Raw genomic sequence first — 63909 nt, 5'->3', positions numbered from 1 at the left:
ATATATTGATCATCATGTAAAGTCACTGTCTGTTTCAGACTGGATGAGAGAGCTGAAGTCACTGGTACAGTAGCTGATCATTGTACGAACTGGACATACATGGAGGCTGTTCTCATCGAGAGACGATAAATATCTCAGACACTCACCTAATTTTGCATTGCTTCATTCCATGCTTACTTTCACACAACTTTCCTTGTCCATAAAGCAATTACTTCTGTACTTGTCATAGTAACATTTAATGAATGTAATATTTATGTGATCGACAATATCATTTTTTGAGTATAATTTTAAAGAGTAAACATACTTAAAGATAACATGTTATTTGTTAACCTGCATGCCGTGTTACTATTAATACACATCAGAGAACTGTCAACATTAAAGCGTGTTGTTAAATTATTGAAATATTAACTTTAATTAATCTCAGAGGATATTAATTTCGGTAAGTGACAGGAGAACAGAGTTTGGCTGACAAAGAAACATTTGGGTTTCATTGTATGTAATAGTTGTAAAATGTGAAAAAACAATTTTGAATAAGATGTTCAAATGTTAAACATTATTTACACAATGGATCACTATTCACTATTCTTAAACATGACATGATGAGGTTGTTTTTCAGTGCCTATGGTCAAAGAACAGACCCAATGTTTGCTTATACATATACAATGTATGCTTAGGATATTCATTATTATTATATTTATTATTAGTTCTTTCTCAGATTGTCTAAACCGTTAAGCTCTGTATTTGACTGTTAACTCAATTCAATAAAGAAAAATGTGTCCATTTTAAAAAGACTGTTTATTTAAATATAAAAATGAACTCACGTTGTTTCAATGTTGCATGACTCACTCTGTAGATTAGAAGATACTTTAAAATCTTAGTAATAGGATAAAATATGTGACAGAAGTAAATGTGCATTTATAATAATAAATACACTTATGGGGCTGTGAAAGCTGGTAAAAAAAGAAAAAAAAGATTAAATAAAGCATGACAGAATGCTCACATCGATTTTATTAAGACACGGATACATTTGTAGTGTTTTGTCTCAGGCTGTGTATGCAAATTGTACTAGTCTCTCTCCAATGACAACTAGTCTAATCAAAGCAAACTATTAAAAATAAAGCCCAACAAATGAAATATATAAAAAGCGAAATATACCAAACAGTAAATACTATATTAGGTAAGGTTAAATTAGCTTATTGATTGTTTTTCTGTGTGCCTGTAACAAATCAAGCAAAACGAAAGACAATTTATCATATTACACAAACTATCCATTGTTTTGGCACTGTTGCAGTTAATGCTAATTAATGCTTAACATTGACACTTTGTTACCTGTTCAAAATAATCCATTAAATCAAATAGAGATTTGACGAGAGTGAACTGATATTTACAGTTCCATTCGTTTGCACGTTGTTTTAAAGACACGCCCACAATAAGGGAACTAATGAATATTCATGTAAACTCCACCCATGGCAACAGTTTTTCACAGGAACCGAATATCATAGACATGTATAGAAAGGCTAGATAGCTTACCGGCGCTGAGAGCCAATGGGACCCGACGACGTCACACGGCGGCCATCTTAGGACAGGACCGCTCGTCCAGTTATAACATTAAAGTCTATTGTGCATGTAGTGCTGAAATAACTATATTTTGCTCAATTTTCAACCGATTTTCAAACGGCTTGGTGTGTCATAAACTTCAGGGATGCGGCTATTTAACTGCATACTTGTGAAAAATAATAGCCACGGAGTTTATTAAGAAAATAGTATATTAAGTAGACTAGACAGGTAAAGTACTAGGTATACCCATACACACACACAGTAATGATGTCAATATTTATAAGGTACATGAAACATGAAATAGTGCAATTTAGTTTATTACTAATATTTACATTATTAAATACACGTGTAAATTTATTTATAATATAAATCTGTCTCAAGTTGCCATTCTGTAAAATAAAGAGAAAAGAGATGGGTCTTTGTTTTTTGTTTTTTTACTTAGGTCCAAAGGCACACAATTAGAAAAAACTTACAAAAAAAATATACAAAATATACAAAAAAAGAAAAACATTAAGACACAATTGGACACAAAACTCTTTCCATCAATACAATATAATCAATACAGCTCCCTCCCTCTCCTCCTCTCATTTTCCACAAGCGTAATCAGAAGTTCTGTAAACAAAAAACCAACAAAGTAATCCAAATGTAAAGATGTTTTTAAGAAACCAAACCACTTGGAAATCATGTGTAACTCAAAGCTATGTTGAAACGAAAGACTAACCCTGCCTCTCCCACCAATTTACAATTGCTTGGTGACTCACTTACGACCTCTTCACTGCTAGCCAGCAAATAAATACAACCACATCCACAAAATGACATTTAGACAAAAGATTAGGTTGTCAAGAAACGTTGTTGGTCTCAGGAAACCTGTTAATAATTGAAAATATCGACTGTGGTATCACTTTAGAGTAGAGGGCAGCCATGAAACACACAGCTACGCTGGAATGTTAAGCGTTTCTCAAAACGTGAAGCTACAATTTAAACATCGGCATCAGCACAAATCATAGCCACGTTAATAAGGTTTGTAATAAACCAAACCGTTTGTAAATCCGTCAAGAATTCAGCAAGTTACGAGCATTTTAGTTGGCGTATGTCACTCACCTTCCGTCCACAGCAGCAGGGAGCAGCAGCGCAGTCTCCTGACCTAAGATGGCCGCCAAGTGACGACACAGCTGACTCCGCCTTGAGCCTTCTAGCTTTTCATGTCTATGCCGAATATTACACAACACCGTAAAGCAGTATCTCTGGTCGTACGATGGTTATGACGTCATTTACATTTTAAAAGACTTTTTAAAGCAAATGAGGGACTCTAAAAAATCTAACACCCAGCAATGTGTAATTTCTTTGCATCTCCTTTCGAATACAACATTCAAATTACTAGACAAAAAATTATATCCTGAGAAAAGTGGATTGTGAGGGGTATACCGCCATTGACCTCCATTCATTCTACACTCGTCCTGTGAGCGCCCTCATATGGAATCAGAGTGGAACTGCAACCAGTTCAGAAGTCGGAAGTGTAGTGAGAGTGAAACTTCCCAAAACTTCTCGCCATATTAGACAATTCTCTGATTAAACTACGGTTCCCAGAAAACTTTGCGTGCTACTTGCACGCATAGACAGTAAAAGAAACACGTGATGTCCACTGCTCTTCCTGTGTCTGTGGGTTATTCTTTTTAGTAAAAAAAAAAAAACTAATAATATATACATAATTTTTTTGCTAGCTTGTTGATACATTTTTTTTTAGAGTTGAGGGAACTGGCGGATTTTGATGTGGATAATGTCTGGCTTTGGTGCATCGTTTAATACCGGGGGTATGAGGAACAACAGGAGGGTGTTATCAGATGTTCCCGTGCTCATGAATGTTTAGCAAGACAGTCCACGACCTGCCAGCCTCTGAAGCGATTTAGTCATAAACTATTTTAAACTGTGTCAACCATTTAATATTGATATTAACTTGATATTAATGATAATAAATAAGACCAGTTGAATGAGGGGAGCATAGTCATGGAGAGTCCACATTTACCTGCTGAGGTGAGTCAAGCTAACACAGTCCCTATCAACGACTATACACTTCCATTACGTTGTGGTTTAGCATGTTTTTTACACTTTACCATATAAAAAGCACTGAATGGATATAAGGAATGACATTATGTCACTTTTATTTACCCCAGTTAATACTTCTTAGTGCATGTTAGGTTTTGAAAGTAATTTTCTGTATATTGGATAAGTTGTCACAATGAAACCTGCCTTTAAACGGCCTGTTATAGGATTTTAAACTACAATTAAATAATAAAACGATTATATGTGTGAGGGCCTATATATATTGTTATTATATAACATAAAAATATTTTCTAAAATTAAAATAAATATATTCTTATGATATTTATTAATAAAAGTATTTATTCAAGAATATATAAATTGTGAAAAATATTGTTTGCCTGACATTTTTTATTATATATGTATCAAAATATTTTTGGTCATCGGTACTGTATATGTGTCCTCTGTAGATGCAAATAATATAGTATAAATATAAAATAGTATAAATAGTATAAATATAAAAAAATATTCTATTATAATATTATTTTATTGTCCTAAGATGACTTGGATTTTGCCACCCCCCAGGCAGTTTAATAAAAGCAAAAATAAATAAATACAAGACAAATCGAATCAAATTTATAACATTAAGTGGTAACACTTTAGAATAATGGTCCTTTAGTTAATGTTAGTTAATTTATTAATTAACATGAACAAACAATGAACAATACATTTATTACTGTATTTATTCATCTTTGTTAACGTTAGTTAATGAAAATACAGTTATTCATTGTTAATTCATGCTAATTCACAGTGCATTAACTAATGTTAACAAGCACAACTTTTGATTTGAATAATGCATTAGTAAATGTGGAAATTAACATAAACTAAGATTAGTAAATGCTGTAGAAGGATTGTTCTTGCTTAGCTTAACTAAAGTAGTTAACTAACATTAACTAATGGACCATTATTCTCAAATGTTACCCATGAAAGTGACCATTTGCCCCAACCTTCATTATATAGTCGACCATTGTCTTAATATTTATGCAAGAGAGTGCAACCTGTGACTTTTGTTTTTTCTGCTCCAGATAATTTCTTACATATTGAGTTTTCTTCATGTAACGGATCGAAAGGAGGCGTCACTGGTGTGTAAGAGTTGGTATGTTGCATGCCAAGACCACCAGTTTCAGGTTTTTGTCATTTTTCTTTGAAAATCTACATGATCTAAAACATTATTCCTTTTGTGTATTTAGCCCGCTTCCCTAATTGTTTAAATTACCATTGCTTTACCACAGAAAAATGTCACTTTCAAGTTCTCCGTTTCCACATCTTCACTGGACTTTATCCGTTCACTTGCAAGGAGCCCTCGCTGTGGCCTAGTCATCAGCCATGTTGATGGATCCAGTCTGTCAAAACAAGTACTAATGGAGGTGGGGCTTCACCTCGGCCCTCGCCTGGACAGTTTGGCTCTTCCTGGCAGCAGCGTCACAGAGGCCTCACTGCTGGGCCTCCTGCCACATCTGACTGGCCTTCGCAAGCTGGACCTCCAGGGGCTGGACAGCCTCTTTATGTCTGGAGCTTTTTTGTCAAGAGAGGAGCACCAGCGACAGGTTACAACTTTAAGAAAGTTTCCTATCTTTCTGGAGAGTTTTGGACTTTTAGTTAGTTTAAATATATGTTAAATGTAAATGTTTTTTCTTTAAGGCTTTTCTAAATGAAAGCAGTTAAATGTTTATAGTTTTAAAACCATTAAATATTATATTATATATTTATATAACTCAATTATCTTTGCAATAATAGGTCCAGAATGCTTTGAGGAATCTGGAGGAACTGGACCTGTCTGATCTGCGCTATCTCTCAGACCTCTCTTTTAATCGCCTGACGAGTTGCACGCCCAGGTTACGCAGTCTGTCCCTGGCTGGATGTCACATCTCTTTTGAGTTCGACCCATACAGAGGTTGCCCGGTCGGGTTTGGCTCTTCCGCTCTAGTTTCCCTCCGTAACCTCCTGAGTTTCTTGCAGAAGCAGGCCGCCACGCTCCACAGCCTGGACCTGAGTCGCACCAGCATCACTCCCGAGTCGCTCCGCTCCATAGCTACGCTGCCCGGCCTGCGTCTGGAGGAGCTGAGTCTACACGGCTGTAAAGAGCTGACGGACTACTCCATAGAAATCCTCTGCAGGCAGCAGGGCGGTCTGAGGACACTGGACCTCCGAGGCTGTACGGAGTTAACCAGCAGGACGGTGCAGGCTGTGGCCACTGAGCTGAAGGAGCTGCGGTCGCTGTCCCTCTCGCAGGATTGGAAGATCACGGATAAAGGCCTGGCCGAGCTGATGACGCTGCCGAGCTTGAGGAGTCTGGATCTGTCGGAGTGTCTGCATGTCAGTGGTGCAGACCTGGTGAAGGGATTGTCCTCTCCACAGCCCCGAGCTCAGCTCGAGACCCTTAGCCTTAGAAACTGCACTTACATAAAGGTCACTGCACTTACATCAATTATCGGCCAGTGTTAGTCAATTTTTTAACATTGTTTGGGATTATATTATATATTTAATTGTTCCTGTTAATATCAACTAACTCTCATTTAAAGCTAATCTTTACAAACACTTATTGTTTAATGAAATCTTTAATAAATTTCAAGATGATCATCCATTTTTCACATTGTAAATTATAATGTGTGATGCCTAAATCCACAAAAACGATTTAATTTAGTTTTAGTTAATAGTGTTTTATTTTTATGTATTATCAAAAAAAAAAAAATCTTATAATTTTCAATATAAAAATATAAACACGATAACATTATAATTCTAATCTAATTTGTAATTGACAAAATAGTTAGAAAAATGAATTATTAGATTATTATACCGACTAAAATTTAGGGTGATATGAATACATCTTACAGTTTTGGTTGATATTTTGTATTTAAAAAAAAAAAAGGTTAATATTAATGTCTATTTTTAATTTGGTAAATTATAATGTGTAAAACAATTAGTTTTATTTTTTTTATTATTTATTACTGCACATATGTGCAATATATTTGTATTCATTAAAATTATAATTATATCTAAATAATTATTAGCATGTTAAACGTGCCAGAATGTACAGTTACATGAATATAACAGACAGTATTTTGTTTTATATATGAATATCCATTTTTCATGCTGTAAATTATATTGTTGTGATACCTAAATTCTTTTAAAACAAATTATTTTACTTTTACTTCTAATATTTATAACAACTATAATCATTAGCTTATTAGCTACAATTATTAGCTTATTTAGTGTAGTTAAAATAAGCTTTTTTTGTGTCACATAATTGAATTTGAACTTTTCCTCAAATGATCCTGCAGACCTTGTTGTTGTATTGTCTGCTTTCTTGCTTAAAGCCTATGTTCTCAAACAGGATACAGTCATGTTCTCCCTGACACAGCTGCTCGGCTGTAACCTGAGAGAGCTGGACCTCACTTCCTGTGTCTGCCTCACTGACCTGAGCGTTTGTGCCATTACAACATACCTCCCTGTGCTGGTGGTGCTGCGGCTCGGCTGGTGCAAAGAGATCTCCGACTGGGGGCTGCTGGGAATGGTGGAGCCCACCAAAGATTGTGAACCAAGAGACAAAAAGGTGGGATTGCCCTTTTTTTTTTTTTTTAAACTAATATAATGTTTTGATAATAACTGCACACAGCTCATAAATTCCCCAAATGTGAAGGAGTATAAAGGCCCGAGCTTTACAAGGACGTTTGGGAACATGGGCTTTTTCCAGCCTCCCAGCCTGCCGTTCCAGGAGAAGCCATGTCTCGTGACCGAAGAGGACCTCGGGGCCTTTAGAGAGCATCAAGAGGGAGTGTCGCTTTTGGCCCTCAGGGGTCTTCAGGAACTGGACCTGTCAGCCTGTTTCAAGTTAACTGACACCAGTATCACACAGGTCAGTACCTCAGTGATCAAAGCATGTACTCAAAAAAAAAATGGCACAGGATGTGATGTCAGAATGTTCCTGGGCGCCTCAGGTACTCCGTTTCCCAGACCTGCAGCGTCTCTCGCTTTCTATGCTGCCTGAGATCAGCGACGACAGCTTGGTGTCCGTAGCCTATCACTGCCGCAGCCTCACCAGCCTGGCGCTCAGCCACTGTCCCCAGATCAGTGACCAGGGCATGGCGCGGGCCCTTCCGCTCCTCCACAAACTGCAGAATCTGTTCCTGGCCTGCTGCGACGCGGTTACCAACGAGTAAGTGGCGTCATCCAGTCATTCGTGTTTTTGTACTAAATAAATGAGCTCTGCTTAACGTGCTGAATGTGTTCCTGCAGAACTCTTGCTATAATCGCGCTGCACTGCGATAGACTCCGGACCCTCGATGTGTCCATGTGTAAGGATATCACAGGGCACCAGGTGGACCTCCTCCAGTCCCAGCTGCCCTTCCTCAAGAAAGTCCAGTGTCGCTTTGCCAATGGGGCAGATTTTACTATGGTACTATGAAGATGTAATAGAGTGCGTTAGTGGCCGTCCACTGTTTCAGCAACGTTGTTTCCGGAAGTCATTTTTCTGTTTATTGCTTACATAGGGATTTTAAAAAAAGTATTCGAAAGCATTTGAAGCCATGAACAAAAGCATACAAAGTGGACAAGGACTTGGCTGAAGTAAAGAACTAGTATACCATGAAAATTGCGAATGACAATCTAATTAGAAATGATGGGGAAATTTAGATCTGCTCATTTAAAGTTGTTGATTATATCTATAGAAACAATATATTTAAAGGTTATTATTGTTCCCTGGAGAGCTGTTTCGGTTTGATTTGCTCACCGTGACTCTGATTGGTGGAATTTTCTGCACAGCGTCATGGGTAATATAGTTTTTCCACCACAAATTCTGCCATTTAGTTATTTTAAAAATAAGTTGAAATCATATTAACTTTACATTAAGTCATGGTTAAATCTATTTCATTTAGGAGAAAATAAACAGTTTTAGTTCTGGAACCCGAACGCTGCACTACATACGGTGAAAATGAATCGAATTAATACATGTTTAAAGCACTTTTAACTTGAGTATGAAAGAGTAATCAATTTCTTAATGTTGTATTGTTTTGCATAGGACTGTAATTGTGCTATTAATGTGGTGAATCACTGCTTCTGAATGAATCTGAGAGTCCGGATATTTCAAATGACTCCAGTAGTACTGTAAACCTGATCTGCTATTTATTAGTATAAATCTACTTCCAGGCAATATTTGTCAATAAATATTTTATAAGAATTATTCTTTTTTTTGTTGTCTTTTCTAACATCTTATCCCACAGTGGTTTGAATGTGCAGTTTTATAAGGCCACACTTTACAACTTGTGTGTTTTATCAGCGCCAGGTGAGGGTGAAATTTCAGGTTACGTGACTACCAGTAATAAGCTCAAAGGTCTAGTTTTATGATACAATTTGTTGCTTAACTCAACCTGTAATTAAAAGTATGAGTCATGTTTCAAATGTGGAACAATACTATCTACATCAACAACATACCAAAACGATAGCAACGTCTTTCTTTCTATTGAGTTCTCCTCATGGGCTACACGCGATAACAGTGTTACCAGTGCCTGATTTGTAATGAAAGAACATACAAAATAAAAGACATTAAGACTATTATAATAGATAGATATTCTTTATTCCATACAAAGGATAAACAAATCTTGAATTAATATAACGTACCATTGTCAGCTGGTAAAGTGGCCACATCACTGGTCAAGATTGTTATGCAAAACCAAGGGAAGCTATATACAAAACAATACAGTACACGGATTGTTATTTTTCTAGATCAATGTTGTCATTAGATTTGTGAAAACCACAAAAGAGCAGTTTTTTTCATATTATATATACATATATATATATATATAAATTCTGCAGATTTTCCACATATTAAAGTTGTCAGCTCCATTAATGCACTTTACAATGGCACCACAGAATATTTTAACTACATATAGTTTTAATCATGATACATTGTATGCATTATAAATCAACATTCTATGAAGTGCTTGTTATGTGGTGATGAAACCACATTTAGATCTTTAGCCAATACAGTCTGATAAAATAACACTAAATCCTTCTTTTAAAACAGAAACATGATTATATCCCATACAATCTACACTGATGTAAAATCCTACAATAGCTAGTGCTATTTTGAACTGAAGGCAAACTGGCATTTAAAAATGGAACAGTTGGACCAAAATAAAATGTGAAGTTGTATACATCAAGTAAACTGAAAATATGAATATGAAAGTATCAGATCACACCGATAATATTCAAACCACTTGGCCAAACTACTCCTCTAACAACACACAAAATATCTCCACCACATATCAGTACCACATTTGTTGATCACTTCTTTAATCCAGCACACTGACCTTTAATGTGCACCTAATAATGCAACAGGCTTGACTGAAAATGCTGCCAATGCATATTGGTATAAACCGAAAAATGACACATCAGTGCTATTCCAATGATAAACTATTCATCAGCGATTGTAATATACGTTAAACTGTATGGGAATGAATAAGGATACCAACAATAAGCACAAATGTTTATAACATATACTTGACCCCCCCACCCCACCCCCGTCCAAGTAAGCTGCTTGATGTAATGCCTTTTAGTACAATTTTGGTAGAAGCTAAATAAGTACCACAAAAAGTGTGCGTTCAAACCTGAGAATTTCAGACAGGTCTATTATACGAGATTCGACAAAAAAGGCACGTTAGATACAACACGTCAGGCCTTTAACTATTAAAAACACTCAACGCAAGACCGTCTTATTCACTGCAGCACAGCACCACAGATAAATACGTTATCACAAAGTGCTCTCTCTCTCTCTCTTTCTCTCTCATTTCAAGCCCTGTAATACTATCAAACGTCTCCAAATCCAAAACCTGCATTTCTGCCATGTCTTGGCAATGCTGTAACCGCTGTGGACCACAAGCTTATGGCTGGTGTTATTGTTCGGCTTGGCTGAAGTCGTAGCAGAAGTTGAAGTTGCTGGGTGGTTTGGGGATTGGCGGTGCTGTGTCTGGGATTGGGACGTTTTCCAGGTCCAGGAGACGGAGCTTGATTTCCATAGAGAGGAGAATCTCTAGTTCGCTGCGCATGCTCTCGCTGCTCATCTCTTTACCCAGGAGAACATTGAGGCCGTCAGTCCACAAACAGAACTGGAAGACATCAACCGAAAGATGATTTTTCCCAGTCAGTGAAATTAGTACCACTTGAATGGAGTTAACAAAAGGCTCCCAGACACTCAGGAGTGAAACAAATAGATTCAACTCACATCTGTTCTGGAAGAGGCGATGAAATTCAAGTTATACTCTTCAACATCATATGTGATGCTGAAAGCCAAGTCCAACACTTCCTGTGAGACCAACCACAAACCAGAACACAGTTACAGTTCAGTTTTATCATCTAATGAAACAAGAAAACTTTTGAACTAATATTTATTTTTTGCACAGCCAATGTTTTAAAGTGCATTATGGTGATGTACCACCTTGTTCAGTTTCAATATTGATCACAAAGCTAATTTGTTTTTAAATAAACCAATAAATTATCAAGAAGATAAATATGCTACATTTCAAGAATGCAAAAATATAATTGGTATTATATTGATTACTGGCCAATATCCACAGATTTGAATCATTACTTATCAGTCAGTATACAGATATTTAATTTAATACGCCTTTTCCTATTTTTCCATTTAGATTGGTATCATATAATACTTAAAAAAAACTCAAAATTAATATCCATTAAAGTGTATGTTATAAGTTAATGCCTAAATTAAATTATAAACTTTAAAATAACTGATTTAAGTTTTGCTGTTGAGCAAAAGCTCTATAGCATTTTTCTATAATATTTCTTCTTTTTTGCATTTTTTAAAGTTAACCTTTTACTATTAACCATTAGTTTTAGTTTTATTTAGATAATTACCAGAATTTGTCATTTAGATTTTAATTTCTTAAATAATTTAAATAATTATATATATATATATATATACACACACACACACACACACACACACACACACACACACACACACACAATCTATTTGAATGATTTCAATGTATTTATTTTTATTTAAACAATTTAAGAACACCATAACTAATTTTGGAATGCCAAATAAATATATTTTTTATTTAAAAATGATAAATATAACCTAGTATTACAACACTGAATCTCTTTTTAAGAATGAATTGAATTAATAAAAGAAAAGAAGATTAGCATCATACCTTAGTCTGTTTCCCCTTATTCTCCTTCATGTGAGGACAGTCTTTCCCCATGACCACATTCTTAATGTCTGCGACAGGAACTGAGGGGATAGCAAAATGAAATGATTTATTTAACTCAGAAGACTAATTTATTTAAGACTCAAAAACGGAGCTCATTCTAAAGCAGTGAGACTCACTCTTTTCCTGAAGCGCCTCAATGGAGGGCATTTCCATCTCCTCTTCCACATCTCCATAGTGCAGGACTTTGTGATTAGGAGAGAGCCGACAATACCACAGCTTGTCTGAGGGGGAAAAATGGAATCAATAAAACAATGACATCTGCTCCAGATTCTGATAACAGTTATCTGGTGTCTGAGAGGATCTTGGCGTCTCACCTTGCCTACGGCGGCTGCTGATCTTCCGGAAGAGCGTTCCGTGACACAGACGGTTCAGTCTCTGCTCTCGGATGAGCTCCAGAAGCTCCGGCTTCAGACGCTCCTTCAGCTCACTGGATGCGAAGACAAGAAAATGCATGTGTGATGGAAAGATATGCACCCGTCACATACTCTGTAAAGTTAGCGATAGGTGCTTTCGAAACACTTCCATGTGAAGACTCAAATCTTTCGCTTCCAACCATCAAACCGCAAAAAAACTCTTTTTTTGAGACTGTTAAATACTTCAATGGCTCACCACTAGGGGGTGACGATCGCTGCATATGAATCTACATGGTTTTTCCCTCCTCCCAAAAAAGATTTATTAATTTGGAGATATTTTTAACGACACTGTAAATGTTTTACTAACTAACTAAAAGTGCAAAGCATCCTTGAAGAAACCCAAGACAAACAAACAAAGAGCAACAATACTATTAATGCTGATTTGGAGAGCTTTGAAACAAGACAGTGAATCATTTTGTGAAGCAACTACTTACAGCACAGGTGGAGCAAGCGTCTCTTCCTGGTGGAGTCTCTCCGTCTGTCTCAGTTTGAGGATCTCGCTGTAGTTCAGTGCGTTCACCTTATTCTTGAAGAGCTCTAGAGATGTGGGCTTGCTGGACAGAGTCCTGGTGATTTGCTCCCGGACGACCTGCATCACCTTTAGAGAAAGAACCAGATCAAATCTGATTATTAAAAACAAACCGATGTGTTATATTTGCAATGTGTGTAACTGTCTGAAAAGGTCTCCTCCAATAAACTCACACACAAAGGCATTTCTTTTTTTAAAGCTATCCCTTAACTATTAACCATTTGATATGCACAACATTCTTGCAATGTAAAGAAACCGGGCTTGTTATCAAACTCAAGCAAAAGAGAGATCAATCATATTAATGACAATACTACTCAAACAATACACTTATCAACATACTGACAGCCACATCACATCATCAATATCTTCAGCCATAACTAGCTTAATATAACTAAAATATTTATTCTATTCCTGCAACACAGAGACAAAACGCTCATCCTACCTCAGCTGTAGTGAAAGCACTACAGTCCCCTCACAACCACAGCGACACTGAGTGTGTGTGTGTGTGTGTGTGTGTGTGTGTGTGTGTATGTGTATGTGTTAGAGAGAGTGTACGGTCCCTCCTTTCTAGATGGTCACCAATAAACTCACACTCACTTCACATCACAGTATTAACAGTCGTTGAAGAGAAACAGCACAGTTGGGGACAAAGAAAGAGGGGAAAAAGGCGGTTAAGCGTGTAAGTTATTAGAACACACACACAGTGAGAGTAATTCCCCTTCTGAGGCAAAACAAGAGCTCAACTTTGACTGCTCTTCTCAGGTTTGACAACAAGAAAACCCTTGAATCGTTAAACACGAGCCAAGTATCTTAACACGTTAATGTTTCCAAAAAAACTTCCAGAACAAAGGCAAAAAAAGGGCACTTTATACACAAAAAAAATGCTATTTTGACACTTCGAAAACGCTAAACTATTTTTGGGATGTGGTTTACTGCTGATGTGTATTTCTGCGAGGGAGCGGGATTCCTTTTTGTTCTTCAAATACCCCTTTATAAAGTCCCTGCCCACGAGGGGGGTGTGGTAGGGGCCATGATCAGCGAAAACAAAAGACAGGCCGGTCAGCTAGACGCTTGCTCCATTCCAAAGGTCAGAAAGGTCACGAGGTTTATGGCCTGAAAGCTGTTATTAAACAGAGGCCTGTTTGGGCAGGAGTAAGGAAGCTTTCTTTAACTTCCGAAAAGGAGACGGAACAATTTAGGGAATGTTGATCTACACAAAAGCACTTAAAGAAGGAGTCTGTGGCTTCGGTCGAGGAGCAGCATGATTGTCATTGCACTAGCTTCTAGATGAACCGATCAATATCCATTTGTTCTATAAACTATAAATCACTGCTGGAGCTGGTCTGTTGTGCGATACAGTTGCAAATGTATGCTTTCAATAAGTGATAAATACACTTTGATTTTAAAATAATAGCCAATTATACTTTAAAAAATACACTAGCTTTATGCTGACTTATTTGAATCTGGGATAGTTCACCCAAAAATAAAAGTTGTATCAATAACCACAAAATCTTTTTTTTTTTTTTTTTTTTTTTTTTTATGAAATCCAAGAGCTTTCTGACCCTGCATATTAGACAGCAACGCATCGGATACCTTCAAGAGCTTCAAGACCAATTTGTGTTCCAAAGATGAACAAAGTTCTTATTTGTTTGGAACGACATGAAGGTGAGTAATTAATGAGTTTAAATTTTTGGGTAAACTGTCCCTTTAAAGTCAACATGAAACCACATTCACAGCTCATTCAACTTATTTTCAAATTAATATTAAAAATAGATGGATTTAAAATGTTGTTCCTTTGCTTCTTTTTTTTTATTTTACTTCGGTCATGATGATCTTTCAAATCAGCCCAACACAGTTGCCTTTAATAAGAATATAATATATTACAAATTCAGTCAATTCTTCTGATAAATTTGATAAAAAAAATTACAGAATTTTTTTTTTTTGTTTAAATTTTGTGTCTAATATTGATTTTATTTTGTCCCAGTATTATAATTAATACTATAATATAATTATTATTATAATAATTTAGTTAGGAGTAGCACTGGTCAGCGAGAGGATGGAAAATGCAAATGTAAAAAAATTGTGGTTTTGGGTGTTTTCAGAAAGGAAATAAGCTATGAATAGTGTAAAATACAGTTTAGTTTCAGTAAGAGCGGACCAACACAAAGAAAGGACAGAGGATGTGAAAAAGTCCCTATCAGCAGAGAGATGGTGGAGGTGATGATCTACCTTATCAAAGTCCTCCTGCGTGGCTCTCATCTCCTTCCACGTCTTGTTGAGGAGCTGAATGCAGATGCAGAAAAGCTCCTCCAGAAGCCGGTCCTGAGCAAAGAAGATGGGATGATAGTCTGAACCGGTCTCAGAGGCTGCGGAAAAGACACGAGTGAAAGAGTTACACAACAAGAGAAAACATAATACAAAAATTTCCAGTGATGGAGTCATATCAAAACAATGTTTTTCCCCATCAGGACATAACCTAAGCTATAAAATCATCTCTGATCATCGCCACCATCTCTAGCGCTGTGTCAATTCACTTACGGGCTTCTCCGATGCGCAAGATCTCGCACAAGATGAGGGTGAGCTGAATGCTGCTGCGGGCAAAAGGACACTCGTGCTTGTCTTCTCTGCTGCTGTTCTCCAGCACAAACTGAGACAGCAAAACAAAGACTTATGGGCCGATACGTACTAACAGTGACATTCAATGGCTTTGTAATTTGGGGAAGGCGTGGCCTAATGGTTAGAGAGTTTGACTCCTAACCCTAGGGTTGTGGGTTTGAATCTCGGGCTGGCAATACCACGACTTAGGTGTCCTTGAGCAAGGCATCAAACCCCCAACTGCTCCCCGGGCGCCAAAGCAAAAATGGCTGCCCACTGCTCTGGGTGTGTGTACACAGTGTGTGTGTGTGTGTTCACTGCTCTGTGTGTGTGCACTTTGGATGGGTTAAATGCAGAGCACAAATTCTGAGTATGGGTCACCATACTTGGCTGAATGTCACTTCACTTTCAAAAAGTATTTTTTTGCATTAGATGACATAATATCTAAGTGGGCTCACTCACCCTGCTGTAAGCATCAGGGTAACGGGAGGCAAAATATGCCATAGTGTCCAATGCCAGGAGACCCGGAGGACACCGGCTCAGGTCCTGACCAGGATTACTGTTATTCTGACACACACAAACACACTCGAATTTAAACTTTGATGTTCACACTTTCACTCTAAAATGATTTTGTCATACTCACAGAGAAGCCGAGTTTCTTAAACTCTTTAGCGCAGAGGGAACGTCTGCGTTCATTACTCAGACCGCTCTCGCTTTCCGTCTCAAACGCAGCCTGCCTGAGCCCGTGAAGCATGTCCCTTTGCTCCTGAAGGATAGCAGAGAAATGCATGCATGAGAAATAAAACTCCAAAATCAAATGAAGATGCCAAACGAAAGTAAACCTGGTTGTAGGAGTCCAGAGGCGTCCTCATACGGGCCTCCAGGTGGTTCAGACGGACCGTCTGCAGCACATACAGGTAGTGGGCCATCTCATCTCCAACTGAACTAGAGCTGTGGATGATGTTCTGCAAGCAGCATCAATTAAGATACACAATATTTAAGGTTTATTCTGATACAATGGGAAATGTTCAGTGTACCAGGACTTTTTTAAAACAGGAAGTATTGCATGAATGAGCAAGAGGTTCAAAACTTTCTCACACCTTGTGAATGTATTGGCGTAGATTCCTCTTCTCAAGGAATCCAAAGAGCTCCTGAAATGATTTCAAATTTCAAATCAGAAACAGTTTCTGCAAAAGCAAAAAAACTTTTATTTTGTTTGCACAATATATATATGTGTGTACTGTTTATTTATTATCAAATACACAATATACTCAAATACACACACATGAATGTATATATTTTTTCAAAATATGTTACGTTTATATATTAAATATAATTTATATCATATATATATATATATATAAATAAATATAAATGTAAATACATGGAAATATTTTCTAAATATATGCTGTATTTGTGTGTATTTATGTATACATAATAGATATACACAATACACATATATATTATGTAAACAAACTTATTTTGGATGCGATTAATCACGATTAATCTTTTGACAGCACTAAAGAAACACCTTACAGAATTTGTGTATGTGTATGTATATATATATATATATATATCAAATTTATTTATAATAGATTTATTTATTTGCATTTTCTGAGTCCAAAATCAATTACCTGCACAAGAACATTTTTCAGCTATAAATGGATATTGATATATAAGCCACAAAAATATACACTACCATTCTAAAGTTTAAATCTTGAATCTAATCTTTAATGTTTTTGAAAGATGTCTCTTATGCAGCATTTATTTGACCAAAAATACAGTTAAAACTGCAATATTGTGATATAATGTTGTTATGATATATGTTGTTGTTATAATTTACAACATCCATGTCTATTTTAATATATTTTGAAATGTCATTTATTTCTGTGATGGCAAATTTGAATCACACTTTCCTTTAATAGAACTTTTCTACTAGCAAAACAGTTCTCAAACACCAGGGATTAACCTTTAACTAATAAAGGGAACTTATTTTGCTTGCACTAGTTTTACTGCAACAGACAGCGGCAGCAAAACCAACATATCGTCAGAGAGACGAAACAAAAACCTCTCAGGCTCTCACCTGTCTGTCTGCCTCGCCACCAGCCAGCAGCATCGCCATCAGCAGAGCCATGGCCTTAGTCTGCAGCTGCTGGTTTGTTCTACGGTACATTAGACAAAAGCAGAAAAAATTAAACATTTATGTTGATGTAGAATGCTCATCCAGCACATGCTAATCTTAAACGTGATAAATATCTACATGACAAGATAAACCCAAAGGTATTTTCTCAGAAAGAGGAAGAAACGTTTAATTGCATGACGGGAAGTAACTTTTTTTTTGTGTGTTAAAGCAGAAAAGAATACAATGATGCCCTCTAGAGATAATTCTCTCTTGAAATGCACTTTGAATGTAATGCAACTGCAAAGTAATTTGATTGTAATGATAATACTATATATCAACAATAGTTGATGTTATTAATTTTCTAAATTAACTATAAAAATGTACCATTTCATTATTATTCAATTTACGGTTGTTATAATTGCTGTATATCAGTACTGAAAGCAATGAGAAGCATCTACTATTGAAACCGTACATTACTCACTGTTTCGAACCTTAATATAGAACTCTCATTGTCATCTACTTTCATTATTGTGGTGTATTTCACACCCTCAACTATAGTAGTTCCTCTTCCACACCCATAAAATAAACACTGGTAATACTGCGAAGAGTTAAAGCAAGCGCTGTTCTGTACTTACACCTGCAGATGGGAAAGGAGTCTCTCCAGGGTGATTTCTTGTTTGACCTCATTAAACAGACTACTGCTGCTGAGCACCATGCTCTCCAGGATAGCCAGTGACACCTGCTGGATAGACGTGTCTAGAACCTTCGCATTCCCAAAACTGGCGATCTGAAAAAATGAACACAAGTCAACAGATAAAAATAGATATAGGCAACCAAATGCGCTTTGCATTTTGTAAAAGATAACTAATAGCATGAGGCTCATATAACGCATCACAATATAAACACAGACATGCATTATAATAAATAACCAAACAAGTTATTGCAACTTTTTTCCATTGATATCTTATCATCATTCGCTTGTTATTATTTAAATGAAACACTCATACTTATTTGTATTTTTTGTCTATATCTATACGTTAGTTTTATATATTCATGCTTTTGTAAAATTTCTAAATAATAAATAACAATCACTAATAAATATTAAATGCAAATAATAAAGCGACCCATTAAATAACTATTAATAAATTAGATTATTTGAGAAGTTTTAAACAGACTCCAGATACAGGAAAGTTATTACTTATTAAATAATAAATATAATTACAAAATAAAAAATTGAAACATTATACGAAAATATGTGCTTGCAGAATGCAACAATTGACCAATAAGAATCAAGTATTTAGTAAGTTTTTTTTTTTACTGAATTGTGTTCATACTGTATTATGGAGTTGAAGTGTATGTGTAGCTTTAGTACCTTTTTGATAAAGACACTGGACAGATTCTCCCAGGACACAATGCCATGATCCATGAGCTCCATGAAAGCAGTAAGAGTGTGTGTCATTATCAGAGGAGCCCTGCACAAAAAACAACACTTTCACTGGTTTAATCTTAATCTTATGCTGTAATAAACCATAGAAATGTGGCAAAGACAAGTAGGAAACTAACTCGTTAGCATCCTCTACTATCTTGACGAGCAGGGAGTGTCCATCACGGCTGATGAACTCTTGAGCGAATGTGATGTCGGTGGAGACACTGGCCAGCAGCTTCAGAGAGTCACAGCGCACGCCTGAGTCTGAACTCTGAATGCCTTTATACAGATCCTCAGCACAACGGCCCTGACAAACACAGTCTTATAAATCACCGAGCAAGAAAACATGACCATTACATGGTACTGTGGTTGTGTACATATGAATCTAACACAAAGACTGAGTGAACAGATGGGTTTAGATACACTGTGAGGTTGTGTGACACTCACTGGCGCTTTGGTTAAACGCAGGATGCTGCCGTTTTTGATGTCTAGGCGGTTCTAGAACAAATGTCAAAAAGCAGCCAACAGTCAAGAGTACAGGATGTGATACTGTTATTATTAGACATAGTTATCATTCGCACAAATGAATGCACTAAAGAGACAGACAAATACAGCACGAAACCCCAAAAAAACTGAAAGACTAAAAGAAAGGAAAAACAATTCTTTATATTCAGTACAGTGTTGATTAAATATGGCAGGGGATTCACGTTGTGTTGTTTTGTCTACAGTATTGCATCATTATATTATCATTATCCAGTTTCTTTTCAAACTCTCAGAGTGAGCATCTGGAAATCTGCTACAGATGCTGCTTGATGAGGCTGACATTTGAAAGGCTCTACTTAGGGTGTCCAAAAGCCCATTTGGGATGCAGCTCAAGACTTGGTGGTTTATGTGCACAACTATAATTCAAGCCTTCGCCTTGACTTGTCTGGGAACGGACAATCTCCACACTCTCACTTCTTTCACAGGCACATCTGATGATACAGATACATCATATTCCACACTTTCAGCAGCTCTCAGTCCCATTCCCACGATACAGACAGACAAACACCCAAGATCAACAACAAATATACACGGTCAGATAAGCACACATTACTGGATTAGAGTCAACAAATGACAAATGACCTACAGATTCAGTGATGTACGTCTGGATCCCATCTGCATATTGAAGAGCATAATTGTCAGGACCCGGAAGATTCCACCTTCAAAAATAATACAACACCCTTTACAAAAACAGGTATTTTACATCATGGAAAATTATACAGGGATGTTTCAGCAATAGAAAAACACACAAATATCTCAAAAACACACTTACTTGTCGCAAACCTCTTTTATGACAGCAGTGAGGGGCTTTTTCTGAAATAATGAGAAAAATATGGATTGTGTTAAGTCTATATACAAAATGTGAGCAAGGGTCAATGAGGTGATGCTAATTTTTTGTCTGGATCTATTCACAAAATACATTAAAAATGCAATTCATACTTGCAATGACTTCAATACACCTGCTGTATTGTAATGATGATTATATTTTGATTAAACAAATGTCTAGGTTTTATATAGATTTTTTAAATAAGAAAAACAGTTTTGTGATTGTAACCTAAAATGAAAATATTATAAATTGTTTTAGGTAAATTGAAATAAAGCTGAAATATAACAAATATTAGATAAAGAACAATCTTAAACAAAAATGTCAAATATTGATTTAGCAGCTAAATTAAATGAACTAAAAATTTCATTTAATGACATTTTTGCTAAATAGAAATATATAAAAAGAACAAATGATGAGCACATTACTAAATTACTAAAAATCTGACTAAAATTGAAATGAAAACTGAAATTATATTAAATAAATCTAATATAAAATATTAATAAACATTATAACAGTTTATACAACAACAATATGAAAAGAAAAAAACTTGAAACAAAAAGCCATATTAAAATGAGATTCTTAAAAACAAAATCCTATTAAGTTGTTTTAGAACATTATTTATATTATTATTTCACAAAAAGGGAATACTAATATTTTAACAAAACCATTTCACTATTTATTACAATTATTTTACAAATGACATAAAACAGGAAAAGACATTGGGCTGATGATGTGTGGGTCAATAAGTTTCTTATAACTCTTAATTCAAGCTGTAAAATGTCATTTGCGGCGTGGCTTCCCAAATCCTATTGATATTTATGTATTATTCATATATTTCATATTAACTCAATTATTCATTCAAATTACACGTTTCAAAATAATGATTAAGATGTGTACGCTCACTCATTTATCTTAAAGCATTTCAGCCAAAACAAAACAAGTGACAAAACAGGAAGGAAAAAGCTTCTCCCAAGTCAACATCTGAAATATTGCATAATTTGTGGCAGCTCCTGTGGCTCACCAATCAGATATTTTGGTGTTCCGCGGTAGACAAATCAGTGGCCTATAATTTGTGGTGCAAAGGCTGGCAGCGGGTGGAAGCGTTTGGGATGGCGAGGAAGTGCAGAATGAAAGGTCATCGTGGGTTTGAGGTTCTTTCTATATAAACCTTAAGTAGCAAACAAGTTCATTCATATTTCAGCCCAGTTATCTCATGGTTTTGAAAACCCAAAGGAGAGCATATCTGACAATTGCTGGTCTTTAAGACAATAACACATTCTGTTAAAACATCCCAAACAATGGGCTCAAAGCCTCTGAAGATAGCGAATACGCTCAGCATTTGTCCATCCTATTGTTTCAATTGGGCAGAGGCCAATATGAGCGCATTCAAAACAACTGAGAATTAACTAATTGGTTATGATTTGTAAAAAGTCTTTAATCATACGGACAAAATTTTAAATACCCCAAAATTTATTAATTGTCTTAAAATTTGAGTGACTGAGCTGACAAAATTCTGACAAGACCATTTAAAAAAACATGCAAATAAAAATTACCTAGATATATTTATGCAAGAAACATGAGAAAAATAGAAAGAATGAATAAATAAATAAACTATAATAAACAAGAAATAAAAATGAAATAATAGTCAGTGCCTTGTGGGCAACGCACCAACATACAGCACCGTTGCACTACGGGTGTCCCGAGTTCGAATCCCAATTTGAAGACTTTTCTCGACCCCGCCCCCTCTCTCCCTCCCACTCCCTCCCATGCATAATCACAGTTTCTCTTAACTCAAACCTACAGTATTCAGACAATACTTCCTCATTTGTAATGTATCTGTGAACTTCGGTACGATACTGAATAAACAGTGTTTTTATTCCTCAAATGCTGATTGCCAACAAGTTTTGCTCTGTTGCATACACACTGGTCAACATCCTCTTTATGACAGGAAGTACACAACGACTCACCTGGTCTAGCTGAATGAGCTGCGGGTATGCGCCCGGCATCTGAATGGCGATCTTTACTATATCCTTTTGTTGTGGCATGTTGAGAAATTAATGTCTACAACCTTGAAAGAGAGTGGGGGGGGGGGGGGGGGGTCAGGAAATAAAAACTACAAGTATTTAAAGAATGACTATAAACGCATACCATGCACGGTTTAATGTTACATACCTTTCATTTCAAAGTGAAACATGGCAACCAAACACAAATACTGACATATTTCAAAACATACAGAAAAGCCACTGAGGTGAAGCGGGTGGACAAGAGATAGGATGTTAAATGTGTCACTAATTCTATTTTCAAGCTGACTGCATTCACCGTCTTCCTCTTTTAAAAGAGAACTTGTGTCTCTCTCAGGTTGTGCTATATGTTACAATATGTCGGCATGCTGGGATTAATGGTTTAGCAAGTGCTCTCGTTTTTCACTTGCTTCCTACACTTGTGACTATCAGTCTTAAAGGAAGAATTCACACAAAGATAAAAAATCTGTCATCATTTACACAAAGTGTTGCTGGTCTCATTCTTCAAAGTATCATCTTTTGTGTTCAGCAGAAGAAACAAACTAATTCAGGTTTGGAATAACTTGAGGGTGATAGAATTTTAATTTTTGGGTGAAGTATCCCTTTAAGACTAGTCTAAGTCTAGAACAACCTAAGTTTCTTTTACACCCCGTTCTATAGTGATAAGTCAAAAAGAATGTTAAAGTGATAAAAAAAGGAAATAAAAAAAAACATACAGGAAATGCAGTGATGCTCAAAAATATCAAACTTGCCACTACTCTCATTATCATTCAAGGATTTGACGTCAATAAAAACCTTACAAATTATTCTTCCTAAAAAGTTCATAGTAGCAGTTCGGTGCATTTGTAAGCATTTAACTTAACTTAAAGGAACAGCCCAGACAAAAAACGCCAGATTTGGAACAACATGAGGGACAGTAAATGATAACAGTATTTTCATTTTATGGAGAAATACTCCTTTAAAGCCAGCCAATAAGAAAGAACCATGTGATTTCAGTCATCTTTTCTTATTTTTGCACCCAATATGCATTAAACAGTCACCAAACAGATTGTGGCGGACCATGAGTGTGCCGTCTGAGGCTGAAACTACTACTATAGGCATAAGAACATGGCTCTTTTATTGAGGAACCTCTGCCGAATTGTTAAACTCAAGTACTTCCATATGTGTCCTCAGAAGACTTCTCAATGGAAGAGGGAAAGCTGTTTTTGAGTGAACTTGGACAATCAAATACACTAATGGGCCCAAAACAACATTTCAGCTAAAACTTCTATCACATCTCTGGGATTTATACAGATTATTCACAGAAAGTTAACTAATCCAAACCACATGATTGAAAACCTCCTCATATTAATGAGCTTTTTCAAGCTAAGACACAGCTTTCCGTCTAAGGCTTTTGGTAAGAGTTTCTGACACAGACTGAATGTTTGTGTTTCCCAGACTCCATTCCCAGCATGCCTCAGCAAGCTCAGAGAGAAGTCGTGACGGCCCTTCTGCCAATTTTTTGGGTTGAGAAATGGCTACAACAAGAACATGATCCACTGACGGCATTCCCGACTGATTCTTGCCCTTTGAACCCTGTGCAGGTCTGATCTCCAGTGGGAGTGAATGGAAGAATTTCAAGACTGGAATTTCATCCCTGCCAGCCTCTGACAGACCAACAACCTCCAAAGCAGACATCACACACTTTTCCTGCAAAGTTTCATTGGATTTTTTCAATCAAATCCTCCTTTGGCAAAACCAAAACTGCTAGAAAGAGTAGAAATCACATGTCTGAATATTACATGAGCGTAGCTATGCATTTCATCCACTAATAATTGACGTCAAGTACAAAAGATTTATAGGGAAACCGTTGTATTCGATTAAAAACTATTTGCATATAAACCCGACAGAGTATTTAGATTTAAACGATATCGAAGGCTGTTTTTTAAAGCCTTCAAGTACCAACAGAAACAAATACGCGTTTGAATATTTACACGTTTAAATCTGTTTTGACTTGTCTAGCGTTCGAGAGAAGTAGCAGCCTAGTAAGTGTTTCGAACAAAAGTTATTTTCTTTCGTCTTACCTGTTGGAGAGCAGGGGAAAAAATCAGACTCTACGAGATCGCGGAGCGGATAAACATTCGCGCTTTGTTCGCGCGAGACGGCGACAGTGATTTGATTCTTTTCGAACGGTGGGCTGTTGTTACATTGCGTTCAAAGTTCTCGTAGAGTTCTAATAATTGATCACATTCACAGTTCCGGGTTGAATAATGTCCCTCCCGCCCCCTGGAGGAGGGAGCGGAGACCCGACTCTCCAAAAGTTTATGGGATTTCTTTTTTCTTTTTTGAGGGAACAAGAGGGGAGACCCCAAACTTTACAGTAAACGTAACGCTACAAAACTAAACGCTTTATTTACAATCAACGCAGCTGTTTACAGTGCAAGTTAGACGTGATATTTCCCTATAGACTATATTGTCCATAAATACATACATGGAAAATATATGAATCTGCTCATTAACATATTTTATGACCACTTCATTATTCATAAACAACCTAGATACTAATAATAATACAATAATACAATTAAAAAAAATTATTGTAAGCTATGCAGCTTTTTGCATCAGTGTGTTCTCATGGATTATTATCCTACACAACAGCATTTAATAAAATGTTAAATTGTTGACCATTTAAGTTCTGAATAACAATTAAAATTTCTAATACAATTATGTTTTTTCATCACCAGTTCATACTTTTAATATAGTATCTTCAATTGTTCTTTAAAATGTAAAACAAAACACAAGTTTTTGTGATATTTAAGTATAACAGTATATTTGTTGTTGTATATAAAGAATTATCCTGACACAAACAACCAAACAATTCTGCTATAATTAATGCAATGTATGTTGGTGTGACTCCATACAAAAATATCAAATACCTATTGAATGACTTCCTTATACAATACCCAAGCAATGTTATTTATTTACATTTAATTGACTACATTTGAGTTACCAACTAAAAACCCAGGATTGGTGCCTTAAAGCAGAGTAGTAATATTTTGGATAAATTCTTGAGGGGTTCAAACACTCAAACTATATTACCAAGCCGAATTTTAAACCACTACACTACAATAGACCTATTCAAGTGAAACCTGAACAGAAATGCCTGGATCTGCAGGATATGACTCAAGCAGCAGAAGCAGTATGAAGACATACTCCTAAGGAATTAGCTGGAAAAAAGGAAGAAAAGTAGGAACAAATGTCTTAAAATCGAACAAAGATATATTCAAGAGCATCACAAATACAAAAACATTCTTTATTTCATGGGGATGATAAAGAACAACAATTCTGGTATTTTGCAATGACACTGTGAAGTTATGAAAACTGCTTGAATTCCCTGGATACTGTAAAACTGACTCAGCCAACCCAATCAATGCATAGGGCTGGAAGTTACCTGCGTGATAAACTGTTTTAAAGTGCAATGTGAAGAGAAGCTAGACAGAGGATCTAATGAAAACCAGAGCAGTTGGCGATCTATTGAGTACAAAAATAAATGGCAAATGCTTATGGTGTACAAGCATAAAAATAGTATTTAGGTGATAGGAACATTAGGAAAACAAGAAACTATTTTAGTGGGGTCAACCATCAGTCCGGACATAGTAGCCCACATATAATGACATTCTGTTTGGAAAGCGTTCAATACACAGCACATTGATGCTCCATTTCATTTCATATTGTGACTTTACTTCCTCCGCCCCCCAAACACACATCCTTCTTTAGACAGTTTCTCATATACAGACATAATGAAGACATCATTTATTTTCAAAAGTATCTATACATATATATAAATGGGATAAGGACAGATGTACTTTATGGACTGAAATCATATTCAGTCAATTCAAACTGTCCTCTCAGAATTCTTCGAGTTTTTTTTTTTAGTTTCAAACAGAATAAAAAGATAATTTCAACTTCTTCCTCACAATTCTGATTTTTTGATTCCATTTCATTTTTTTCCCTCTGAATTTTTAAGTTGCAATTACCTTTCAATTTCGTTTAATTCGGTGATGAAAATGAGCTTTCGTCATTTTGCGAGTGAGACACCTAGTATTAACAAAGCACAGCTGGAACAGACAAAGCAGGAATGGTTCATCCAACACTTAAAGTATGTTCCTTCACTTTTTTTGAGATTTGATGCTATGATAAATAGATTTCACCATGTAGCACCAAACTGTATCAATTCCACACTTTACACGCTATACTGCAATGCAAGCTTCCCCACTACGTTATGAGTTTCTAATTACTTCCGCACTGTGTTTCTGAGAGCTGCAAGATGAGAACATACTGGCAGAATCGCTTCAAAATGTATGCAGAGGCATGCTTTCTTAAAAAGCATAATCACACAAGTAATACACCGTTTCATTATCAATCTATATAATAGTTGTGTCCAGATCAGTAAATATGCTGAACGAGAGGGAGGGGAAGGTGCTACTTTAGAAGAGGAAGACCATTTAATAAGAACCATTAACCTCTGCTGGTGAATTTAGTCATGGGATTCCCTCAATGTCTATATAAAAGTATTTAAAAAACAATTTGTTTGGGACTAATGAACACAAATGGTTGGTATGGATATCTGATGTCATCATCAGATTCATCAGTTGAATTTAGCAGGGGAAGTCGTAAATATACATGTATAAAAGAAGCGTTATATACACAGAATCAGCTTATCATACATATGGATCTGACACAGAGCCACACTTTCTTTTTTTTCTCCTTTCAAAAAGGTTCATAAAAAAGAAAGTTCTTTTAAGTACACTACTCTCATTGTACGGTGTGTTTGGAGGTCAAAGGTTGGCAATGGGAACGTCAAAGAGGTCACAAAGGCCCTCCGTCTCATCCAGGTTATAGATGTAGTCATGGTCACCCGGAGGCGGGGACAGACGGAGGAGCGGAGAGAAAACTATGAAAGAGAAAGAGAGAAGAGTGATACTGTGGCCATGTTTGTGTAACCATATGAAACTCGTTTGAGCATTTAGCATCTAAAACGGACCAAATTTCAGTACTTTTATTGATTTTATAAACATCATATAATACATAAACAGTGGATTTGTTATATACAGAAAACACATCCAAACTTCCATTTGAGGTTTAGTAATACACTATATACAGGTGGCCTGAGTCATGATCGCCTTTACCTTCTGATGACATCAGCTCCTCAAGCAAATCTGTACTCATCATTTCTGTATGGAGAAAGAAGGAACTATGACAAAGATGAAAACGATTCTTCTTTGTGCTATATAAAATCACAGATTCTCTGGTTGAGTTAAGCACATCAGCAATAGATAAGCATCAGGAAGGAGCAGCATCCTCACCTTTAGGGTCAAACATTTCGGAGAGTTCTTTGGGGAGATCCAGCACTGAAAAAACAACAAAGACAAAACCAAGTCAGAGTTGTTCAAGCCAATTTGTTTCAAATGATTCTAAACCTAACAAGCCTTAAAAGGAATGGTTCATTAATCTTTTTTATGGTATTGTCCCAAACCAGACTCGACAGCCAACATTTCAGACCAGAAACTTCTTTAAATGAAGATTAATGACAGAATCATGCTCATTTTCAAAATCATAAGCACTTACAATCTGAAGGGTCTGTTTTGATTGGTTCAAAAATGGTTGAGGAATCAGGAAGTGAAGAGCTGCTGTCCAATGACGCAGAAGACTGAAGCTGCTGCGTGTCTGTTGACGTCGGATTGGCTGTTGCATCTGAAGTGGAGGTGCTTGAAATGTCTAATAAAAACAACAATACAGTGTGAGAAATTATATATTTCATTTTATATAATTCGATAGTTCCATAATGATAATACATGTTATGTAATTACTTAATATACAATAATTAATATACACTACTGGTCAAAGGTTTAGAATAATTAGGATTTTTTGTTTTTGAAAGAAGCCTCTTGTTGCTTTTCTTTACAGTAAAATATTACAATATTGTAATTTGTAATTTTAATATATTTTAAATGCAATTTATTCCTGTGATGTTAAAACTGAATTATGCCAGTCCTTGATCTTTCAGAAATCATTCTAATATTCTGATTTGCTCAGTTATCATTAATTAATAATGGTGCTTAATTATTGGTAATTGTTCTTATCATCATGTTGGAAAAAATTATCTTTCAGGACTTTCTGATCAGTAAAAATTCATAGCCTTTATTTCAAATAAAAATCTTTTGTAACAGAAACATCTTTGATCAACTTAATGTGTGCGTATAAAAATGTTATCTTATTTCACCATTTACACAAAAAAATTAAGCCGCACAACTGTTTTCAACACTGATAAATGTTTCTTGAGCAGTAAATCAGCATATTAGAATGATTTTTGAAGGATTATGTGACACTGAAGACTGGAGTAATGATGTAAAAAATTCAGCTTTGCATCCAAGGAACCAATTACATTTTGAAATATTATTCAAACAGAAAACTTATTTTATCTGTAACGTTTTACAACATTACAGTTTGTACAATATTTTTGATTAAATAAATGCAGCCTTGGTGAGCATAAGAAACTTTAAAATATACAATTGGTAATATTATATATAATGATAACAATATATAACTTCATTACATTACCAGTTTTGCCATGGTGTAAATCATAGTATTATAAGACAGAGAATTTTCAAACAATAATTCATTAAAATATGGGCATCATCGGACCTGTAGCTGCCCCAGCAGCAGAGGCAGTGGTTGTTTTGGGAGGGACGGCGGTGACGACAGTGGTGATGGAGCTGGGACTCTGGCAGTTGGAGGTGGAGGATGGCGTACTGTTGGCTGCTGGTTTGGTTGGGGCGGCAGCAGCAGCAGAGGTAGTTGAAGATGGGATGGACAGGCTCTGAAGCATGTCATCAGGCGGGGGCACAGGCAGCACCACTGGAGAAGAACTAGAGGGGTCCTTATTCACCAGCAGGACCTCGATGGGGCCTGCAGAGCTCTTCAGGTGAATCTGGTACTTCTTTTGTCCATTAACATGCTACAAAAAATTACAATAATAAAGAAGTGTACTTATTTTGTATATAAACTTTCCACATTACTTTTCAATGTACATACAAGCAGGACTTACAGATTCAGGCACAGGAACCTCCAGCTGTGTTCCTGAAGGAGCTTTGATTGCTAGAAGAGTGTCACCTAGTGGCAGACAAGCATATACAGTGCAGGTTAATGCAGTAACACTGGTGTTTTGGTGGGAGTCTGATGGGAAAAACCAACCTTTGAAGCAGTTGCAGAGGTCTTGATGCGTTACAAATGCCAGAGTGTGTCAAGTTAAAGACATACAGCAAACATAAGTTTTCAAATACAAACTTCACTTTGAGGATCAATTTAAAGTATCATAAGAGCACCTTGAGCTAAAACAACCTAGATTGAAAGGGTAAGTTCACTTCCAGAATAAAAATGTCCTGATAATTTATTCACCCCCATGTTATCCAAAGATGTTCACGTCTGTCTTTCTTCAGTTGCAAAGAAATGAATTTTGAGGAAAACTTTCCAGGATTTTTCTCCACATAGTTGACTTCAATGGTGGCCAATAATTTGAAAGTCCAAAATGAAGTTTTAATGCAGCTCCAAATGGTTCATGATCCCAGACGAGGAATAAGGGTCTTAACTAGCAAAACGATTGGTCATTATCTTAAAAAAAAAAAAAAAAAAGCACTGGAAGTGCAGACCTACATGTCTGAGGTACAGATAGCAGGAAGCGAACAGCCGTTGGTTTACTGGCACACAAATAAGAGCCCCTTTCCTTCTCACTGAAGCTGCGTGAACGTACTGTACCTGTCCGTGCCCTGCACACGCGGAGACAGTGAAGGGATGTTCAGCTCAACTTCTCACATGTTGGATGAGAAACGAAACGGACTAAACTGACACAAAACTGAAATGCTTTTTTTTTGTAAAGTAGAACTTGCATACACGTTTGAAAAGTAGTAGTAGTAAATGTCAGTTCTGTATAGGATCATTATTTTTCATTTTACCTTAAAATTACATCGACTTAATTTGATGTAAAAATCACCTGGTGTAGCACACTTAAAAAGAGGGTTTTATTCATCCAATTAAAACATTTTAGAGTAATGATTCACATCTATATTTTTTAACTTGAGCCAATAGTTTATTTACTAGTAATTTTTCATTGGCTCAAAATATAGATATGAATCATTACCCTTTTTTTTTTTTTTTTTTAATTGGACGAATGAAACACTTTGCATCTTTGTTTTATTCGCAGCAACATTATTTGATTTTAACATTTTGGAATAATGTATTTATATAGCATACTTTTATTTAGTCTCACTGGTAAAGACCTTTTTTGATTTAAAACCAAATTTAAAAACTAAAACAAATACTGAATGCTGATTAAGAAACATCTTATTGAATGTGTGTTGATTGTGTTGTTTGATTGTAGAACTATGCAGTTATTGCCTTTAATTTCACATGGTTACAGTTAATCTTTTAATTTAAGGCCAGTTCTGTGTAGTTTCAACCCAATTCAAAAACAAAAGCTAAATGCTGATGTCTGTACCATCTACGTTTGTATTGAATGTAGGCTACTTACTGTGCAGTTACTGCCGTTAATTTCAGATGGTTACGGTTATTGTTTTCAGTAGCCAAAAGCCTGTTTGGCCTATTAAATACCAAATAAACATCTTGCTTATGCATACTTTCCTTCTTTCTTGTTTGTTGCTTAAAAAAAAAAAAAAAAAAACGGAAATCGGTATCAGAATCGGTGCATCCCTAGTCACAACCCTCAGAAGATTAATCCTAAAGATGCAGCTAGAAGGATATGGGCTATTTAGCGAGTCGTCCGTCACGTTCTTGATGCTCTGCTGAACCCAAACTCTCTGCTGGTCCAGTTCATGTTCCCTCCTGTCAAGATCCTCCAATTCCAACTTGAGGTCTATCAGCTTGTCTGCAATTTCACGCGTGTTGCAACCCGGGCCAACCCCCCTACAAATGAACAAAAATAGAAACAGACGTTTAGATCAAGTGAATTAGTCGACATTCAAACAGAAACCTCTCTAAAATGTAAATAGCTGCAGCTTAATATCTATAATTTCTTATTGTAATTAATAAATACAGTAGCATACAGTACAAAGATTTGGTGTTGGTAAAGTGTTAATCAAGGATGCATTTCTGAGTTCAAAAATACAGTAAAACACTAATATTATGAAATAGTATTACAATTTAAAATAATTGTTTTCTATTCAGCATTGTTACTCCAGTCTTCAGTGTCAGATCCTTCAGAAATCACTGTAATATGTTGCTTTGCTGCATTTCTTATAATCTTCAATTGAAAACAGTTGTGCTGCTTCGTATTTTTGACAAAAGTGATAAATTTTTTCCAAGACTCTTCTTTTGACAGAGTTCAGAAAAACAGCATTCATTTTGAAAACAAAATCTTTAATAACAGGTTCTTTGAACCGATCAGGCCAGTAAAATCAAAGTGAGATACCAAATACTTTGATAACGAAGTAACCAACAATATACGCATAAGGAGTAAGTTTTCACATTAAAGTCAATAAAAAGCATCTGCAAGTCTGCCTTACTTCCACTGGATGCTGTTCTTGGATTTCTTCTCGATGAGTCCGATGCCTTCCAAAACATTGGTGATATCATAGATGCGCCGTTTCTGCCTTACAGCCAAAGTATCTGCAGCCTAAATCACATCAACACAAACCAGATTATTGATTCTTCTCATTACCTGTAAACTGACTAACTACAAAACACACACACACAGGTGTTTTACACAGTGCAAATATTTCACATAAGCCATTAAATGAACAGTAAAATACTCACTTTTTTTACTTTCTTTTTACTAATATTATAAAAATAATATTAGGCACAACGTGAGAGGGACACCGTTGGTCACCACTCACTTGCACTTTCTTTATTCCATGCAATTAAAGTGAATGGTGACTGAGGCTGTCATTCAAGACTTAACATCTTCCTATTTTCCCACTGAAGAAACCAAGTCATATGGACACTAAATTAGTGAGTAAATAATAACAGTTTTAATTTTTCCGAGAACTGTCTTTAAGACTTGCTTGCTTTATAAAAAGGACAAAAACAGCCCAGAAGTTGACAAGCAGGCAACTTGATGCAATCAAGTTTCGCATTTCAAAACAACTACTTCAAACACACAATCCTAGATCACTCGAATCACCAAAGTACACTTTTAACACATTTTAGAGGTGTAATCGCGTCCAAACCCCAATAGATTGAAAGAAACGTATCCCTGGGTCGCGCAGGCCTAAACTATCCCAAACTCCAGAGCACGTGCTTGTTTTGAAGGCTTTTGTTTGAGTTTTCAGTCCGGATGGGATTTGCAGTAAAAACCCTCCGGGACACAACAACAAACACCGGAACAGTTTTGCTTTGCCGACTGGAGTGACATAACATTTGTAACCTGTTCGCTGGCTCGCCTGGTTTAGCTGAGGAACTAGTTTAAGTGAGTCGAGCTGAGTAGAGAGAGGGGTTGTGTGCACACGACCCCTCTTCCCTTATCAGAGCAACTTTTTCTCTGTGCTCTTTATAGGACCTAAAGTGCATCTGTTTGCACGGAAACAGCGCGTCTCGATACTGAAAGCATATACCAGAAGCTGGTGAAATTGACTGAGTTCGTGCTTACAGCTTTGAGATCCAGCACTCCGTCCTTCGCTTCCTGCAGCAGAGTCACAAATTTAGTCGTGAGCAGTCCCAGACTTTTCTCGTGGCGACTGGGGGTCTGCGGCTGCAGCGACTCTCCCATGGCTCCCAGTTCGTTTCTCCCGGACTCTAAATCCATCAAATTGCTTTTAAAGTATGCTTAAATTCCCACCGTTCTCTTTCAGGTCGTGTTATGTCTGTGTATTTAACGCTTTCTGCTGTTCTATCGCTGACAGCACCGCTTCTGCCGCCCAAACGCTCGCTTCCCGTCAACGGCCGGTGATTCCTGAAGCATGGACGGGGAAGTTCAGCTCGAAACGAGAGAGTAAAGACCCCCGTTCAGGGACCGGTCCGGTTCAGGACACAGGTTACCCGAACCCAGATGGCCTAACAGAACAGACGCTCTCCTGAACACCAGAGCTAAGCCAAAGCCGCTTGAATGACTGAAGCCGTTGAAGGCGCGGTGCATCATGGGATGACCTGATAAAAATGGAAGCTCCTGCTTTCTGTCGAGCGGTCTCTAGGGGGCGACAGAATCGGCGCATCTACTGCGGCCACCGATACAGTTTTTTTCTTTGTCATAGGTTGAAATGGAAGGGTTTTTTTCCAGCTCTTGATGCATTTGAATCAGTCAACCCTTTCAAAGCTGCAGTAAGGTACCACTAGTTTGGTTTTCTTTGCATTATTTCACTTTTGTATTAAATTTTCAAATAATTTTCTGTTGTTGTAATATTACCCTATATTGGTTAACCATTTTAAACTTCCTGACTTGGATGTTTTAATATACAGTGGATAAAATAAGTATCAAAAACAATCAACATTATAATATATTGTTTATATATTAAATTTAAATTAATGCATTTAGCAGATGATTTTATCCAAAGCGATGTATATTGCATTCAGGCTAACAATTTTCTCCCATCATGGTGTTCCCTGGGAATCGAACCCCCAATATATTTTACATAACTTAATAGATTTCTAAAGGTGATGTTGACAAGGAATTTTCACTAGATGTCGTTAACAACCAAAGTAATTCATACATAGAAAACAATACAAATAAATTCAGAAATTAAGTTATGTGTAATGAAATGACCCAGGGAAGAAGTATTGAACACGCTTACTGAAATGTATTGAACACGTCGCACAAAAGCTTTTGTTGGTAATGACAGCTCCAAGACGCTTCCTGTATGGAGGAACCAGTCGTATGCATTGCTCAGGGATGATTTTGGCCCATTCTTCCACAAACTGTCAGGGATCTAGGAAGGAGGACCCAATTGCAGCGAGATAACAAGGTTTTATTGACAAGACAGACTGATACAAGAGGTAGTGAAGCAGGGCCGTGCAGAGACCTTTGGAGGGGCAGGTGCTCAAAGTATAAAAGGGGCACATGGAACAAGGCTTTAAATGGCACTGTTCAAAATATCAATACAGCAATATATTGTGATGCATTCATTGCTGATTCGCGTATCGATATGGATGATTATGTATTGATACAGCAGCAAATGCTTTGATGCAGTTTTGAAAAAGAAAAAATAGAAAAGACAATTTTAAGTTTAAAAGTTAAAAAAATATTTTATTTCCACCTAATAATAGCTCTGGGATCAGAAACTGAAATGTCTTAAGTTGTCCCAACCTGATGGCTTTTTCTTCTCTGTTCTACAGAATAATTAAGAACAGCTGTTATAGTAAAAACTATAGAAAACGCTTGTGCCTCTACATTTTCCTCTTTCTCACTAGCCTCTGTCTCCTGGCTTGCTGTTCCCTGCTCCCTTTCTGTCACTTGTGCCTCTACATTCTCCATCTCCTCATCTGGGCCCCGTTTCAAAAAGGAGGTTAAGTGAAAACTCTGAGTATGTTTACCCTGAAATGAGGGAAACTCTAGGTTTTCTGTTTCAGAATGGGAGGTTTGTCAAACCTGAGAAAGCAGGGTCAGTCAAGCCCGTTTCTGAAAGAGAGCTAACTTAGACGGTTTCAACGGCAACAACATAAACAAATGTTACTGCGCATGCGCGCTTTTGTGGACCTAACTTAATTTCCGGTAGACTTCCAAATAGAATCAATAACAACAGCCAAGTCCCTCTAGAGTAGACATTTTTTTATAACAAACAAAATATGTTTGCTGCGTGGATCAGGCGGACTTAATGAAAATGCAAATTCATTATTTGCCAATAGGAGATGTTTTAAAGCATAGACATAAAGCGCGAGAAATAGAGGTTTCCCCAGTAACAGCTGTAAACAAAGCAGAGCTGGTACGCTCACACGCTGCTTTATCAGGCATATAACATACAAGTCTTCCTTCAGAAATACAGCGATATAAAAACACCTGTGCCTCGTTTTGATATTTAAACATATAAAATGTAAGGAATTATTATTATTAAACGTGCAGTACGTAACGTTACTCATGTTTATTCAATGAAGCCTTTTTGAAAATTGATCAGTTTTAAAATTGTGGCGAGTCTCCCAAAATAAATAAATGTATGGGAAACACATCCCGCAGCACAACCACCTGAGCCCAACTTCAGTCTACTCATCACCTGGACTTTAACTGCGTTTGTAGAAGGCACTGCAGCCAGACCGATATACACAACAAAGACCGGAAGTTAACTTAGGTCCAGGCGCGTGCGCCCGATGAAACCGTCTATACTCAGAGTCAGTTACCATGGTAACTTACACTATGAACCTAACCTGGTTGGGAGCAGGTTTTCTTCGATAAACCCAGAGTTTATTTCGGTCTCCTCCCCCTTTTTAAACACTTCATTAATGCACGCCGGAAAAATGCTCTTCTTACTAAGTGTTTTTTTCTTCTTTTTTTGCCCAAGTACAAATATAAAAAAAAATTATAAAATAAAGATTGATTTTCTATATAAGAAAATGATATAGGAAATTTTGTCTTGTTTCCTGGGGGGGATCTAAATTAAGTGCATTTTACTTAAGCAAAATTATATGCCAGTGTGGTAATAAAAATAATCTTAATGCAAATGGTAAACCTTATTCTGAGTGTTTATTACTAAGTGCAAATCTACTGTAGCTCCGCCCTCCATCGACACATAAGGTTAAATATGACACATGTGAATAACGGCTTCAGTGGTGTAGGCACTAGGCACGGAAACTAGCTTGTAACGCGATTGATTTGGTTCGAGTCTGGCTTTTGCCGAGCTCATTCTTCTCACTTTTCCCATCACATTAGAATTTATTTTCAATAAAAATGAACAAAATGTTCTAAAAGTGGAAGTAAAGTGCCTAACAGGTGTTTAATAATGATACAACTATTTATAATTGTAATAAATATAATCATTTACAATGTTATTATTGCATCCTGTTCATGTATAACAATACTGAGGTGCAAATGTATCTGCCAGTGTAAAGTATAACTAGCATCTAATTATTATTTACACTTAGCCTGTTGCAAAGAACTGCTACTTTTACATGGTAAATAGAATATATCACGATTTTCACTGTACATTTTTTCTGTAAATAGCATCTATAGCTACTTGCACTTAGACTGTAAATAGGATCTATCGCTAAGAAAGTATGTTAATTCCACTTAGTGTAAACAGCCACTGCCTATTTTTCTTACTCTATTGGCAGATCATTTGTAAAATAAGAAAAATACACTTAAAATATTAATATGATTATCTTATATATATATTTTGCCCATGAGATACCATAAAATGATTAGCTTTTAATTCATTAATCTAATTTTCTTCCAGTTTTCACCTGTGATATTATAACACTGATAAGAATTACATTTGTATCGAGTCTGAAGTATGCAGATGGATTTTTGGCGGGAGCTGTTGCCATGGTGAATCGTAATATCTGCGCTCCATTGATACTGGCTTTTTATAGTAGTGGTGCACGCGCTTAAGAGTTGATTAAACCAACTCATTTCAGCTGTTCTGTAACCGAAAACTCAGAATTTCCCATCTCAGGGTAAGTCAACTCAGAGTTCAAGTTTAATCTCAGAGTTGGTTGAACCTCCTTAGTGAAACGGGCCCCAGCTCTATTACTTTCAACTCTCGGTCCATTTAGAAACAAGGCATAATTTACTATTTCAGCATTAATCTATTATTTTAACCATCACTACTGTCTACTCTTGCACCTAATCAATAAGTCCACCTTAAATATTGATACAAAACATTAAACTACTGATACACTGGAATATAGTGATTAATATTATTACTGTTGCAGTTGTTGTCTAAAATTGAACACCTTTGCAATGTAAACAAATGACAGGCTACAAGTGTTATTCTTCTCCTTCACACTGCACTTTGATGTCAAAAAAAAAAATTATATATATATATATATATATATATCACATTTAAATATAATTATATTTTAATTCATTTCTTAATTTTTTATTTTTGTAATGATAATTCAGAGAATGAGAAAATCTGAATAAGCCTTACCAGGGTTGTGATTATTTTTAAGGCACTGTACGTGTTAAAAAAATAAATAAGTACTGTAATATAATAAAAGTTTAGTCAAATAACATAAAAAAAGACCAGGCCCCTCGATGCCTGTGAAACTTTTCTCCCTCAAACAGCACGCTAGTGTTACTTCTACACTACAGGCTACACACAGCAATATAAACATCATATCTGCATGTTCTCACATCACATCGTTCTTGTAAAATAATAAGTAAATAAACATCAAAATCACTTCGCTGAGAATGAAACACCACTTACCAGCTGCTGCGGTGTTAATAATATCCTCTAGCAATTAAAAAATGCGCGTGCAGCTTGAGAGGAATGTCCCGCTCGGAGGAGGTCATCGTCAGGTGAAAGGTCATCATGTGGGTCATTTTATTTAAGGCTAAATTTTTATTAATAAATTTTACTAATATTTAGATTGAGCATGGATAGGCATTCACAAAAGGGCATGTTATTACAAAAAATTTGAGGAAAATTTGCTTTGACAAAAGGGCGCTTTGGGCACCAAGGGGCAAAGGGGCAGGTGCTCAAGCACCCAACGCCCCCCCCCCCCGCACGTGCCTGTAGTAAGTGAAGTGCACAAAAGATACCACAGGAACGCAGTAAACCGGAACAGCTAGGGAAGACCACTGGGAAAGCGTCAGGAAACAAAAATGGCAGAATACTTTGGCAACAGAGGGGGCAGCAAAACCAGGCTGATGGAGAAGACCACACAAGGCACCAAAGAGCAGAGCTCAGACACTTGTTGACCACCAACTATAAAACAGGCCAAGTGCCAGGCAGGTAGAACCAGGGCAAGACACACAAGGACAGGTCAGGAATTTGAACACAAGACTAGACAGGACAAAGCTCCACAAAAAAAAAAAAAAAAAAAATTTAAACAAGGAAAAATATGAACCAATGAAAGGTTAAGTAACAAAATAAGAAATTACCAATTTAACCAACTTAGAGAAATCAAACAAAACCAAGAAATCAAGACTAAAAAAACTAAATAAATATTACAAATAAAAGCAAAAACAAATAAATTACTAAAACAAGGAGCAAGACAAGAACATAGAACTACAAGGTCTAGACATAAGGATGGCTGAAGCGAAACAGTCGTTCCGAAGCTTTGCGAGATCCCGAAGCGCAGATGTGTCGAAACACTGATCCGAAGCGTGATTCGAAACACCCATGTCACGTGACTATGACCAAACGAAGCCTCGAAGTGTTTCACTAATTGTTTCATCAGGTGTGGTCCGCCGAATCAGCGTTTGATTGGAACGGTCGGGAACAGACCACACAATCGCACATCTGTATAAAAGTGAAATAAACGCATTTTGACCTCGTGGGTTTTTGTGAGAGGAGTTTGACTTTGAGATAACGGATTTTTGGTGATATAGTGACATAGTGCGATTTGATTAGTTATAGGCAATTTAGACTTACATTTAAATTTACACAACACATTGACTGAGAGGCTAGAGACAGACAGAGTATACATATAGTGACACATTAATAGATACATAGATATAAATATATATAGACAGCTAGATTAATAGATAGATACATATATAGATAGATTACAGATACATATATAAATACATATATTATAGATAGATACATATATAGATAGATTATAGATACATATATAAATACATATATTATAGATAGATACATATATAGATACATAGATTATAGATACATAGATCGATTCATATATAGATAGATAGATTTGGATAGATAGATAAAATGGAAGCTCCCCAGAAGAGATGCCGTACATCTGTGGTGTGGGAGCATTTCCATTTAGAAACCCCAAATAAAGTGAGATGTGTGTATTGTGATCGGCAGCTAGCCTACTGCAACAATACATCATCCATGATGCGCCATTTGAGGAGCACTCATCCTGCCATTTTGCAGGGTGCAGAGGATGGCCTTCCCCCTGTACCTAGGCCTGCTACTGACACTGCTGGGCCATCTAAGCAAGGTATGCATTGTTTGGGATATAATTATAATTGAAATATAATTACAACCTTTTGGGACACTGTTTATAAAGTTTATAAGTTATATAAAGCACTGATTATAAACACTGGAAGGTTTCCAAATAATGAACCAGTAGGCTATACTTTTAATAGATGTGCACTAATTGAAGCTGTATTTTTCCAATGTATTTGTCTGAAAGTATGTTTTGTCTTCTCTTTTAAAAGTCAGACAGAGGGAATTGGATGAGGCTCTTATAAACATGGTGGTGAAGGATCTGCAGCCCTTCACCATCGTGGACGATGAGGGATTCAGGGCATTTGTGAACAAGTTTGATCCAAGCTATGTCCTCCCATCCCGGAAGGTGCTTAAAATAATGGTCAGCGAAAAGTACAACAAAGCCAAGGAGAAGACAATGGAGGACCTACAAAAGGCCGAATTTGTTAGCCTTACAGCTGACATGTGGTCCTCCATTAATATGGATGGATATCTTGGTGTGACTTGCCATTACATAACACCAGAGGCAAAAATGGCAACTGTTGTACTGGGTGTAAGGAGGTTTTACCAAACCCACACAGCCCAGCATCTCATGGAGGCTAAAGCCTTGCTAATGGCTGAGTGGGGAATAACCTCCAAAGTTCAGTGCATGGTGACTGACAATGCATCTAACATGATCCTAAGTGCCCAGCTACTCCACCTTCGCCATGTCCCATGTTTTGCTCATACTTTAAATTTGATTGTGAAAAAGGCACTAGATCAAACCCCAGTCATCAATGAAATACGCCAAAAGGCCAGAAAGATAGTGGGGTTGTTCAGATCCAGCTGCAAAGCAAAGGACAAGCTTGTGGAGATGCAGAGCTTGATGGGAAGACCAACTCTGAAACTGATACAGGAGGTTGACACGAGATGGAACAGCACATTTGACATGCTACAGCGCTTGTATGACCAACGTGAACCAGTGGCTGCTGCACTTTCCAACTTAAACAATGATACTGCTCCCCTGACAAGTATTGATTATGACATTATTGAACAATCATTGTCAATACTGCAACCATTCAAACTCGCAACAACAGAGATGTCAGAGGAAAATAGAGTGTCTGCTTCAAAGCTTATACCACTGTACAGGATGTTGCAGCACAAGCTTGCACAGAAAAAAGGAAATGCAACGCAGGAATCAACTGTTCAATTAGGTAGGCCACAATGACCATACTACCCATGTGATTGGCCATAACTGTCATATTATTGTCATTATTATAAATATGTGTTTCTCCTGTTTTGGCTCATAGGCTCACATCTGCAAGAAGGTCTGCACTCCAGATGTGGAGGTTATGAGAGTTTTAGAGCCTTGGCACTGGCTACACTGCTGGACCCAAGGTTCAAAAATGTGGCATTTGGAAATGCTGCCAAAGCCCAGGAAGCTGAAAAGCATATCACACTGGAGTGTGCTTCACTGATGCGTTCAAACACAAATCCTGGTGAGCAGTTTCAGTCTGTGTTATGTTATGTAATCTGAATCATGTAATATAATATATCCTTCATATATGCCATCAGTTTAGGATTTGTTACTAATTGCTGTTTTCATTTTTATTCAGACCCAGAAATGTCAACATCACACCCATCATCATCACCATCACCATCAACATCAACACCAGTAGAAACACAGGACAGTTTATGGGAACTTTTTGATACTCGCATCCATCAAACCAAGATGATACACAATGCTACAGCTGATGCCCAGTATTTGCCCAGAACTCATGATCCACTAACTTACTGGAAAGAGAGAGCAGTAATCTTTCCTCATTTGTATGTTCTTGCAAAAAATATCTTTGTATGCCAGCAACAAGTGTCCCTTGTGAGAGGATTTTTTCAAAGGCTGGAGAAATTATCTGTAAAAAAAGAAGTAGGCTAAGTCCTTCCACAGCAGATAAATTAATATTTTTGAATAAAAATCTCTAAAAAAGTGAGACATTGTGGCTTGATTTCTTTTATTAATATTCATTTTTCATGACCAAAATAACATTATGCACAGTGAGGAGCCTATAGGTTACAAGCTTCACATATTAGAACATTATAATAATAAAAAAACAACACATTTTTTTAATGGCTCGTCAAGGTTGTTTCAGATCAACACCTGCAAGTGACCACTAGGTGTCACCGTTGAGACGGGTGTCGGATTGATTCGAAGCCTCGAAACAATATGGCACATTTGGTTCAACTGTTTCATTGGTTCACGAGGCCTCGATTTTGCCATCACTATCTAGACAAGGGCACAAGACCAACCAGACAAAGAGGCATGGACGTAGATTCAGTCACATCCAGAGACAGAGAGAGTGAGAATGACCACAGACCAGCAAACGCAAAAGTGTAGGGTGCACTATAAATAGGGAGGAAAATACATGAGGGACAGGTGAGCAAAATTAGACCAACTAGGCTAACGAGGGTGTGGTAAAGAGGAAACAAGGAGGAAGGGCTAAAGGAGCACATGGCCGAGAAAATAACTAACAAGGCCATGTGCTGACATTAGACACAAGAAACAAAAACATAAAACAAAGTGACAATGCAAAACCCTGACACAAACAGTCATCAAATCTTGAAGATTCTATGAACTCTAATCTTTAGTTCTTTCCATAGATTTTCTATTGGATTCAAGTCTGGTGATTGGCTGGACCATTCTAGCAGCTTTACTTTCTTTCTCTGAAACCAAATGAGAGTTTTCTTGTGTGTTTGGGATAATGCTGAAATGTCCACCCTTATTTCATCTTCATAATCTTCTGGTAAATTTTCCCATTCATCGTTCCTTCAATTATATGAATTTTGCCAGTGCTACAATGATATTTTTGAGGTGATGTTGGGTGCCTTTTGACCTCCAAACATGGTGTGTATTATGGCATCCAAAGAGTTCAATTTTAGTCTCATCGGACCAGACTCAATTCTCCCAGTATTTCACCGGGTTGTCTAAATGTGGTGCAGCAAACTTTTAAAAAGCTTCAATATGCTTTTTCTTCAGCAGTAGAGCCTTGCGTGGTGAGCGTGTATACAGGCCACGTCGGTTGAGTGCATTACTTATAGTTTTCTTTGAAACTATTGTACCTGCTAATTCCAGGTCTTTCTGAAGCTCTCCACAAGTGGTCCTTGGCTCTTAGAAAACTCTTCTGATAATTATGGTGAAATTATGTTCTTTCCACTTCCGGATTATGGCCCCAAAAGTGCTCACTGGAACATTCAGAAGTATAGAAATCCCTTTGTAACCAATGCCATCATATGTTTTGCAACAATAAAGTTGTGAAGGTCTTAAAAGAGAGCTCTTTGCTTTTACCCATCATGAAATGTTTCCTGTGTGACACATTGGTAATGAGACACCTTTTTATAGGCCATCAGTTGGGAGTGAAAAAACTCATATTAATTTCCACTGACAAGGGGCAGGACTGATTTTTAATCACTGAGATATTTCTGCTGGTGTCTTGGCTTTCCATGCCTTTTTGCTCCTCCCTTTCTTTATGAACTTAGAACTTAATTTTTGTACTTACTTCTTTAGTTTTTCTTTGTATGAATGGATTACTTTCGTTGTTACCGACATCTGGTGAAAATTTTATGTCCACAGCACCTTTTTAAGTATATTTACTGAGAAAAATTGTGACATGTTCAATATTTATTTTACCCGCTGCATAGTCAAATGATAGATAGATAGATAGATAGATAGATAGATAGATAGATAGATAGATAGATAGATAGATAGATAGATAGATAGATAGATAGATAGATAGATAGATAGATAGATAGAAACATAAACTCATTCACATTTACACTGTGCTTTAAAATAATGAAGCTCTGTCTTGGATTTGTCATTATTAATATATTAATTTTGAGTCTTCAGGGAACGTGCTCCCTGAGAATGTTGAGTGTTTGAAGTAGGAGGGCTCGTGTTACTGAGTTTATCCGTGAAAGTATAGCAGTTTACAGCTGAACTTTAGTAGTTCAGTAAAGTTGGCAAGATATTCACAGATTTGACTTTTCCAGATCAATAAATCCCGATCAAAACATTTTTTTAATATACAATTGACTACTCATTTATTTCGTAGTGATGTAGAAAGCGAACTACACGAAGGTTTTCCTTAAAGCAACCTTTACTCCGCTCTATACAAAATACACGGATCTCAATGCACCGGTGTCTGAGGAAAATAACTTAAGGGGCCGTCTGCAAAGTGCAAAAGGCAAAAAATACTCAATAACTTCACAGCAACATGCTCTAGTGTCACTAAATTCAGTTAACACATAACTGCTCTCTTGCTGGTTATACTACAACACGTATTTAGAAAATAACTGCTTTTACACATTTTGTTATGATTTGTTTTATTATGTCAAGTAGTTAATAACTGGACTGTAACACATTGTACTTTCTCCAAATTCAGTTCACACATCACTGCTCTCCTGGTGGTTATACTACAACACTTATTTTGAAAATAACTGTTTTTTAAAAAAAATTTACGATTATTTAAAATGAAAAAAAAAGTCATTACCTTCATTGTTATTGAACAAAGTTGTCAATAGCTTCACTGTAACACACTGTACTTTCTCCAAATTCAGTTTACACATCTCTGCGCTCCTGATGGTTTTACTTCAACAATTGTTTTGAAAATATTTGTTTCTGTGTGATTTTTATGATTTTGTTTTTTTTAAATATTTAAGAATTTCATGTTATTTGACAAAACAGTTAATAACTACTGTAACACACTGTACCTTTACCAAATTCAGTTCACACATCACTGCTCTCCTGCCTGCTGTACTACAACACTTATTCATAAATTAATTGTTATGACATATTTATATGATCTTTTTTATTATTAAAAATCGTTAAGAACTTTTCTGTAACATATCACTGCTCTCCTGCTGAATCAGTTGCTTTTGCATAATTGTTATGGTTTTTATATAAATTTTGTCCAATAACAAGGTGATTCATATTTTCATTATAAATAATCATAAAGAATATGCAAAAGCAACTTTTTTCAAGTGCTGAAGTACAACCAGAATTAGAGCATTATTTACACGGTCAAATAATGTCCAAAACATACTCCGTAGTTTGTGGGTGTTAATGAGGAAAATGAAAACACCCCCGCATAGCAAATGGTGTCATCCTCTTCTCTTCTTCTACTTCTCCTCTGTACCTGCACCGCTCAGCACGACCGTCATCCAGCGCGAAACATACGCAGAGTGAGAACCCGTGATGTAGTGTTGTGATCGGTTATGATGCAACTAAGTTCCGAAACCATATCGGTGAATACTGGAGTCAGTATCCTGAACCACCATGGTGGTTCTATACATCTATAATCTATGGTACATCTATAATAAGTGTTTATTTTCGGACTATTTTAGTCCGGCGGGTCCCCGCCGCTGTGGAGTAGCACAGGACCTGGGTGACTCGTCCATAGTCATAAACGGAGACATGGTTATGGACATGACGCCGGTTACAATGTTCTTCCGCAAGACGCATGCAGTTCTGTTATTAACTGCTAGAGCGTGAAACAAAAACAGAAGCGCGACAAATAAACTGCGTACCTGTGTAGTGCGTACGTGTGTCTCTGTTGTTAAAGTTTATCGTTAATTTAATACTCGGGAGTCATGTAAACATGACGTCACGTGCGTCTTTTCTCGTCAGTCGTCATGGAAACATGAAGCCCTGGCGTTTTGAGTGAAAACAAACGACGTATCACTGAAAACACTCACTGTGGCTTTTTAAAAGAATTGTTATTAATTCCTAGATTTATATCTGTTATTTTTCAGTTGTGGCTGACTATCAAACTAGACAATAAAAGAAAGTTTCATGTTTTTCTTTTGCTGTATTTATTCATTCATCACACACAGGATTTAACCTGAACCAGGCTTAACTCCTGAACTCCTAGCATTACTCTCTCTCTCTCTCTCTCTCTCTCTCTCTCTCTCTGTGTGTGTGTGGCAGTGAGCAATGGACATACGACAATTCTTTAAAAGAAAAAAGACCTCTGTCTTGTTTTTTTTTTCTGCTGAAAAGAGTTAAGTTAAAGTAACAGATAATGCAAACCCTCTGCTGTTGTATCAAATTACTTATCTAGTCAATGGTCCCCTGCTTTTATTTTTTATTTATTTATTTCAAACTCACAAGCTTCTCTTGTGAAAGGAATTTGTCATTTAAAAAAGTTTCTAAGCCCAATAATAATAATAAAACAAATAATAAAGACATTTAAAATGACTCTTGATATGAAGCTTGTTTTTTATTATTATTTATTGATGACATATTGGTTTATGAAAGTTCAGACAGGCGTGCATCCAGATATGTTAGAGATGGCCATTTGTAAATAATTTACAGAAGATGAATTACATTTTGTTGTCCAAGTACCTGTTACTTTGTTCAATGACAATAAAGTTGAATCTAATGTAACCAATCTGATGACTGTTGATACAAAAGGAGGCACATGGAGTTAACGGTCAGGAAAACCAGCTGAGTGAAGAAGGTTTTGTGTTTGTTACAGGGGGCTGTCTGTGTGAACTCTCACAATTAAGCTGTTGTTTTGAAAAGGTCTCAAAAAAAGAAATTTTTTTGGAGTTAGTTGAATCAATGTTAAAATTATAAAGTTATTTTTCAATAGACATATTTTTTGATTTCGTATGAAAAGAGGGTGGGTGGAGGCATTGGGGCTCATTGGGTGCTCAGCACCCCTAAAGCTCTGACCCTAGAATCGCCCCTGCACTACAGCGTGTTACGGTGAAGTTATTGAGTAATTCATTAGTAATATTTTTCGCGTTTCGCACTTCGCATACGGTCCCTTCGGATTTGTCTGTCAGAAGCCTGCTCACTGAGATCAGTGTGTTTTTTAAAGAGCGGAGGAAAGGTAGCGTGTTGCTTTTTTCTACATCACTGCGAGCTGTATAGTAAAAAAAAACGTTTGCTCATGATTTATTGATCCGGAAAAGTCGAATCTGTGAATATCTCGCCAACTTTACCGAGCTACATCAGTCAGTATGCTGGGCTTTCTGATACTGGTGTGGATGTGCACCTTCCTCCTGTTCCTCTTCATCCAGATCCAGAGGCCTAAGAACTTCCCTCCAGGACCTCGTCCCCTGCCATTATTCGGGAATTTGTTGGAGCTAAACATCAACAATCCTTTGAACGACTTTGAGAGGGTACAGTATTGCATTCTTTAACACTTTGTCGATCGCTAATGTTAAATCTGGATCGCTAATGTTAAATCTTGAAAAAAAAAACGAAGAATATCCTTGCAACATTCCAAAAATGCTTATTGCATTGAAAAATATGGTGCTGTTTTGAACTGCAAGCAGTCTAATGTTTTAATGATAAACATTTTAGCTTGCAGATCGCTATGGGAAAGTTTACAGCTTGTACCTGGGAACTAAACCTTGGGTAGTTCTTAATGGTTTTGAGGTTTTGAAGGAAGCTCTTCTTACTAAGGCTGTGGACTTTGCAGGACGACCGCAGGATCTCATGGTCAACCATGTTACAAAAGAAGGCGGTAAATTAACTTGCAAACGAACCTTCACTCTTGTACCTCTGTACAGACTACAGTTAATCAATATCCTTGTGAACTTGTTCACTCTGTCTCTTTTCTGTAGTCCAAAGAGCAATTTTCTGCCTTGTCCAATATTACACTTAGTATAATTGAGGCCAATAAATGACATTTACAGATTTTCGCAGGTGTGATTTTGTCTGACTATGGCCCCAGTTGGAAAGAACACAGACGCTTTGCTCTGATGACCCTGAGGAACTTTGGCCTGGGGAAGCAGTCAATGGAGGAGAGAATTCTGGGAGAGGTTTCTCACGTTATTGCCAAACTGGAAAAAAGAGTTGGTAATAATGTGCTTATTTTTGTTTCATACCTGTATCTTACAGGAACAGTTCACTCAAAAATGTACATTTTGACTTGAGATTCAGATCAATGTATATTGTGTCTGTGCAGGAAACTCCTTTGACCCTCAGACTATGTTCCACAATGCTGCGTCAAATATAATCTGCATTGTTTTGTTTGGATCTCGTTATGATTATGAGGATGAATTCCTCAAGCTTTTCATTCGGCTCTATACAGAGAATGCAAAGGTTGCCAATGGGCCATGGGCCATGGTGAGACATTTTATCAGTTTGTCTTTTAAATTATTATATTCAAAGCTATTAAAAAACATATTCAGAGAAGTGCAAAAGTCTGAAAGCACTTTACATTTTTATTTTATAGTTAGGGTTAGGGAAATTCTCTCTCTCTCTCTCACTCTCTCTCTCTCTCTCTCTATCTATATATATATATATATTTATTTATTTATTTAACTTTTTTTTTTTTTTTTTTACAGATATACGATACATTTCCTATGGTGAGATGTCTGCCTTTGCCCTTTAAGAAGGCCTTCACGAATGCCAACAAGGCCAGAGAAATGACCACACAACTGGTCAATGAGCACAAAAAAACAAGAGTCCCAGGAGAGCCAAGAGACTTCATTGACTGTTATTTGGATGAGCTTGATAAGGTGTGTGTGTGTGCATCTGTGATGGTATATTGTAGGAATGCACTATATTGTTATGATATCGGTTATCGCGTATATTAGAGATTTTCTTAATTTATCAGTATTAGTTGTTTCTAGTATCTGTAATTTATTTAAAAATGGTATAGAATTGTAATATTCACTATTTATTGGTTATTAAAATAAATTATCGGTTTAAATGCTAATATGCCTATGCCTAAATTCAGAGGTGGAAAGTAACGAATTACATTTACTCGCGTTACTGTAATTGAGTAGCTTTTTTGTGTACTAATACTTTTTAAAGTAATTTTTTAAATCTGTAATTTTACTTTTACTTAAGTATATTTTGTTTAAAGTTTTGTACTTCGCTACATTTTAAAACACATTAATTACTGAGTAAAAAAAATAAAAATAAATAAAAATCGCTCCCTTGATACTACGTCAGTAAATAATGGGCAGGAGGGCAAACTGGCGCTAAAATCACAAGAAAGATGCAGACGGTCAAAACAGGCATTAGTTGTGCAGACACCGCTGAAAACGAAACCCCGTCATATTCTGAAGTTGAACTCGAAGGAAATGAAGTGAACCCCTGGCCACATGTATGCTCTATTATGCAGTGTAAGCTGTACTTCCCTAGGAAGACCAAACTAGCAGCTTATAAAATCTCGACAAGACATCAACCCTTCGCAAGAATGTAGAGGTAAGCTAAATAATTGCATCGTTGCATTGGTGGTAAAAATGAAGCTTTGACATTTTAGCAAGAGGTTTTGCACAAATTAGCCAAAAAGACAGTGGTGAGGAGTGTGCTATATATATCGTATATATAAGTTATATATATATATTTTTTTGTTTTAATGATGTGTGCGCGCATTTATAGTGCGTTCTTTCACTGTGTGATTCAGTCTCCTAAAATGCATTTAGAATGATCACAAAATTGAAGATATAGGGGCAGAAAATTCACATATTTATATAATTTCATATATTAAATCAAAATCACACAAAGAAGGCCGTCTTTTCCTCCAAAAATCATCATGAATATATCCATACATATATATAACAGTTCAGTAAACAAGTTAATTAAGAGACTTGCGTTTTAGACACCATATTGCCTTTTTTAGCTCTATTTCTACAACAGAAAATAATTCCAAACACAGCCACCAAAGCACAGTTTTGCGTCTCTGAGCAACGTGACAGTGTTTCGTTCCTGAATGAATCAACCGTTTAAATGATTCGGTTCAATCGCAATGACTCATTTATTAACAGTGACTTGCTGACACATACTGGCCATTTTAATTTCACATTTAAAGTATCTTTTGATTTTTTTTAAATAATTAATTTTTTATCATTTCAAATGAGTATTCAACATTTTATGTCTTGTATATCAAAACATTATTCATGCATTTGTAACTGCAGGTTAAATGCATTCTTGTCCTGCACTAAACAGTGTAATACATCTAAATGCCACTTCCAATGAATCTTCTGCATTTCCTCTGCATTAAAAGATGAGTTTGTTGATACTGATTTGCCTGGTAACAGCCCAAATGTTTTATTATTCTAAATAACTGATTCCTTTAATTAAAAACAACTAGTTTGAGATTAATAGACCTATCCCAGGGGTGTCAAACTCAGTTCCTGGATGGCCATAGCCCTGCAGAGTTTAGTTCTATTCCTGCTCCAGCACACATATCATGTAGTTTTCAAATAAACCTAAATGATTAGATTAGCTGGATCAGGTGTGTTTAATTAGGGTTAAATCTAAACTGTGCAGGACTGTGGCCCTCCAGGAACTGAGTTTGACACCCTTGGCCTGTCCCATTTTTGACTCCCTCCCACTGTTAAAATGTAACTAAGTAATTTTTACTCTGAGTAAATTTTAAATGAGCTACTTTTTACTTTTACTTGAGTTGATTTTTAGACTGGTACTTTTACTTGTACTTAAGTAAAATTTCATTAATGTAATGGTACTTTTACTTGAGTAGAATATTTTTGTACTCTTTCCACCTCTGCCTAAATTTAATTGTAGCATTTAAAATTATTGTTTTTTTGTGTTTTATTTTTAATTTATTTAAACAAAACAATATACATTTCCAATATTTATCGGTTATCGGCCATAACAGTGCATCTCTAGTATTTTTTCTAGTATTCTCTAGTATGTGTAACTGATTTAGATGGTAGTACTTAGCTCTAATCATTGGTTATTTTAACTTCACCAGAGAGGAAACGATGGTTCCTCATTTTCTGAAGCCCATCTTATCCGGTACCTTATCGATTTGCATTTTGCAGGGACTGATACCACGTCCAACACCCTCCTCACTGCTTTTCTGTATCTCATGAACCATCCAGAGGTTCAAGGTCTGTGTTTTGTTTTTTATCAGAAAACTTCTATTAATAAGATGAAGGCCTTAAACTTAAAACAACTTTTTATTTCACCAGAGAGATGTCAAAAAGAGATCGATGAGGTTCTGGAGGGTAAAGATCAGGCATCATATGAAGACAGACACAATATGCCGTACACCCTGGCTGTGATTCATGAGGTTCAGCGAGTGGCTAACACCGTACCACTAAGTGTGTTTCACTGCACCACCAAAGACACAGAGCTGATGGGCTACAGCATCCCAAAGGTGAGGAAACCTCCATATAAAGAGAGTTTTATGCTTTTAAAATCATAATGTTGTGACTTTTTCTTCTCTAGGGAACCTTTGTTATTCCCAACCTTACTTCTGTACTAAAAGAAGAAGGCCAATGGAAGTTTCCTCATGATTTCAACCCAGCCAACTTCCTGAATGAGCAAGGCCAGTTTGAGAAGCCTGAGGCCTTTCTGCCTTTTTCTGCAGGTAACGGTTCAGAATCAGAAACATGTGTAGGTTTAGCGTGAGCGTGTTTTGTAAATCATATATGCACGTGTCTTGTACAGGTCCTCGTGTGTGTCTCGGTGAGGGTCTTGCACGTATGGAGCTCTTCCTGATAATGGTCACTCTGCTGCGCCGATTCCAGTTTGTGTGGCCAGATGATGCGGGAGAACCAGATTACACCCCAGTGTATGGGGTCACCCTCACCCCCAAACCTTACAGAATGCACATCAGACATAGAGGGAGAGTTAAACAGTAAATCATAATGTCAATCAGATGCAGAGAGACAGTCAGATTCTGATGATTCTGACAGATCTATGTTTAAATGATGTGGTATTTTTCACAATTTAAAATAACGTTTTAAAGGGGTCATCGGATGCTACATGCACTTTACAAGTAGTTTGAGCTGAAATGTGTGTTGGCAGTGTGTGTGTACACAACCACCCTATAATGGTGAAAATACACCCAGGGTTTTTTTTTAATCTATTAAAACCTTTAAGGCCCGTTCACACCAAGGACAATAACTATAAAGATAACGATAGAGATATAGTTCTAAAAATCATTCTCAATATTAAAAACTAGTCCACAACACAACTTTAAAGATAAAGGCACAGAGAAAGATATTGTTGGAATCACTTTCAGAAAGATTTGTTTTCTGATGAATGATAAAAACATTGGCAGCCAATCAGAATCAATCCTGCTGTAATGAGCTTGAGAATTTAAAGCGGCAGATGCATGTGCACTTAGAATAAACATACAATATCATGCGCTGGTGTGAACGCTAGTACCGTTATCTTTATAGTTATCATTCTCTGTGTGAATGGGCCTTTACCCCTTCCTCAAATGAGCTGATCTCAGCCCCTCCCACGATAGTTTGATTGACGCTAGTGTTTCAGCACAGACTGGACTGGCCTCTTACCTTAGACCGCCCTGAATGAGCTGTCATCAGTCTGCCATTGTTTCAGAGCTGGAGCAGATGTAGACAAGAATTTCTCCTAAGCGATTGAGGTGTTTTGTTGTTGGATGTAATAATGAAAATAGCAGTCGTCATTTACTCATGACATCTGAGCCGCTGAAGACGCAGTGAAGTACGTTTGTTTTTTAATGTGCCCCGATCTGCCTTCATGTGTCTATCTTGGCGCTAATCATTCAATCATTGAAAATCGCCTTTCCTAATAATGTGTTAATTAGCAAGTTTAACAATGAATGCGGCTTAAGTAAACAGTCTCTCTGAGACCAACTGGGAGTGAGGGGCGGGGTCTGCAGAGCTCATTAACATTTAAAGGAAAATGCTACAGAATGGCTTATTCTGAAAACAGCTGTTTATGACAGTAAAAAATTAGTTGTCACGTGATCCTTCAGAAATAATTATAATATGCTGATTTGCTGCTCAATAAACATTACTGATTATTAATATTGATGTTTTGTGACTAATGTTTTGTGGAAACCGTGAATACCATTTTTTTTTAAAGATTTTTTGATGAATATTGTTAAAAAGAACAACACATTTGTCTTCACTGTCACTTATGAGCAATTTAATCCATCCATGTTGAATAAACTTATTCATTTCTTATTTTACACAACAAACATCGTACTGTCCCCAAACTTTCCAACAGCAGTGTGCCTTCATTAAACATGAACATTCCACTAGACAGCACTAACTACAACACACTGACAAAAACTAAAGTTATAAAATAAAAAAGGAAGTATTTTTAAATTCAAAATGGCATAATTTTTTTAAACAGCAGATATAAAAAACATATTTACTTTTATAATTGGTCCTTTGGCTCATAAACATAATAATCTGGATATATGATTTCCTGTATACTGAAGAGATAGAGTTAAAAAACTTAGCAGTGAGCAGTGTTTGTTTCCCTGGGTTCATTTTATCTTTCCTGGAACACAGCCATAATATTTGTTCAGATAGGCGATGTACTAGTGATTTGAGTTGATTGTATCTAAAGGGACAACAGCTGGACATCTAGTCAGCATGCTGGGCTTTCTGATTCTTGTGTGGACATGCATCTTCTTCGTCTTCCTCCTCGTCCGGATCCAGAGGCCAAAGAATTTTCCTCCTGGACCTCCTCCTCTCCCTTTGTTTGGGAATCTGCTTCACATTGATTTGGCCAATCCTTTGAAGGATTTTGAAAAAGTATGGCTTTCTCTTGGTCATCAGTCGCTTAAACATTTCAGTTGTTCTTGTTTGTAACATAATTTTCTAATATTTTAAGTTTGCAGAACAATATGGGAAAATTTTCAGCCTGTACACTGGATCAAAACCATACGTTTTTCTAAATAGTTTTGAAGTTATTAAGGAAGCTTTGGTTACAAAGGCTCAAGACTTTTCAGGACGTCCTCAAGAGGGCATGACCAATCATCTCACGGAGAATAAAGGTAACTCATACTACAAGCTGTCCTAGATATCAGCTGAGTGATAAAATCACAGTCTAATGAGTGTGATATTGCTTTGATACAACAGAAATGAAAAGCCAATAAAAATAAATGCAATATTTGTCAAATACACAAATGTTTCAGATATGTTTTCATAAACATATACTATTTAATTTCCAATAAAGCGGGGGTAAATATGCTTTTATCAGTGTTTTATGGTAAACGTGAATCAATATAACATTGTAACTACAAAAAAGACTTTTACTGTTCTAAAAACACAGATTTGTGAGCATTATTGGAATTGAGAATGAGAATGAAAAAAACAAGCACACCTGATTCAATTCAATAGCTCATTAGAAGAGACCTAAAATGGTTATTTAACATCCAAAATGTGTAGCCTACTTTTTGGGGAACTCTTTGACCAGGACTGGGAACTACTGCGCTAGATGATGCAATAACGAAGTTGTCTGGGCCTTAACAATGTAATAAATATTTAACAAGTCACTGAAAATGAAGACAAGGAGAGTAATAAAACAGTAAAACCATTGTGTTGTTGGAGTTTCAATGTTCTTGGAATATCGCCGATCAGTCGAATTCAAGGATGGTAATTATGTTGTAGTATTTAATTGAGTATAAGTAAGGCTTATATCAGGAACAAAACAGAATCTCCACAACTAACATCTTAACTTTACTTAAGGTGTAATATTGGCCGATTATGGCCCCCATTGGAAGGATCATCGACGCTTTGCTCTGATGACCCTGAGGAATTTTGGCCTTGGGAAGCAGTCTATGGAAGAGAGAATTCTGGGAGAAATCTCACATTTAGTTGCTGACTTGGACAAAAATGCTGGTATTTATATGCAAAAACATTTCTTTGTTGGTTGAGAACTCAACTGACAAGGAACATTGCCATAATGTTTTTAATGGCTTTTCTGTTAATATATATTTTTTTTGTGCAGGAGGAACTGTGAATCCTCAGAATATGTTCCACAATGTTGCATCAAATGTTATCGGCTTGGTTCTGTTCGGCTCCCGTTTTGATTACAAGAATGAATTCCTTCAGCATTATGTCCAGTACATTACAGAGATTTCAAAGATCCTCAATGGACCATGGAATGTGGTGAGAATTAATATCAAAACACCATTTGCCAATTGCAGTCTTCTCTTTTTTTTTTCTTTTTCTTAATAGGCAGTTTTTCTACTTGCTATTAGATTATACAAAAATGTCAAACATGTCTTTTCCTAACAGATATACGACACTCTTCCTTTACTAAGAATCTTGCCCCTGCCATTTAAAAAAGCATTTGATAATGTAAAGAAGTTAAAAAATATGAACTTAAGTGTGGTCAACGAACACAAGAGCACAAGAGTCCCAGGAGAGCCGAGAGACTTCATTGACTGCTATCTGGATGAGCTTGATAAGGTACGTGTTTCTTCCAAATCACATTGGAGTTTCAAGGTTCAGAATCTGATTTGAACCTAAATATACATCATGCCAACTGTTATGCTATTAATATAATTTTTAATGTAAAATGTGTGTATGTGTGTGTGTGTGTGTGTGTGTGCGCGCGTGTGTTGGGGGGGGTGTTGGGGGTACAGATTTACCACAGTTTGAGACTCAAATTAAAAATATCTTGTGTTCCCCAGAGAAAAAATGATGATTCCACTTTTGCTGAAGACCAGCTCATCGTGTACATTTTGGATTTGCACTTTGCAGGGACTGATACCACGTCCAACACCCTCCTCACTGCTTTTCTCTACCTCATGAACCACCCAGAGGTTCAAGGTTTGTTTAAAATGCACACGTTGATTTTGGCTTAATTTAAACCAGGCAGAGCAGGAGGAGACAGACTCATAGATCTACAGATAAAAGCAATTGTAATGCTCAATGTGAAAATACCTGAAAATATTTCATTGACTAGCAACACTTGAACCGAGATTACAAATACAGTTTTTAAGTGTGATTTAAACTAAATTTATGATACTGTTGTCATTTCGTATTGTAATTGAATGTTGCAAACTTTCAGGAGTGTGTTAGCATATTAGCAAAGCTAAGTCCTCTAAACTTAAACAAACATGACCTTGTTTTCTCACCAGCAAAATGTCAAAAAGAGATCGATGAGGTTCTGGAGGGTAAAGATCAGGCATCGTATGAAGACAGACACAATATGCCGTACACCCTGGCTGTGATTCATGAGGTTCAGCGAGTGGCTAACACCGTACCACTAAGTGTGTTTCACTGCACCACCAAAGACACAGAGCTGATGGGCTACAGCATCCCAAAGGTGAGGAAACCTGAAGAAACCAGTTTGTAGTACTTCAGAACAAATTTGAACTGTTTCTCCTCGTTTAGGGAACTGTGATCATTCCCAACCTTACTTCTGTACTAAAAGAAGAAGGCCAGTGGAAGTTTCCGCATGAATTCAACCCAGCCAACTTCCTTAATGAGCAAGGCCAGTTTGAGAAGCCTGAGGCCTTTATACCCTTCTCTACAGGTAACCATTAAAAATGTATGACATTTTTGTATTTCATCTTGTCAAACCTTTTCTGTGAGCATCATCATTTGTGTTTTACAGGTCCTCGTATGTGTCTCGGTGAGGGTCTTGCGCGTATGGAGCTCTTCCTGGTCTTTGTCACTCTGCTGCGCCGTTTCCAGTTTGTGTGGCCCGAAGATGCCGGTGAACCAGATTACACCCCAGTGTATGGGGTCACCCTCACCCCCAAACCCTACAGAATGCACATCAGACATAGAGGGAGAGTTAAACAGTAAATCATAATGTCAATATGTCTCCTCTCTATAGACAGTTTCAACGGTAACAACATAAACAAACGTTACTGCGCATGCGCACTTTTGCGGACCTAACTTAACTTCCGGTAGACTTCCAAATAGAATCAATAACAACAGCCAAGTCCCTCTAGAGTAGATATTTTTTGATAACAAACAAAATATGTTTGCCGCGTGGGTCAGGCGGACTTAATGAAAATGCAGATTCATTCTTTGCCAGCAGGAGATGTTTTAAAGCATAGACATAAAGCGCGAGAAATAGAGGTTTCCCCATTAACAGCTGTAAACAAAGCAGAGCTGGTACGCTCACGCCGCCTTCACACTGGCAGTTGAAATCAGCTCCGTAATACGCAATACGCCCCCAATGGACGTCGTACACAACGGTGAAAAGTGTCGGAAGCCTCGGAACCGAGTAGAACAAAAATGGCGGAAAGGTTGGAAAGGCTGACAGCGCGACACCCTGAAATACTCCCTGAAATCCTCACCGTTGTTCAGACGCAGCTCACCCACCAGGCGGTGAAACTCCCGTACTGATACCTCTCTGCCAGGTAGTATTTTACCCACATGGATCTCTTTTTTTTTTGCTTGCTTCTCCAGTATAGGAGAGCAACAGCAAGAGCATTGACAAGTCTACGATTAGCCATAATATAATTTTCTGGCTGTATGTGAATGAGCGGGAAAATGGCCACAACATTGAATTGTACAATATTTAAATATTTAATTATTTAATTGTATTAACTGCATAAATTACGTTATAAAATCATTAAAATGAAAAAATGACATGACAACTTGTCGTTATAAAATCATTATTTATTTTATTAAAAGTTAAGAATTCAGGTTTGTTTATCAGTACCATAGCAACGCCAACTTCCGCTGGAATTGTCGGATAGGAACCGTCCGTAGCCTTTCGCAAGAGTTAAATTTTTTGAACGCATCCGGATGGCCAACGGACACGATTTTTTTCGCACCGCACTCGTTCGCACCTGGTTCGGACCCATTCGCATGCGGTCTGCGAATCTCCATAGAAAATGAATGACTTCCGGTCGTTTCGCTGCCGTATCGGAGCTGATTTCAACTGCCAGTGTGAAGGCGGCGTCAAGGCGGCGTCACACGCTGCTTTATCAGGCACATGCAAGTCTTCCTTCAGAAATACACCTGTGCCTCGTTTTGATATTTAAACATATAAATGTATGGAGTTATTATTATTAAACGTGCATTACCTAACGTTACTCATGTTTATTCAACGAAGCCTTTTTGAAAATCGATCAGTTTTAAAATTGTGGCAAGTCTCCAAAAATAAATAAATGTATGGGAAACACATCCCGCAGCACAACCACCTGACCCCAACTTCATTCTACTCATCACCTTGACTTTAACTGCGTTTGTAGAAGGCACTGCAGCCAGACCGATATACACAACACAGACCGGAAGTTAACTTAGGTCCAGGCGCGTGCGTCCGATGAAACCGTCTATATAGGATATAATTTGATAAACAGATTATCTTTGAATATCTAATTGTGTAGCGTTATCAAAGGTTTGTGATGAGTATCGGGCTGCGTTTGAAGTCGGAGGTAACGGAGCGCAACAGGTGGGTTGCGGGAAGTCGTGGCCTAATGGTTAGAGAGTCGGACTCCCAATCGAAAGGTTGTGAGTTCAAGTCCCGGGCCGGCAGGAATTGTGGGTGGGGGTAGTGCATGTACAGTTCTCTCTCCACCTTCAATACCACGACTTAGGTGCCCTTGAGCAAGGCATCGAACCCCCAACTGCTCCCCGGGCGCCGCAGCATAAATGGCTGCCCACTGCTCCGGGTGTGTGCTCACAGTGTGTGTGTGTGTGTTCACTGCTCTGTGTGTGTGCATTTCGGATGGGTTAAATGCAGAGCACAAATTCTGAGTATGGGTCACCATACTTGGCTGAATGTCACTTCACTTTCACTTTTTCACTTCACTTCTGGAAGTAAAAATTCAGTTAAATTAATTTTCTTTTACAAACCTAAACTTCAAGACAGTTTAAGTGATGATATATGATATAATCTGCCTTGTTTTAATAGCCTAATTTCTGGTGAACTACACTACCCATAAATCAGCTCTGTCAATGCCTACAATGGAAAATAAAATGGAATATATTTCTGGAACCAAAAGATGCAAAGTCTGTACAAAGATTTCCTAATGGGAGAACATAATAAAGCACTAATCAAGTTGTTGTGGCCTTCGTGTCTGTATTTGAGATATTCCTAGCAAAAAAATACAGTTCTGTGAAACAAACTTAATCAAACTGAAAGAAATCTTCCCTTTGGACTGAAAAATTGAGTTGTTCACTTTGAAATTGATATCTAGTTAAATTCTAAATGAATGCACAAAGGAAAACATTAAATTAAAATGCTTTAGCTAACTAAATGAGAATTATCAGGAAACTAAGTAACAACAATTTTACTTAATTTGACTGAGTGACCAGGGGTGGACTAAAGGCCATGTGACCTGTAACTTAACAAAATCACACATGGAAAAAAAAAAAAAAATTAAAAAGCATTAATTCATTGTAAATATCGGATAAACCTTTTAATGTAAAAGTGCATTTATATTGTTAATGTGATGTGACTTCCATTCATCCATTCATTCTCCAAACCACTTGTATACATAACCACAATACCATTCAAAGTCAGATTCAAAACTATCATATAATGTCATAGCATGTAGAATCAATAAAGCGTTTTTATATGCTCTTAAAAACCTAATTAAATAGTAATGGTAAGTAACGGGAAATTACAGAGAACTCCCATCATTCCCAGCATCTCCTCTGTGCTCTTGGAGAATCACAAATGGAAGTTTCCTCACGAGTCAACTTCCTGAAAGAGCAGGCCTGGCTTGAGAAGCCTGAGGCCTTTATGTCATTCTCTGTTAGTGAGATAACATTGTCTATGCTTGTACGCTTTTTTTTATTGTCATAGTAAATTTATGTCTGTGTTTGCAAATTCTTTTAAGACACATGACTAATGTATAATAATAAATTTCCTTTCAGGTCCTCACTCTTGTCTTGGTGAAGATCTCTCTTGAAATTAATATTTTTATAATGGCAATGGCAATGGTTTTTTATTTTTACTTATACTGATATGTATATGTGATCCTGGAGCACAGAACCAGTCAAAAGTAGCATGGGCATATTTGTATCAATAGCCAACAATACACTGTATGGGTCAAAATGATAAATTTTTCTTTTATGCCAAAAATCATCAGAATATTGTACGGAAGAGGATTAGGGCCAAGCAATAATAAAAAAATAAAACCATCTCAAGATTAAAGTCATTATATTGCGAGATTAAACGTGTTAAATTTCGAGAAAAAAGTCGAAATACAATCTTGAGAATAAACTCATTAAATATCGAGAATAAAGTCGTTGTGCTTCGAGATTAAATCCATTAAATTTCGAGAAAAAAGTCGAAATACAATCTTGAGAATAAACTCATTAAATATCGAGAATAAAGTCGTTGTGTTTCGAGATTAAACTCGTTAAATTTCGAGAAAAAAAGTCGAAATACAATCTTGAGAATAAACTCATTAAATTTCGAGAAAAAAGTTGTTGTGTTTCGAGAAAAAAAGTCGAAATGAAATGTAGAGAACCCATTCGATCAGTGTTCATTGTATAGCCTATACTGATAGAGGACATGGCAGAGTTGGATCACCTAGTCAAGCTATATTTTAGACTTTCTTTCAGTAACAAAGAAATACTATCAACTTTAGCTAATTATGACAGAATAATAATTAGCATACGAACTTTAAAGAGAATTTGTAAGCGGCTAGGTCTTTTTAGAAGAAAAAATCAGTCCAATTTGCGCGATGTACTCGCTTTTGTCCAACATGAAATGACAACCAGTGGACAAATGCAAGGTTATCGCTGGCTTCACCTACACGCGCTCCAACGAGGTTTCGTGGTTTCCCAGGATGCCATAAGACGCATTATTAAACTTGTTGATCCTCAAGGTGTGGAATTTCGACGAAGGAGACGCTTGAGAAGACGCCAGTACACTTGCGCTGGCCCAAATGCACTCTGGCATATGGACAGCTATTGGTATTGCCATTAATGGCTGTATAGATGGTTACAGTCGTTACATTCTGTGGATGGAGGCGTACACAACCAACAACGATCCTAAAGTAATAGCCAGTTACTTCATTAAAACAGTGACTGGCATAGGAGGGTGTCCCGAGAGGATCCGCGCGGACATGGGCACCGAAAATGGTAGTGTGGCAGCAATGCAAAGGTTTTTACGAAGTAACCATGAAGACAGTTTTGCCGGAGAAAGGAGTTTCCTTTACGGAAGAAGCACAGCTAACCAACGAATCGAGGGATGGTGGGGTATCCTCCCTAAGCAGAGCGCACAGTTTTGGATGAACCTTTTCCAGACATTAATCTATGGGAGGCCGTTTGAGGCGAAACCCATTGAAAACTTGCGATACACACTGAAACACTTGCGATACACACTGAAACACTTGCGATACACACTGAAACACTTGCGATACACACTGAAACACTTGCGATACACACTGAAACACTTGCGATACACACTAAAACCCTTGCGATACACACTGAAACACTTGCGATACACACTGAAACACTTGTGCTTACAAGTGAAACACTATATATCTGTGCAAATATATAAAAACTTTGAAACATTCTCGCGTGTGAGAGAGCATTAACATTTTCAGTGTGTCCGGAAGTCATTTCACTGGAACCGGAACTTATACTACTTCTTCTTCTTCGGTTTTATGGTGGGTAGCACCAAAGTTAGGTGCATTATCGCCACCTACTGTATTGGAGTGTGAACCAGAGTTTACCCTTTCAAAACGTGAGAAAAAATAATAATAATATAAAATAAAAATATTTTCTTTTCTTTTTTTTACATAAATACAATTAAACCCACTAACTGGAAGTTATAGCTCAAATATTCTCCTCATATATTCTGACTAAATGAACCGAAGGACACGGGAAAGAAAATTAAAAAAAAATAAATAAAAAACAGATTTGGCAATAACACATGAGTGATCACATACGAAAACGCCTAGTGTAAAGAATAACAACAAAAACCTAATTTTTTAAACAAGTTTGGAAGGAGCCATATACGTGGAGAATATTTGAGCTATAACTTCCTGTTGCAATGAAACGACTTCCGGACACACTGAAAATGTTTATGCTCTCTCACACGCGAGAATGTGCAGTCTTTGTGCAGGCACAACAGTGCGTGGGCGATTACAGGGTATATGCAAAGAGTTTCTATGTAACTGCATGTCTTTCATATATTTGCAAAGATATATAGTGATTCACTTGTACGCAGAAGTGTTTCAGTGTGTATCGCAAGTGTTTCAGTGAGTATTGCAAGTGTTTCAGTGTGTATCGCAAGGTTTTCAGTGTGTATCGCAAGTGTTTCAGTGTGTATCGCAAGGGTTTCAGTGTGTATCGCAAGGGTTTCAGTGTGTATCGCAAGGGTTTCAGTGTGTATCGCAAGTGTTTCAGTGTGTATCGCAAGGTTTTCAGTGTGTATCGCAAGTGATTCACTTGTACGCAAAAGTGTTTCAGTGTGTATCACAAGTTTTCAATGAGTTTCGCCTCAAACGGCCTCCCATATTAATCAGTGATGGACACTTTAGCGAAGACTTTTTGGATAAATGTCTGATCCAGTTCTGCTTCCTTAACCTTTTTCAGGTATGTCTTGTTTTAAAATGCAATTTTGTAGACCTACTATAGCTAACCTATGACATTTCTAACATAAGTATTTACTATAGTAAATTCAATTGTAGTATAGCCTACTGTGCAGCCTATACTAAATAGACAGTATTAACTATTTGTTAATGATGCATACTGTAGTGTTAACTATATTAAACTGACAACTGCATATATTAAGTATACTTTAGTTTTTACTATGGTAAACTGTAGTGTATTGTATATAATATACCCTAAAGTAAAAACTTAGTACAGTATTGGGTATAGTAATTTGTTTATATTACTATAGTTGTTATATTACCACAACAACTACAGAATTGCCACAACAAATTAATTCAAGTATGTTCTATTGTGTGGTTCAAAAACATAGTATTGTAATGGATTACACTTCCTAATCGTCGGGAAGAAGGAGGCGGTAACCGGCGGACAATCAAAATGAAACTTTAATTACAAAACAAACACAAAACAGCGCACCAGCCCCTCACGGACGACTGGTGCGCGCAAATAAAAACCAAAACACAACTAAAAGCCCAGGCCTGGTCCTCTCTCGTCCTTCACTGTCGTCGCTCCAGTTTTATATCCTTCCATCTCCTACGTGGGCCTCGAGACCAGTGGGTCGAACAGGTGTAGCTCATCTCCAATCACTCCACCGGCCTTGCTCCCATGTCCCTCGGCCCCGCCCCACTCGTCACAAGTATTTTTACTATAAATTACTATAGTATTTTTTCATGTGGGTTACCATAAAAAAAAAACAGTTCCAGGCCTAGCCACTAACAGCCAAGATAAATTTGAACTAGTAGCTATTAGGCTAACAACGCCAACGGATTTTAGAACGAGTATTGATATAGTAGCACTTGCTAAACTATATCTTCTAAATAGCTATATAATTACCCATACAAAACACTATTGTGCAATATACCTAAAGTATGCTTTATTTCTCTGTACATTTTTTTATTTTTTATTTCTTTATTCTTTACAGGACGAACTTGATGAGGTTGTCAATACATGGAATTCCCACAAAATCAGAGCACGATCTGGAAATGATGCAGCATCAGGACGTCCGATAATGATGTTCTCTCTTCCAGGATTGCACAATGCCGAGGATAGACTCAAATTAATTGATATGGACGAAGCTGCCTTTTGTCAGGAAGAGTGCACCCCCAAGGGTCAGTTCCCTTGTGATGAAACAGTTTTTGATCTGTGCTGTCTGTTAATGGAGGAAAATGGATGGGATGCTCCTACAGATCCATTCAGTGCAGCTAATCTCTACATATTGTTGAGAGCAGAAATACAGCAAAATATTTGATGGTCCTTAATCCCAGTTTGGTTAGCTGGGCACCTATCTGTCATAACTCATATTTACTCTGTCTTATCTGTACTTGTCTTATGTAGTTATGCTGCATATTAATGAAAATTAGAGCAGGTCTGTTAAAATGAGTGTGATTTTGCAATATAAACAGCAAAAGTTTAATACACAATGCTTACTTAACCCTTTGTAGGTAACTATGTATTCAACGTATCACTATATAGTGCATTATGGATTGCACAACCTTTATTTAGCTAAACTGCATGTTGCTGTGTGCCATGTTAAAATTAAGAGTATTTGATGTTTTTTTTAATGATACTGAATTACCAACATTATGTCTGATTTATGCACAGTTTTTGTATATGCACATTTCATCTTTAAGAAAAATGTTTATTTAGTACAAAATGTGAATAATGAACAGCACTGCTTATTGAAACGTGAAAACATTTTGAAATTTCAAAATCTGTTAAATTGGCACAAAACTCCTTGGATTTTAACAGAAACATATTTTCTAAAGGAACTTTGAATCTGCACTGAAAATTAACAATAAAACATTTGAACATACAATTATAAGTATGTATGACAATAGTGTCTTTTTATCTGTATCTTAAAATGTGATCAAGCAGTTAAATTCTTTACAATTCACAGCATAATTAAAACTGGGATTTAAACTACATTTTATATTATTTTTCAAGCATTTGCTTGTATAATTGCAATCTTCAAGCTAAGATTTCTAAGGAAACATTGCTAAAACCAAACAAGCAAGGGGAAATGTGTGTTAACTCATCTTTAACTTATGCAAAACTTTTGATTTCTGTAACTGAAAATCAAATCAAAATCAAATCAAACATAAATCAAAATGATTTTTCAGATATACAACTACGTTAAACTATGTCCATTACCCAAATGTTGCTCTCCAAAACAGCATTAAATTCAGCACGGAAGTCTGGAAAATTCTCATAGTTCTCACA

General features: G+C 36.8%; 5 protein-coding genes across 6 annotated transcripts; 3 read left to right on the top strand and 2 right to left on the bottom strand.

Annotated features, from left to right (window-relative positions):
* Positions 1 to 3187: 3187 nt before the first annotated feature.
* LOC132125165 (F-box/LRR-repeat protein 20-like) lies at positions 3188 to 8833 on the top strand. Its single transcript, XM_059536422.1, has 8 exons — positions 3188 to 3588; positions 4680 to 4781; positions 4887 to 5201; positions 5392 to 6063; positions 6989 to 7207; positions 7295 to 7510; positions 7593 to 7810; positions 7891 to 8833. The coding sequence occupies exons 1-8, from the start codon at positions 3562 to 3564 to the stop codon at positions 8057 to 8059; spliced, it is 1938 nt and encodes a 645-aa protein (XP_059392405.1). The 5' UTR covers positions 3188 to 3561; the 3' UTR covers positions 8060 to 8833.
* A 366-nt stretch (positions 8834 to 9199) lies between these two features.
* LOC132124564 (engulfment and cell motility protein 3-like) lies at positions 9200 to 24609 on the bottom strand. Of its 2 annotated transcripts, XM_059535629.1 has the most exons (21): positions 24421 to 24609; positions 22304 to 22404; positions 20283 to 20323; positions 20097 to 20169; positions 19415 to 19465; positions 19105 to 19274; positions 18914 to 19013; positions 18177 to 18328; positions 17503 to 17581; positions 16520 to 16570; positions 16262 to 16384; positions 16063 to 16185; positions 15882 to 15986; positions 15363 to 15471; positions 15054 to 15190; positions 12730 to 12893; positions 12197 to 12309; positions 11999 to 12103; positions 11823 to 11902; positions 10874 to 10954; positions 9200 to 10757 (listed from the first exon to the last, which is right to left on the bottom strand). In XM_059535629.1, the coding sequence occupies exons 2-21, from the start codon at positions 22379 to 22381 to the stop codon at positions 10545 to 10547; spliced, it is 2148 nt and encodes a 715-aa protein (XP_059391612.1). In that variant the 5' UTR covers positions 22382 to 22404; positions 24421 to 24609; the 3' UTR covers positions 9200 to 10544. The 2 variants fall into 2 exon arrangements, with proteins under 2 accessions (XP_059391612.1, XP_059391613.1); XM_059535630.1 differs by lacking the exons at positions 15054 to 15190; positions 15363 to 15471; positions 15882 to 15986; ... (10 more) ...; positions 22304 to 22404; positions 24421 to 24609 and adding an exon at positions 13267 to 13353.
* Positions 24610 to 26532: 1923 nt separating this feature from the next.
* LOC132124746 (transcription factor E2F4-like) lies at positions 26533 to 33490 on the bottom strand. Its single transcript, XM_059535904.1, has 10 exons — positions 32997 to 33490; positions 31915 to 32024; positions 31155 to 31315; positions 29591 to 29635; positions 29445 to 29509; positions 29042 to 29354; positions 27965 to 28114; positions 27703 to 27747; positions 27526 to 27570; positions 26533 to 27290 (listed from the first exon to the last, which is right to left on the bottom strand). Exons 1-10 carry the CDS (start codon positions 33150 to 33152, stop codon positions 27175 to 27177), a joined length of 1206 nt encoding a protein of 401 aa, XP_059391887.1. The 5' UTR covers positions 33153 to 33490; the 3' UTR covers positions 26533 to 27174.
* A 12770-nt stretch (positions 33491 to 46260) lies between these two features.
* Positions 46261 to 51011, top strand: LOC132124935 (cytochrome P450 2F2-like). Its single transcript, XM_059536100.1, has 9 exons — positions 46261 to 46554; positions 46739 to 46901; positions 47084 to 47236; positions 47346 to 47506; positions 47728 to 47901; positions 50109 to 50247; positions 50329 to 50516; positions 50588 to 50729; positions 50810 to 51011. The coding sequence occupies exons 1-9, from the start codon at positions 46393 to 46395 to the stop codon at positions 51001 to 51003; spliced, it is 1476 nt and encodes a 491-aa protein (XP_059392083.1). The 5' UTR covers positions 46261 to 46392; the 3' UTR covers positions 51004 to 51011.
* Positions 51012 to 52678: 1667 nt separating this feature from the next.
* On the top strand, positions 52679 to 55929 carry LOC132124936 (cytochrome P450 2F2-like). The gene is made up of 9 exons (XM_059536101.1): positions 52679 to 52896; positions 52976 to 53138; positions 53833 to 53985; positions 54095 to 54255; positions 54385 to 54558; positions 54783 to 54921; positions 55233 to 55420; positions 55489 to 55630; positions 55712 to 55929. Exons 1-9 carry the CDS (start codon positions 52735 to 52737, stop codon positions 55903 to 55905), a joined length of 1476 nt encoding a protein of 491 aa, XP_059392084.1. The 5' UTR covers positions 52679 to 52734; the 3' UTR covers positions 55906 to 55929.
* The last annotated feature ends 7980 nt before the right edge of the window (positions 55930 to 63909 follow it).

This window comes from Carassius carassius, chromosome 43 (assembly GCF_963082965.1).
Source record: "Carassius carassius chromosome 43, fCarCar2.1, whole genome shotgun sequence".
NCBI classification, from domain to species: Eukaryota; Metazoa; Chordata; class Actinopteri; order Cypriniformes; family Cyprinidae; genus Carassius; species Carassius carassius.
The sequence above is the reverse complement of the archived record's forward strand: the minus strand, read 5'-3'. Positions and strand labels throughout refer to the sequence as shown.

Coding starts and splice junctions, on each gene's coding strand:
- LOC132124564 (XM_059535629.1), bottom strand. CDS start 22,381: ATGCCACAACAAAAGGATATAGTAAAGATCGCCATTCAGATGCCGGGC. Junction 20,170..20,282: donor ATAAAAGAGGTTTGCGACAA/GTAAGTGTGTTT, acceptor TTATTTTTGAAG/GTGGAATCTTCCGGGTCCTG. Junction 16,571..17,502: donor GTGGCGAGGCAGACAGACAG/GTGAGAGCCTGA, acceptor AAATCATTTCAG/GAGCTCTTTGGATTCCTTGA.
- LOC132125165 (XM_059536422.1), top strand. CDS start 3,562: ATGGAGAGTCCACATTTACCTGCTGAG. Junction 5,202..5,391: donor GAGAGGAGCACCAGCGACAG/GTTACAACTTTA, acceptor TTGCAATAATAG/GTCCAGAATGCTTTGAGGAA. Junction 7,811..7,890: donor TGCGACGCGGTTACCAACGA/GTAAGTGGCGTC, acceptor GTGTTCCTGCAG/AACTCTTGCTATAATCGCGC.
- LOC132124936 (XM_059536101.1), top strand. CDS start 52,735: ATGCTGGGCTTTCTGATTCTTGTGTGGACATGCATCTTCTTCGTCTTC. Junction 52,897..52,975: donor CTTTGAAGGATTTTGAAAAA/GTATGGCTTTCT, acceptor TAATATTTTAAG/TTTGCAGAACAATATGGGAA. Junction 54,922..55,232: donor GAACCACCCAGAGGTTCAAG/GTTTGTTTAAAA, acceptor TTTTCTCACCAG/CAAAATGTCAAAAAGAGATC.
- LOC132124935 (XM_059536100.1), top strand. CDS start 46,393: ATGCTGGGCTTTCTGATACTGGTGTGGATGTGCACCTTCCTCCTGTTC. Junction 47,507..47,727: donor CCAATGGGCCATGGGCCATG/GTGAGACATTTT, acceptor TTTTTTTTACAG/ATATACGATACATTTCCTAT. Junction 50,730..50,809: donor CTTTCTGCCTTTTTCTGCAG/GTAACGGTTCAG, acceptor TGTCTTGTACAG/GTCCTCGTGTGTGTCTCGGT.
- LOC132124746 (XM_059535904.1), bottom strand. CDS start 33,152: ATGGATTTAGAGTCCGGGAGAAACGAACTGGGAGCCATGGGAGAGTCG. Junction 29,355..29,444: donor AGGTTCCTGTGCCTGAATCT/GTAAGTCCTGCT, acceptor AATTTTTTGTAG/CATGTTAATGGACAAAAGAA. Junction 27,748..27,964: donor CAAAACAGACCCTTCAGATT/GTAAGTGCTTAT, acceptor TTGTTTTTTCAG/TGCTGGATCTCCCCAAAGAA.